Source organism: Pseudorasbora parva, chromosome 5, assembly GCF_024679245.1.
Source record: "Pseudorasbora parva isolate DD20220531a chromosome 5, ASM2467924v1, whole genome shotgun sequence".
NCBI lineage: Eukaryota > Metazoa > Chordata > Actinopteri > Cypriniformes > Gobionidae > Pseudorasbora > Pseudorasbora parva.
In genome coordinates, this window is record NC_090176.1 from 35,579,169 (window position 1) to 35,651,257 (window position 72,089).

Here is a 72,089-nt window from a genome sequence, read left to right on the forward strand (position 1 = left end):
AAACCCATTCCATGAAGCTCTTTATGCACTGTTCTTGAGCTAATCTGAAGGAGACATGAAGTTTGGAGTTCTGTAGCTATTGACTCTGCAGAAAGTTGGCAAATTCTGCGCACTGTGCACCTCAGCTTGCGCTGACCCCGCTCTGTCATTTTATGTGGCCTACCACTTCCTGGCGGAGTTGTTGTTGTTCTCAATTGTTTCCACTTTGTTATCAAATCCCTAACAGTTGACTGTGGAATATTTAGTAGTAAGGACATTTCACAAATGGACTTATTGTGCAGGTGGTAACCTATCACGGTATCTCGCTTGAATTCACTGAGCTCCTGAGAGCAACCCATTCTGTCAGAAAATGTTTGTAGAATCATCTGCATGACTAGGTGCTTGATTTTATTCACTTTTTGCCATGGAGGGGATTGGAACACCTGAATTCAATGATTTGGAGGGGTGTCCCAATACTTTTGGCAATATAATGTATATGATATATTGTTTTAGTGGTATGGGCTGGTTTTTTTCAGGGCTTAATTATCATACATGTCTTTATTTTCGCTAGAATTTAAAATGGGTAGCATTCTTTCTATTGGATGATATAGTATTAATGAATGACCTCAAAGTACTGATATTTGTTTTTTGTTTAGTTTTTTTGGTCACACTTTATATTGTGTCCCTAACCTTTACTTATTGTTCATATAGATTTTGCAAAAATCCATGCAGTTACCTTATATTACCCAGTACTTTCTCAGCTAAGTACACATGCTTTAAAATAAAGTGCAACCTAAACCACTTTTGCTGCTTTTATGGTGGGACCCCTGTTAGGTTAGGGACTAGATTGGTGTTGTGGGTTTAAGGGATAAGGGAAGGTTCAATAATGTAATTATAGATGTAATTACAGAAATCAATTACAGGTGTCAGAAATTAATAACATGCATGTATTTTTAAATATATATAAATACAATGCAAAAATGTATGTACACAAGAGCATTCACAATTATTTCAACATAATTAATTTATGTTAGAACATATTAGTTAAAGACACATCATGTCTTTAACCTTTCACCTTTTTGTGTGTATTTTGAATGAATGAATGAAGGAATGAATGAGGCATTTATATAGCGCTTTAATGTGTACTACTGTACACCCAAAGTGCATTTATTTTCTAAATGCCACTTACAAGGCTGCCTTTTGCCACTTGATAATATCCATACAGTTACGGAATAACTCTGTCCTATTGATGTGTGATGAAGAGCACCACACAGATGGACATTAAAGTGTTTACGTCAGAGAGAAAGAAACAGATAATGAACGAGCAGAGAGAGGGAGAGATTCAGGTCGCAAAAGCTATCAGCTGGGACAAAAGCTCATCAGCCAGAAAACAAACTGGGCCACACATCCGTCTCTGGGTGGTCTGGCTCCACTGCACTCATAGAATGAGTGCTGACACTCTTCCAGCGGATGCAACTGCAAATCTTGCCAGGGACCACGGGTTTATAGCTACACCCCTCCAGCTCCTGACGCTCTCGCTGCGACCGAAAAATCCTCTGGCTAATGACATACAGGCCTCAACCTGGAGGGGGAGAAAGGGTTAAAGCAAGCCAATTGAGCGAATAATAAGTTCAATTTAGGAGATTGGAGGGCTGGTGTGGAATGAAAACCAGAGGACACCACTGCAAGCTGTTCTGGAGAGCAGGGAACCTTGGGATGGAGGGAAGCCTGGCAGGAGGCCAGAGACAGGACGCTGAGTTTTGGGGGTGGCTTTAATACTGGGGGGGGGGGGGGGGGGGGGGCTGCATTAGGTCAAGGGACTGATTAATAAATCAAGGGTAATTAACGGGATAGGTCACTCAAAAATGAAAATGAAATGTTTATCTGCTTACCCCCAGGGCATCCAAGATATAGGTGACTTTGTAACTTTAGTAGAACATAAATGAAGAAGCTGCAGTCTGTCAGTTGTATAATGCATGTGAATGCTAAAACATGAGAGTAAAAAAAAAAACATGCACAAACAAATCCATATTAAGCCTTGCGGCTCATGATGACACATTGATGTTTACATGAAACGATCGGTGTGTGTGAGAAACCGAACAGTATTTCTATAATTTTTTTTTTTTACCTCTAATACACCACTATGTCCAACAGTCTTCAACATGCGATCATTTCCAGTAAGTAAGGTCAATGTGCAGGACATGGCGTAGCGATACGACCGGTGCATGCGTAAAATACGTCAGATTGTGTACAGACCTCAGTTACCGGAAGTGATCATGTGCTAAAGGCTGTTGGACATAGTGTCGTATTAGAGGTAAAATATATATATAAATACAGTTCAGTTTCTCGCACAAACTGATCGCTTCGTGTTTTAAGACATCAATGTGACGTCATGAGCCGCAGGGCTTAATATGGATTTGTCTGTGAATGCTTTTTTTAAACTCTCATAGATTTCGTTACCATTCACATGCATTATAAGACTGACAGACTGCAACGGTTGGTTAAAAATATTCATTTGTGTTCTACTGAAGAAACAAAGTCACCTATATCTTAAGCAGATAAACATTAGCATAACACATTTTCATTTTGGGGTGAACTATCCCTTTAAACCAGTTCTTACTATTGCGCAAAATAATAAATAACAAAAATTGTCATAATATGCTGAGCCAATTCAGTGGAGTTAACGGCAGTGGAAGTTTATCACTTGTATGCAAATGTGCATTTCATATCCCACTATAAGCTCAAGAGAACACACAATGGAATGAATGCAAAGAAGCCTTCAGCAATCACGTTGTTAAATTCAATAAGGCGTGGAATTATTGATGCAGGAAAAGTTCTTGTTTATTGTGTTGAAATGAAAGTCAGGTTTGTTTTCAGTTGGGACAAAATGGATATTTTGAGTAATGTCTGATTCTAAGGAATTTACTTATGCAAGTGTGATTTATAGAGACACTTCAGATAGACATTGAAGCAATATGCTCGAATATTTTTCATTACTCACTAGATTGCAGTATCAAGTGGTTTATTTATTCAAATTCTCCTAAATGGATAAGCATGAAACACTACATTGTAATTTCCAGTAACATTTTTCCTATGGTTTGTTTGATTGCTTTAATGTACAAGTGAAACTGTATTTTGTTTCTTTCCACTCATTTGTCTCCACTTCTAATTCCTCTGCTAAATACAACATAGCACTGTGCATTAGTCACTGCTTTCTGTGACTGTAATGTGGACTAAGGATAAAGCAATTTGAGCTTGACTTGTAGACCACCCGGTTCGGTCAAGAGTTTGCAGGTAGAAGAAACCCACACGCAATAGTTCTATAGTTCCTTGAATGCACTTTATTTAAACAACAGCATTTGAAAAACAAAATCAAAAAACAACAAAACATTGTCATACAAACAAAGAAGCCAACTAATGCACATAAGTTAATTATCACTTAGTGATAATGACAATGCATTCGATTGACAAGGAAAGTACCAATTCAGGAGTGGCAATCCTGATTCACATTGTAGGCGTTTATGAGTACAAAACGATGAAAACAATGATGAAAATTATGAGATCGTCTAATTTTGTCATCTCCGAAGCAGAGAACTGTGCTTAGTTCAGAGGCACTGTAAGATAAACGAAAGCATTAGCAAGACGAGCAAGAGCATCCTTCCTCACAAATCCATGGGGTACTGAAAATGATTGATGCATTTCCTTCCTCTTTTGTATGTGATATTCTTGTGTACCTGTAAATTTAATACCCAAGTCATATATTATACATTGCACAAGGAAAGTCAGTTAGAAACGCTGTCCAAAACGAATTATCTAAATAATGTGTGTAAATGTTAGGAAGTGGCCTTGGAGGCCTTCAGCTTTTCCACCCAAAAACAAATGTTATTGTGGCTTTGTAGATGAACAGATACCAAACAAGCCTTTGTCTAAACCATAGCACTTCTCAGACAATCCACTCCAGGAGTCTGCTGCCTCTCAAGAAACTACCCTCTCTACAAAACATGATCACCTCCACTTAACCTCGACACCACAGCATGGGAGACAACGATTACTTTCCCGCCTGGTGAACGAGAAAATGAGGGAACAGAGAGATGGTACAGGGAACTGAAAAGACAGAATGAAAGATGTGGATAATTGGGCAGTGACCTTGACCTAGTGCTCATCAGGGACTCTTGGAATCCTCTTTGTTTTCTCTTCTGCGTCACTCTCACTCCTAATTCTGACAAAGACAGAGAGGAGGAGGTGATAGAGTAGAAGAAGTGCATGGTTGTTCGCTCCTGCTGAATGGTAAGCCACCCCCATGGTAGGTTAAACACTAGTCTAGGACACACAGACACATGCACACGCTCTCATCATTTATGAGGGTAATTTGGGAGGTGTATATGGACGGACTCATCAGAAGTGCTTGTCTCCAGCTGATCTAAGCTCAGCAGGGTGGCGGGATTTGGAGAAGATGCTCAGAGAGTAACGAAAGATGCAGTGCGGGCCTCCAAAACTGACTGATGATTGACAGGCTTAAGTAAGGTGTAGATCAAGCAGAAAATCACTACCGTGTTATTAAAGACCTTTTGCAGAACCTGCAAGTATCAAGATCTCCCAGTGAAGATGTGTATCTTGTCTTTCAATGCAACATCGAGCATTTGTTCCATTTAAAAATCAGAAGGCAAAGCATTCTGACCAATTAGAAGGGAAGATGCTTGTAATACTTAAATGTACCAAACTTGAGAAGTTTTTAATCGAGTGAAGTAAGTAAGAGACTATACTGTAAAATAAAAAATACAAAAGTCTCGATATTGATCAGTGACTGATCACATCTAAATTTTTCAGTTAGCCAAATTGAATTTCTGTGAATTGATGCAATTTAATTCACAGAAATTCAATTTGGCCAAATGAAACATTAAATGTGATCAGTCACTGGAAATTGTTCAATTGGAGACCTGAATTATTTTTTACAGTGTAGATTGTTGTCATTGAACAAGGAGAAAAATCCCATAATTATATATTTTAAGGTAGCTGCTTCCTTAAGATATTTAGGGGGATGACAGACAGGGAGGCATGTGAGGTCTATTATCACTTATGATTGACCATAACAATCTGCCAATTGCAGATCAGGGAGAACTCAAGCAGACAGCAAGAGTGAAATAAGTGAAACAAGGTGACAATGCAGATGGGTGAATTTGGCAGAAAATGGCTGGACGAATTCAATCTCTCTGGAGAGGTGAGCAGCAGAGAACCACAACACACTCTTGGACTGTCAAGGTGTCAATTGTTCCTAGGTAGGTCAATTGTTGCTAAGCACACCAGGCTCTTGTGCCACCAACACTTTAATGTGAATTATTTTCTCCCTGATCTTATTAGTGAGGCCTTACTCTGGTCTTCACTTGAATGTAAGTAAAAATTTAGCATGTGAAATCATAAGGTACAAATAGTCTACACACTGGAGAACGACTTCTCAAGGTTAAATACTTACAATATAACCCTACAGACATAAGAGTTTATCATTGTGAGTGGGATGCCATATTATATACTTTCTGATAAAAAAAAATGTTTATACCCATTTTAATGAATGTCCGGCTGGAATGCATTACTCAAGCATGTGCAGATGTGGACATTGTGCCTATATGAAAGAGTCAGGATGCTCAAAGTAATTGCAAGAACCACATCAGCATTTTGCACATTAAAGATTCTAAATAAAACATTTCCATTTGTAATAGACAAAACATGGACATAGACCACAATTATCACTTGTTTAAAACAAAAATAGTTTAAGGGTTAGCATAAGGTTAACAACAATATTTTGTCTATTATCTGTGAAAGAGCAAGTAGCAGCTGATTTTCTTTTAAAAATAAATCAGAACCCTGGATCCAAGAGTTGCCATGGTATCATGGGTGATTTGCAACAGGTGGCCATGTTGCCTCAAGTTACGCTGATCAAAGTTTCAATCAGAATGCAGAGTTCATGCTTGCTGAGTTCTGATTGGCTCAAAAGAAGGATTGTCATCTTATGCACAAAAAGATCATAGAAATCCCAACGATTCCTCTTAATTCTATTGTTTTAATATTCAACGCCTCATCTGCCAAGTGCTGTTCTCTTTGGAAAAGTACATAATGCTGATAGAATTGACAGTATATATATCACGATTCACTCAGTAACTGCTTCTAATTCTTTTCCCTCTGTTTTGGCAGTGTTTCTTTCTTTCACAATGTCTCTTATTACCAAAACATTTGCTGCAAGCCAAAAGCTGATATTTGACCATGAAAATATAACTAAAAATAACAGCAAGAACAACCATAATAACAATAACAACAATAATAATTGAGGGTGAAGATAGCAATAAATAGTGCTGTGGAGATGGGTGTGAATAAGTGTGGTCAAATCAGGACATTGTGGGCAACAGTCAGTAAAAGACGGCGGAAGAGAGAAGGACCACCACACTTCCTCACAAGCACAGTTGCTGGAAATGGTTCACTTTTCTCCACTAGGTCAGAGGCAGATGCAGTTAGACGACACCCACAACATTGTCCTTTTGTCCATAGCAGTCAGTCCATCAGCCAGTTATGTTTTATTCTCTCAGTCTTTTAAGTGTCAAGAGAGCAAAACAGGAATAAAACTTACGGTTTAAACATATCCGTATAAAGCAAACCTTCACTTACTGGACAGAAGTGACGGATAATGATGTTGTGCACAGTGTTGGGTGTGCATGGGTTGTGGGGGTAAAGGAGTGATTTCTTGAACCGTGTGGGACTGCTTGGAATGACCGTTGTGGCTGGTTGTGGGAGGGATGGCGCGGTCTTCAAAAGCGCCATTGGGCTAACTGTAGACCTTTCAGCACACCACATGTTTATAGTAGGGTTCCTGGGCTGGGCTGATGTGTACACCCAAGAGCTCATCTGTACCTCCAACCCAAACGACTGCTTTAGCAGTCAAGCACGGCCCTCCGTTGGCGAACCGCCAGAATGCCCCATCATGGAGGGGAAGATAAGGACAGCCATAGCCGCCCATTAGACTCCCTGATTGGGTAAGAGTGAAGTTGTTGGTGTCCTATAGGAGATCCATGGCTCATCTAAAGCTCTGTCCCTGCCATTTTAACCCTGTAGAGGTGAAGAGGGGGCATGGATAGTGGTATCAATACAAGAGACCCTCTGCTCTCTGTTTAGAAATTAAATCCTTGGTGATAGACTGGCCTTCCTGACATTCTTAGCATGCAAGTTTTAATGCTTGTGACATCTTGGGGTTAAGGCAGCCATCTTGAAACCTGCCTTAATTTGATGATTTACATCTAGGAAATTAAAGGTTCCCAGCCCGCCAAATGCTTTCCTTGTAGCACACTGTAGGGATAGCTTCTGTCCCATCACATCCCTGTAAGTAACTAGTGAGGTATGAGGACAGGAGTAGCTCACAACTAATTTTTCTACATCAACACTTTACATGCCTCCTTAATCAAAATGCAGATCTTGTTTGATTTGCCTTTTACAGGTCCTCAGAGGACACTGTGCCTTTGCCAGTAAATTTCTAAGCTGTCCACAACACTCTCCTCTACTACAGAATAGTTGTAAGTGCTCACTCCTTGCCTCTCCCTACCTACAATATAGTCTTTTGTGGAGGCTGTTTTATCTCTGATATTCTGCTTGATCTCGAGGACTTGAGGATGAACCACATGGGGGCAGGGAGCTGGGTCTAGCTGACCCCAGAGGCAGGCTTTTGTCTTTATTCTCATCTTGGCCAGAAGAAACAGCTGGATTTGAGACCACGTTGGCTCCTCCAGTAGGCGCACTCTCATGCCCACTATAGATCTCTTCGTGTCCATCTTCACTGGACTCTGCATCCTCTGAACTGGAGAGCAGCTCCTCGTCGCGATATTCGGACACATCTACACCGCCGCCCTCAGATCCAAGCTCCTTCAGTCGGCCATGATGCTTCACGTGATAGCGCTGGTTCTGGAAAAACTTAACGATGGTGTGTTTGGGCAGATCCAATTGGGCTGAAAGGGTGTGAATCGCTTCCTGGTCAGGGTAGAGGCCCACATCTTGGATAAAGCTCTGTAAGATGCCCAGAGCCTCCAGAGAGATCTTCGTGCGGGAGCGAGGTTTCTTGGTGACGTTGCTAACCCCTCCGTTGTTGCCTGGGTTAGCTTGAGGGTTCTCTTCGGCTCCAGAACTGGGGACAGGGTCCTCTCGAATTGGAGAGTGGTCCTTCAGCGGCTGCATGGGCTGTCTGTGAAGTGCCTAGTGAGAAAGATAAAAAAGTTTTATTAGTAAACTTATAAACAAGAGTCAGCAGTATGGAATAATTAAAAACTGCTTAAAAGTTCAAAGTGTCCTTTCAATGAATGTCTTTTGGAGTTAATGTCCTCTCTACACTTGAGTATGTGATCAACTCTGGTAAAAATCCAACCAGACTGCCCCAGGCTATGATTGTTTAACTATGTATATTGTACACATAATTCCGCAAGATTGAATATTTTGTCATTGCATTGCATCATGTTTTGAGGGCATCAATGCAACTAACAGCATCTGAGCTGACACATCAACCACATTAAATTCAACAGAGGACGAAGCTAAACAAATACTCACCAAAACCAAAATAAATTACATCAAAATAATCTGTTATGAATAAATGTGTTTTAAAAAAACATTACATTTGATGTATAGTGACAAGTTGGTTTTCATCTGTCATTTTGACAGGGATACATCCCATCCCTGTTAGCATACACTGTGACTGCTAAATTTAACACAAAAAGCAATGCAAACACCAAAACACAAACTATAAAACACACGTTTGACTTTGACACAAAATATGACATTTGAAGCATATGCTATTGTCTTGTACCAAGTGTAGCATTTTTTTTTTTTTTTTAACAGAGCCTCACTTTTAGTTTTTACAGAGGTTCTGAGACCCTCCATATGTTTCAAATGTCAATAAATCTAAAATGTTCTGCTAGTGTGGGCCCCAAGATACATAGGAAAGGGAGAAGCACATAAGGGGGATTGAGTAGAGTGCAAAACAGCGATAAAATAGGATTAGGAGTAAATAGCATATATTTAGTACCAGGAAGAAAGAGGTATCTGGTTAGCTATGATACAAGGAAAGGTGCAGTGTGTCACAGCTGAGCTATCGAAGTCTGTGGCGCTGTCCTGCTGAGTTTATGACCAGGGTGGGGTGCCCAATGCCTCCACACTGGAATGCTAAGCTATAAATCTGCGGTGCATTAAAATTAAAGGACCTACATAAAGATAATAGTCATGCGCCTCTCTCTCTCTTTCTCTCTCCAGCTCTCTCTCTCTCCCTAAATAATAACAGGGTATTTTTTAAATAATATTGAGGGCAGGCCAGACCATGAAATTGCTCCGATTTCACTTGTGGGGGCTGTTTTGGGCTGGCGCTTTACAGGAAGTGTGTAGGTTTGTTCTTTTTTCTTCTCTATTTCTCCATAATGTATTACTTTCCATGTCTCAGAGAAACAAACAGAGGCCACAAGAAAGGACAAGAAAAAGAAATTTGAAGAAGTTTGAAGATGGTGAATAATTAGATTGACCACAAGGCATAACAGCACAAAATACCCGTTAGCTTAGCTAAAGAGACCACACACACATTGACAAACCCATTCATCCTGTATATGTTTGCTTGTTGTGTATATTATTTTATGAAATTCTGGGAACAAGTTAGTTAAGTTCCTAAGACAGAGTACAATCCAAAATGCACAACACGCACAATAAATAGCAACATACATATACCATTAGTTTGGCATCCTATGGGATAATTTCAAATTCAGAGATAAAGAGTGAGACCTCTAAAACAACCTTCAGAGAGTCCTGTTCCTGTGCTCTAATGGTTGACGTTAATAAAGAGTTTTTATGCCAGGCCAGAGGAGTGACTTCATTTCAAATTCCTGCTTTAGCTATTAAGCCAACCTTCGATTTCCTCCACCATCCAATTTATTCACCTACTCATTTCTTAAACAAAGTTTTTACCACCACAGAAGTAACATTTGGACCCAGAGCCATTTTTCCCTGAATTTTTTTTTTCTTTTTTTTTTTCTGTTTACCCCAAAATTCATCTCCAAGTTGGGTAGGGTCTCTGAGTTCATTGCATTAAGAAAAAGTATCTTTTTTTCTTAAAACACAAATCAAGGCAAATTATGGTGAAGTATGAAAGAATTATAGAACATAAAAAATTCAGTTGAATCTTAATGAGGACTGGCCCTCGTGGGGACGGAGGCAGGATTAAGTGGGGCTGTGTTGCCACTTGAGACGCCATTAACAGGCAGATAAATATGTAATGATGAGAGACACTTTCCTGTTGGTTTGCTTGTGCATGACTTCACCTTCTTCAATTATCATGTGCATCATAATTTTTCTTTGCCACATTGCAATACCTCAGGAATGGGTGAGTCGTGTATGTGAGTGACTTGATATTTTTAAAGACTAAGTAGAGTTTAGGCAATCCACAAAAATAAATGAAACATGCAACAAGTAACTTAAGTACAACAATGATTAAACCTTTTTTAGCAACACAGCACACATTAAACGCTCATCCTAATATGAAAGCATTTTTATCTAAACATTTTCATCTCACAAAGTGACTTTATATTTCATAATTGTGACTATACAATGATGTACCTTTTTTCCTGTTTTTCTTTTTCACACAAAGAAAGAATCTAACACTTAGCTAATATATTCAATTAAACCAATACTATTATATTTTATAAATACATAAAATATTTAGTTAAACAATTACTGTAGGTATAAACCTGTTCATTGAGCTCTGAATAAGGCCTAATGTTTGCCAAAATGTTTGCCATGCTAAGTGTGTGTGAACATGCAAGTATGTGCATTGCTCGCTCTCCTCCAACCCCAGCACTCAATTGGGGTCCCAATCCACATGGCAGGGTCTAGGGGGCACTCCGGTGCACATCGCAGCATCCAATTTAGCAAAAACAAAGGAGAAATTATTCATAAGAAATGTCCTGCCAAATGAGCGAAGGGAGGCACTTAAGACCACGCACATGCACTGCAGAAACAGCTTGAAGACGATGTGGGATCGGGTCAGCCATCTAGAGATTGTGTTAGTGTGACTGAGTGTGTCCCTAAGGCGAGGTAAGCTGCACCCAGGGGCTCATGCGGACCCGTCCTGAGTGGTTGAAACCACATTAAAGCTACATTCACTTTAAGCTAAATTCAAATAAATATTACATATATATATATATATATATATATATATATATATATATATATATATATATATATTATAAAAAGGCAAATTTTTTGATAATATTGTAATAATAATGAATTTTTGCAATACTGTTCTTTTTAACAGGATATCCATGTACACATCAAGCCTCGTCTTATGAGACAACCCAAATCACATACCTGATTTGGTTTGACGTGTGAATGTTACAGGATTTCATGGTTTAAACCAGAGGTGGTGCTGGATCTTTATGTAACTTTATCTTAGCTCTGTTTGATTATCCTAAAAAGTTGAATAAACTGTATACATGTATGTGTTGCATGTGTGTTCATTCACTAACATGCTCATGTCTGCATAAGCAGCTGGGACGCATGTGCCGACTGTGGTGACAGGCAGGCTGGAGCCGAGGAGGCTGCTGGGATCTAAAGGGGGTCCCTCATTATAACATAAAAAAAACAGCAACATGCTCATGTATAGCACTTACATGTTGACACAACACAATATTGTCAAACCTGTCTAATTTTTAATTTCCTTTAGAAATAAAAGTGCTTGATCCTGATCAACAATGGCATAATGAAATTAGGAACATTAATATTACATCACATAAAAATATATTTATATTAAAAAGTGTATATAAATATAACACTATGAATACAAATACGACAATGCTTTAGTAAATGACCTGACTTTCCTTGTTTTTATGATAGATGTGCAAAAGTTCATGGTCAAAGTCATTGTGGAGTTCCTAAAGAAACCTGCTGTAGTAAAGTCCCTTGAGTCATTACACACAAGCATGTGTATGTGGATATATGTGTGTCTGTGTGAGTGTTCCTTCTCTTCCCGTAATTATTAATATCAGGGCTGTGGTGGCACTGTCTGTCAGGGTGTGTCCTAATGGGGCATTTCCTTCTGCGCCCAAAACACATAAATGAGTATATTTACACACATACACATGCTGCCAACAGACTGTTTATTCCACTGACATAAAAGAGAAAGCACGCAAGAGAGAAAGAAGTGTAATAAGCTAGCACAGTAACTGAGAGTAACTCTGTCTCCATTTGTTAGTACTTAATCTTAATACGGCTGCTTAACTTAAGTTAATAAATGTTAATAAACAGCAATCATTGTGAGTGAATTAACTGCAATGCTTTACAGACAGGGAGAGAAAGAAGAGCAGGTTTAAAGAAGGTGGAATGCATTGATCCAAGTGTTTGTAGATTTATGTGTTTGCGCTTTGTGTGTGCGTATATTTACATACATACCAGTATTAATGTTTTGATGTGTGTGCATACTGTGAATGTGTGTCTATGTTAATACTGGAAAAGTGTGTGTCCACCGTCTATACTATAATGACCCTGGCTGGCATAGGGGAAAGTCCATTTAATCAGTAGCGTGTTATTTGGAATTCTCTGTGTGTGTGTGTGTGTGTGTGTGTGTGTGTGTGTGTATGTGTGTGTGTGATTAAAGAGGTTGGGGTGTGCTGGGTTATTAGATGTTGGCAAGAAGGCTGCATGAATGATGCTGATATTAAACTCGAAGCCTCAAAGAAGCACGCATTCACACAATAAACACATTCATATGATCTTAAGTTTAAGAAATTATGCTTAAAAATGATGTAGAATTCAAATTCCCTCCACTTTTAACACTAAAGTCTCTTATACACCTAAGGGTCAGATTATTAATGTTTTACTTTTAATATTAATCAAGGTTTCTTGTGGAAAAAGCACCCTCTCAGAATGTAATGGCTTTTTTGGACAAAAAAGAACAGGTAATAGAGATGATGTTAAAATATTGTTTTAAATGAAACATTTTTCAACCTTACAGCACTCACACATAAGTTGCTGTTAAGCTCAGTAGAGTTTCTATGACATCATTATTCAATACAAAGTATGCAAATCCTGCTTAACACAAAAACATACTGCAAATGTCAGATTGTTAAAAATGTATTTTCTGAACCCTGAATATCTGGTTTTAACATATAAATGTGGGCGGTTGTGTTAATATATTAATCTGCCTGACATCAGAAAGTTATAGAAGATTTCGATTTCTCAAGGGACAAGGATAAGGATCAGTTAATTTCCCATAATATGACCACCCTGCAGTGCAAATGCCACATCAAACTGCTTTCTTTTGCCATAGATATGTACTGAAGCAATTCGATGTTTGAAAAACTCACCTGAGGATCAGTGGGCAAGTGTAGTACAGTGTGCAGCCGTTCGCTGTGGTGATGCCGGGACTCTTCTTCGTACACCAGATCCCTGTCCGTCTGCGGAAGGCTCAGAAACCTCCGGATTGTACACAGGTTCTCCCAAAGAGTCCTGTTCTCTGGGCTGGGACTCTCTTTCCAGCGAAGCAGCTCGCATAACCATCCCTAAAGAAAGGAAAAGGGTTCATTTCATGGTTTGTTTAGCTGAAGAATTCTTTTTCAACAATATCACTAAATAGTATCAATATGTGCCTTGTCTGCATTTGGATACCCAATAAATCCCCGCTATAGGAAATTTATCTCTTTTTTTTGTCACGTTAATATAAAGGAATGATGGGCAGAATGTCATGTGAAACCACTAACCCTTCGATCATGTTTATTTAATGACTGTAAAGTTTACTTTATAGTAAACAAGTACCACCACAAAGCATCACAAGTGCACTGAGACAGCTGAGAGTGTGTAAAAGAGAGAGTGAAATGGTGGGAGATTAGGAAGATTTGATTATCTCTGCTAGACTGGGCCAGTCTTTGACACCAGCTGTTGTGTGCAGCCAACCTCTTCCAGCACACATTGTTAATGACCTGAGCATCTCTCCCTCTCTCTCCTTCTCCCTCAGCTCCTCCTGGCCAGCTGCAGCAGATGGGCGCGTTCAGCCGTGACCCCCCCCACCCGACCCCAGACCTGTGAGACCTAACCGCATCTGTCACACACACATTCATATATATACACACCGCCAGAGCAGCACTTCGCTGACACATCTCGTATACGCAGACATGAGAAGACGGCCCTAACACATGCCTCTAGATGAGGTGGTCACACCTGCAAAGCCATGCCGCAATAACGCAGATATCCTCAGTAAAGAGAGCAGCAGAGACCAAAGCTCTCTCAGGCTATTACATGGTAAGAATTAGGCGCAGCTGGGAGTGGGATCATATTTGACTAAATCAATTATCTCTCTTTGATCTAAATGAGTCAGAGACAAACAAATGGTCCAATAGCTTTTGAAAATAAAATTCTTTATCAACACTCAGAAATGAATGGCATGCTTTTCCAGCTCGCGTTAAAGAAAATAATCATCTTTGTCCTTTGGACTCAGACAATGTGGCCGTTTACTTTTTTCCGTACCTGTCAGTGGCAAGTGAACTGAGAAAATGTATCATGCACAATCATATATACACTATATTACCAAAAGTATTGGGACACCCCTCCAAATCATTGAATTCAGGTGTTCCAATTACCTCCATGGCCAAAGCTATATAAAATCAAGCACATAGTCATGCAGATGCTTCTACAAACATTTGTGACAGAATGGGTTGCTCTCAGGAGCTCAATTCAGGTCATGATCTCAGCCCAATAGAACACCTTTGGGATGAATTAGAGACTGCGGAAAGCGGAGACTGTGAGCCAGGCCTTCTCATCCAACATCAGTGCCTGACCTCAGAATGGTCAAAAATTTCCATAAACACACTCCTAAACCTTGTGGAAAGCCTTCCCAGAAGAAGCTGTTTTAGCTGCAAAAGGTGTACCAACTCCATATTGAACCATATGGATTAAGAATGGGATGTCATTAAAGTTCATGTGCATGTAAAGACAGGCGTCCCAAAACTTTTGGCAATGCAGTGTGTGTGTGTATATATATATATATATATATATATATATATATATATATATATATATATATATATATATATATATATATGTTTGTGTGTGTGTATACATATCCACTACTGTTCAAAGGAAACCTCCCCAGGGCTGCATTTATTTGAATTAAAATCTGTAATATTGTAAAACATTATTACAATAAAAAGTTTTATTTTATTTTAAAATGTAATTTATTCATGTGATGGCAAAGCTGAATTTTCAGCAGTCATTACTTTATTCTTCAGGATCACAATATCCTACAGAAATCCTTCTAATGTGTTGATTTGCTACTCAAGAAAGATGTTGAAAACAGCTGTGCTGCTTAATATATTTTTTGCAGAAACTGTGAAATTATTATTTCTGTATTTCAAAGAAAAACAATTTTGATGCTCTTTTTATTTGCTCACCAAAGCCTCTTTTTTTATTCAGAAGTGTGCTTTGCCAAGTGTTCATTTTGGACTCTGGACAATTTTATGAAAAAGTATAAAGCTTATGAAACATACAAAAAGTAGGTTTCCGTGATGTGTTTTTCATAACTTCTACAATGACGACTATTGCACTTCTATGATGCATTCACATACTTTTAGTCACAATATTCCACATTCTTTATATAGCTATCTGGGCACAAGTGTCAATGCAAAAGGTATGAGAACAGTAATCAGATCAATCTGTGGAACACTGAATGCACGCCTGTATCACGACATAAGTCACGATGAATCATGGGACAGGAGAGAAAGCCACTGAAAGAAAGAATGAGATCCTTTGGCAGGATCTGGAATGGTAACTCAGAGATGAATAAATGGAAGGCATTTATCAGGCTATCTGTTGATTTTGATGTTTTTGTTTATCACCCACAGAGACGCGCCAGAATCAGATATAAATTCCTACACAGACGGACACCGTTACATCCCCTACACTGACTGAGGAAAGAACATGTAAGCTTACTCTTTTCAGAATAAATCTCGTTCAGAATACAAATATTTTGATGGTCCCTTTAACACATTTTGACTATAAGTAACGTTGCACCTACATGTCTACTAACTCTCATTAGAGTGTTAGTTGAGTATAAGTAGATTGGTAGGGTTAAGGTTGATTTTTTGACCTGTAAGGTTGCCAGAATAATAATCATACACTGTTTGATTATAGGCCAGAGGAGAACTGGCACCCCGACTGAGTCTGGTTTCTCCCAGGGTTTATTTTTCTCCATCATGCCCTGATGGAGTTTTGATTCCTTGCCTCTGTTGCCTTTGGCTTGGCTTGCTCAGTTGGTTATTCAAGTTATTCAACTAAATATACAAATAAAATTAATTAATTAGGTCTTATTTAGTTCTACAAACTTTAATACTGATCTGCCAACATTGTCGCTATATGATAAATTAAATTGAGCTGATAACCTCACTGTTTTCTCCAGAACGACTTTGGTCTTACAGCCAAATCAAATTCTGTTGCAATATTGTCCTGTTTAACACTGTGTAGCTGCTTTAAAACAATCGTCATTGTAAAAGTGCTATATAAAAAAAGTTGATTGATTGATGGTTAGAATAAGTTGGCATGTTCTTGCAAAGTTACTTACAGTTAGTTGAATGTGTGTTGGGGGGGCATCACAATAAAGAGTTAGCAGATTAAGCAGACAGTCTACTAAAACTCTAATGACTGCTTGTTGACATGTACTTGTTGCAGAGTTACTTATAATCAAAAGAATGTTCAAAAGAGACCATTAAAAAAGGGTTACCAAAATAGATTTAAAAAGAAAATTAAATTAACTAATTTTTTTAATAATAAAATGGTATTTAAGATGAAGTACGTAACCAACCTCACTTTTACGGTGTACACTTCTTAGATGACTCAAAAGCATTCAACGTATTACTAACAATTATCATATGAAGATACCAAGTCGATTACATTTTTTGGCATCATGCTAAATGAAAGGTTTATAAATGATAACGAGAAAATCTGGGTAAATAATTACTGAATCAGTTCTTACTTGGCTCTTGTTAGCTGCCACCTTGGCAAAAAGTGCCTGAGACACTTTTGCCCGTTTCATCTCCTGCTGGATTTCGTCATAGATGGCTGAGGTGATGTTAACTAGCGGCTCCAGTTTCAGGGGAAGGTCAGGGTTAGGACCAGAGGTCTTGGACTGTGAGGGTCCAGCGGTCAAAGTTTAAAGTAACAGAGAAGACAGATTGGTTAGATAAACATTCATAATTGCTACAGAGAGTACAATATGAGAACATTCGTTGATGATATTTCAGACCCTTGTTTGTACCTGCAATGTACTGAGATTTTAGCAGATAAATCATTAAAGCATCTATAAGTAAACTCTTTGTAGTACGTGTTTGAAGTACGGTGTATTGATTTTAGAGTGGTGGTTTTTTTTCTCATTTAATCTTTGAAGTTGCTCTGCAGGCACAGGCAAGTAATCTCACATTCCCCAGTAAAAACGATTGCAAGATAAACATATACAGACAAAATAGTAATGATAATACACAACCACATTCCCTAAGACCAAAGAATGAGAACTTTGTTCTCATATCAGAAGGATTTTTATTATCGGCATGGGTTCATTCACAATGGTCCTGAGGTTGAAAGCAGGCACATTCATATGCTTCATACAAGCATTCTAGACAGTCCACGCACCATAGACCATTTTAGACAGTCCACGCACGGTTCCAGGTCATTTAATATAAACATGCCATGACAGGAGCAAAGCCATGCTTTCCTGCATTTGTCATCTTAGACAAGAGCTTGTGAACCTGAAGTTTTAATGGGTGTGAACCCTCTAATCTCTGACAAACATTAATACAAACAGTATTCCATAGAAACAGCATATATTTGACCTTCTTTAGGAGCTTGACTTACAAAATCGGGTTTGTGTCATAACTACAACTGATCATTACTCATACAGATCATGGAGGTCTCAGATGAGGTACTCTCTGTGAGGCAATGAAGTGAATGTTGATGTAATCCTCACCGAGTTTATGATTTTGGTCTTATTCTTCCAAATAGATGCCCACGCGTCAGGGGTTAACTGTTCATCGATGCTGCGCTCCCACACTTTCTGCATTGGGAGGTATGGCGTGACGTTAGCAATAAAAAGGTGGCAATCAGATTTTAGCTAGTTTGACCCTTAGAGGGCACTGTCTTGAAAGTCAATGTGGTTGTTTTAGTGAATTATCCATATTGTTATTCTCAGTATGGCAGTATGTATTAATTTTTAAAGACAAAATATAATTTTCATCATACTAGAATAATAGACAAACACTGTGCATTAAATATGTCAAAGGAACTAAACATGTGACCTTTGTTTTCTGACTTAAGGCTGTAATACACTACAGGACTTTTGCCCAGATTTTTGCCGCAATTTGCGGTCTGGAGGGGTCGATGCAAGTTACCGAAAATCAGAGCCATTTTGCAGATTTTGGCCAGTCGGAATTTACATATTTCACAGAAAACATGTAAAAACATGTTTGATATCTTGAGTCCATTTGAATACATTGTTTTGATTTGTCATGCATCTCCTAGCAACAAGGCCCATGTTTTTGGATGAGTTGCTGCATCTTCATTTGTTTTGTATATGATGCCTAGTTTTTTTGTAAATATTTACTAAGTCTGCAAGTGTGTGATGTCTATTATTCTAAAATCTCTTTAGATTTTAAAATTTGTGTGGTGTATTCCAGCCTTTACTAAATTCAGTTCTTACATTTTTAAACCTAAGCTTTATAAAAGCCTGATACGGATAACAAAGAATACAACCAATGTAAGCCAAACAAAACAAGTAAACAGATCACATGAATTCAGACAGAAACAAAAGCAATCTCAGAGGCCTACAGATAAACAATTCAGAATCAGACACAACAAAAGCTTTCATGTATTTCTTCACCCAGTCAATCATACAAACACAGACACAACAGGGAAAGAGCAATGTGTAGGAGGCTGAACCTAGTCGAGGTTGGGAAAATGGGGTACCTGAGAGAGGCGGGGTCCCCCAGGGCTGGGGTTTGTGCTTGGGGGAAGGCTCACAGGGGGGTTCATGCTGCGTTCTCGCTCTTCCTGGTAAATGCGGTCCCTCTCGCTCTCAGGTAAGTTCAGGAAGTTCTGCATTGCTTTGAGGTTCACCAGCAAGGACTGAGAGGCTGAGCGTGGGTCTTCCTCTTTCCGCAAGATCTCTGACAGCAGGCCCTGATGTACACACATAAACACATACATAAGCACACAGGCTAATTCTTCCCCCAAACATATTCATACAGTTACTTCACCTGCACCATGTAGGTCTCAACCCACACTTTGACTGACTGTGCACTATGCTGGATGTAATTGAACATAATTTAGACCTGCAGTCAGTCATACACTGAATTCACCAGGTGTTTTCTGCTGAGAGGGTGAATGAAAAGGTTCCAAACTCTGGATACCAGAACCATCATAATCAAAGCAACTCAGATCTGAAACCTCCAACATAACTTTGACACCTTGATTATCTGCCTGCAGTTCAGTGCCAAATTAAAGGGTTAGTTCACCCAAAAATGAAATTGATGTCATTAATGACTCAACCTAATGTCGTTCCACACCCATAAGACCTCCGTTCATCTTCGGAACACGGTTTAATATATTATATATTTAGTACAAGAGCGTATGCAATTGTATGCACACTATACTGTCCATGTCCAGAAAGGTAATAAAAACATAATCAAAGTAGTCCATATGTGACATCAGTTGGTTAATTAGAATCTCTTGAAGTATCAAAAATACATTTTGGTCCAAAAATCACAAAAACTGCGACTTTATTCAGCATTGTCTTCCTTCCGGGTTTGTTTTCAATCCTCAAATAAAGATTCAACCGGTTGTGAATCAGCATATTTATTCATGATTCGGATCGCCAATGTCATGTGATTTCAGCAGTTTGACACACGATCCAAATCATGAATCAATACGCTGATTCATAAAAGTTTGAATCTTTATTTGATGATTGAAAACAGACAACGCTGAATAAAGTCGTATTTTTCATGATTTTTGAAACAAAATGTATTTTTGATGCTTCAAGATATTCTAATTAACCAACAGATGTCACATATGGACTACTTTGATGATGTTTTTATTACCTTTCTGGACATGGACAGTATAGTGTGCTGTATAGTGTGCATATGCTATCGGACTAAATATAAAATATCTTAAACTGTGTTCCAAAGATGAGGTCTTACGGGTGTGGAGCGACATTAGGGTCATTAATGGCATAAGTTTCATTTTTGGGTGAACTAACCCTTTAAGCTTTTTTAGTCTTGACTAGTACATAGTTTAGTCTGTGTATAGAGGAAGTGCTGAACCAAGTCCCCTCCCAAAAAGTTTGTAACTTTGTTGAGTTTAACTTACAGAAATATATTGGCCAAATAAAAAGTGCTTTAAAATAATTGCACGTTTCATATTTTACACAAGCAAAATCATTATGAAAACATCAATATTCAATTCATCACCCTGCTCTAATGACTGGTATGTTCTGAAGAGGTTCGTTGCTATTATACTTGGTGTATCTTGTTTTTTGTACCTTGTTTCCTCAAGTTTTGCTTTGAACTGTCTCCATCCTGCGAACAATATGTGTACTATTTCAGCATCATGCTGTCTGTACTATACCTGTGTACGGTTGAAGGCAACTCGAGCGAACACTGCCTGCGAGACACTGGCCCTTTTCAGCTCATCTCGCACCTGTTGGTAGATATCAGATGAGACTTCTGCAGCCGAGGGGTTGGACCCGGGCTCTCCAGGGCCACCGGACTTGCTAGGCCGTGGGATGGGGGGGTGATTGAGAAACTGCTGGTTAAGAGCCTGCGGGTGCTGATGCAGGAGGCGGCTGACGGCCAGCTGCTGGTTGATAAGATGGGCCATGGCTAACTGCTGTCTCACCAGCTGTGGACTGAGCTGGGGCGAGAGAAGTCCTCCGGGTCCCAAAAGAGGTTGCAAGGCAGCAGGCGGAGGTGGAGGAGGCACCTGGGCCCGTAGCGGAGGACTGTGATGGAGCTGCCCGTGAGATGATGAAACTTGCGGCTGCCCTTGTGATGGAGGCTGAGACTGGGCTGAATTCTGAGATTCTCCAGGTCCACCTTTCACAAGAGAGCTGGCGCTGTTCAACGGACCAAGCTGTGCCAGACCAGACAGGTGAGGGGGCGGACGCTGGGCTAATACACAGAAGTCAGCAAGACTGTCCCTTTCAACTGCAGAGGGATGGAAATGCGCATGAGGCTCAAGAACAAACTCTGTTTTAGTTGAAAAATCAAATACAGGACTTCACCCAAAGAAACATCAGAGTGTAGAGGCTTACCCTTGATTTCAGAGCTCTCCCGCCCTTGCCACAAATAATCCCCTAAAACAGACACAAGGAACTCATGGTAAATGACAAAAACGTTAACTCACTTACTCAATCATGCTCACAATGAAAGAACAACATTCTTTCATGAATAGAAAGTTTTACAACTTCGGCTTACAATTGTATGACTGACATGTGAGTCATCCAATGGGGTCTCGCCGCACTGGCACACACATCTGGCAATGCGGGCTGAGTGTTTAGCTCTGGGAGGCAAGGAGCAGAACTAATGGAGGGGGCTCGGTGTAACTCAACACCACTTACTCTGACAGCGTGCCGAGGATCGCTTTATTCTTTGTTGGCGCTCTCTCTCTTGCTGCACTCGGGGTTTAGCCCCCACTTTGATCTGTCCAGCTGTGTAATTATTTCACTTTTTGAAGAGGCAACAAGAGGAGGAAAATTGTCACAGGCATTTGGATGCTAAGAGGCTTAAACAGCGGAGCTGTGGGACGACTCCCTGTAGGACCTGCCACTGGGAGACCCCCTGCAGCATTTTAGGGGAAGAAACAGTGGTTTCTATTAGGCCGTGAGGAGACTTAGGTTACCCCATCCCATGAAAGAGGAGTCATTAAGAGATAATGTATAAAACGGAGCACAAAGCTCAAGACTTGTTCATGACCCTGAACACCTTACCACAAGCTAGAAACGGGACATCTCATTAAAAAGCAAAAACGCATTCCCTGAATATGCCTATTTCCCTATGTCCGAATTCATAGTATTCATAAAACAAAAGATAAAAAGTATGTGGATGACCAACTATTTGACCAAGTACCCGGATGCCAGGGGAGATTCTGAGGTGAACATCTAAAGGACACTTTACTATCCCATAAGGTCACAGGAGAAGGGTTTGGCCGTAGCATTTAAAACGATGCACCTGATGCCATAAGTCAATTGACAACATTACATTTTAATGATTACAAAGTAAGTTCTTCATCAAATGTAGTACCTACTCTGACATTATGCGATTTCAGACGCGACTATGCTTTATTTGACCAGTCTACTGTGCTGATGTCAGGTTAGCATCTTAGCCTTTCTTCCCTACTTGATTTAAGAAAGCACTGCATAAAAAATATAATTAGCTATTAGTAATTAACACAAGCCTTACCTTTAATTTTTTTGTACTTCTTGTACCAGCGACCAAACTCTTGGCATTTGGCAGTTGAGACGTTGGCATAGTAGGAACTATTCACTATCGAGGAGATCATGCTCTGGAAAAAATCCAAGAAACGAGAGAGGTCAGTAAAAAGGAAGAAATGGGAGTAACGACAGAGGATAACGGAAATATACACACATGGTCAAGATCTTAAAATTGCAATGATAAATGGCCTATAAAACACATTACTGCGGAAAGCCACCCAGGCAAGGCGAATAGCGAACACCGCGACAAGCTTCAAGCCGCAGTGACACAAGTAGAGATGAAGAGCCACACACATATGCAAACAATTGATATGAGGATCAACACCCACACAGAGTTCCACTTAAACACAGCATGCACAGATACATAAATCTCAAAGATTGCTCGCTTACTTGGAAATGAGCACAGCAAAGATCGAGGATACACACCCACACAGACACGCACGCATAATCTCTCTCTTATGGTGAAGTAATTTCTGGGTTTTAGAAATGGCCCATGAATGCAGGGAATTTGAGTAAATATTGATTTGATGAATGAAACACATGCTACATTAAGCATGTACTGACAATGTTGATTGGAACAACTGCAAGTATAGTGCAATATTGAGCCCAACATTTTCGCTTGTTATATTGCTAAGTATTATGTTACAGTATTGGCATAGTTGTACCAGCAGAATGTGTTTTACATATCATCTTTAATGCTATGCTTTATATCTCATCTTAAAGCCAAATATATGTTAGTTGGATTTGAAAAGTGAGTAGCAACTGTACCTGTGAGAGCGGACATTCTTTGGCCAGGGTGCTCTGGTTCATCTCTTTGAGCAGTTCTTTGAGGGCATTGCGTACTGTAGCGTGGTTCCACTGTTCTGATGGGAGGTCCTCCAGTTTAGCAAAGCTGTATACATAAAACATTATTACTCATCCCTCCATTACAGTAATCATCTTCAATTCCAAACTAATAAACCCTGCAGCCGGCCAGGTCAACAATAATATCTCCATGAAGACAGGGAAACAAACCTGGTTTGTACACGACTACACAATGCCTACAGTCCTCTCTTTTGGAGTCTATGTTTATTTCCTCAGCATCCAGAGGTAAACTGCAATCAGTGGGCATGAAAGGGCTCATTGAGAAGTGCAGATAAAAGTTTACCTTTGCCGATCTCCTGTTCTCATATATGCACAGAGCTTTAGAAGATTGCTCAACTGTCTATTACGGACAAAAGAAAAAGAAACCCCTACTTATCTGGACATTTGTAATAAATATTGAAAAGGAAAACTTTTGTATTTATTTCCTCAATGCCCAGATTAAAATAATAAATAGTATTAATAATAATTAATATAATAATATAAATCATTGATAATTAGTTAATAATATAATAAATTACTATATATATAACAAATCAATATTTTATTTTCCATGCAGAGAATACAATATTTATCAGATACATTATATACAAATTATGATTTAACTTAACAGCAGAATCATTGTGAGAAATTAAGCATTTTAATTAGAACGTTAACCTGATTAAATTCCACAAATAACTTTTTTAGTTGTTTGTACTGGTGATAAACCTAAAATTTGACCTATAAATATATATTTAATAATATATAATTGTATACATTTTTTATATTATTTTTATCATAATTATTATTACATTGTAACAATTCATAGTAAACATAATATATAAATAGTATAATATTATTTTTTGTTTTGTTTTATTCATTTATTTATCTTAAAATCCCCCCAAAACATAGTTATTAAGGTTTTTGATATGCAGAGGGTTCTCTGCTAAACCAAGCAACTACTGAAAAAAACGTTATTTTCTAAGAGTGCTCAGTGGTCTCGTACCTCTGTAGCTGGATGCGTAGTGTGACCATGTGGTAAACGTCCAGCAACATATCAGCAACAGTTGCCTCTGGAGCATCTGTCAGGTAATGGATGGGCAAGGGGTTCCAGCGGCCCACCTTAATGATGCCTGTGAAAAGGAAGGAGAGAGAGGGGAGGGGAGGGAGTCGATTAACCCCACTTGATCTCATTGTGCCGCAAATTTGTGTAGCATATTTCCATGACATCATCAGAAATGGCCTCATGTCAATGGCTGTAATGAAATCTCAATAAGAGAGTAAGTTAGGAGGGGCTCCACTCCACTGCGTAGGCAGCTCCAAACAAAACAGAACCAATGCTGGCACATTACATCATCACACCAGCACCCACTTACAGCAAGAATCAACATTAGAGGGCACACAAAACATGATGATTGAAAGACAGGGAACAAGTGTTTGGAAAGGGGGGATTAAGGTAGGTGGCAATTTATTGCATATGGCGAAATTTAAGTGACAAGTAAGTAGTGGGAAATGAGTCATATTTGCGAAATAATTTGCACTACCTCTGGGTTATTGCATCAAACATTTTGAAAATCATACATTTCGGAGGACTTTGTTTCCTTACTTCTAGTTTTCTGCGGTGCTTCATCTTGTGCTATAAAAGCAGACACAGCAAGGAACAATAGCACCAATGATAAGGCTTTATCTATTAAATACTTATCAGGTCAGGAAGAAGCACCTATCATACATACTGAGGGCCACACCAATAACCATGGGCACAAGGGGCGCCTGTGGAACATTTATAACCCAGGAGTATATATAGGAAGCAGGCGCTCGTCTAGCGCATCGCTGCCTCTGATAATTACGTCCACCCCCAATCCCCCCCACCCTCCATTAATGGGCCGTCATAAACACAGGTCAATGATTGTATGATTAACCCAAATTGACTGTTATAAATGCCTCTTGTTGTGCAAAGGAAGAGACGGGCATTTATGGCTGAGGAGTAATCTGTAATCGGGGTGTCACTGTGAGACAAGCCATATTTCTGAAAGATGCCATCTGATTGTTTTGTAAATACTCCAGGTAACTAAGGCCGTCCCACAATGACCTGGGTAAAGGGACGTCAATTGCTTCCCATTTTAAAGGGATAGTACATACCAATTTGAAAATTCTGTCATCATTTATTCATGTCATTGGCAACCTATATGACTTTTTATTTTTCTTCTGCTGAACACAAAAGCAGATATTTTGAAGTATGTTTCAACTACAGCTCATGAAATAATAGACCGTGGATTCAAAAAATGTTGGATCTTATTGACTGTCATTGTGTGAATTTTTTCGTGTTCCAATTAAGAAAGAAAGTCAAACTGGTCTGGAACAACAAAAGGGTAAATGAATAGATGATGAGAGAATTTTTGGGTTAACTATCCCTGTAATGGTTAATGAGAAATCTTTTGATGGGTTGAACTATTACTAGACAAAATAAAAATGACAGCTTTTTCAAAAATACTTTTTAGGGCAATAAGAATGCGTTCACCCTCATGTTTTCTTTTTTGACATAATATGCACAACAGTGCATTATCCGTTTCAATTCTACTGAAGCTGGATAGATCAGGGTGAGGATAAAACCTAAGCCGCAGTGGCATCTACTGAGGGTGCCATAATTTTTTCCAAGAACCACACTGTGCTATTAAAAATGAATTAGCTGAATCTATTATGCCCTCCGCTCTATTTATTTCCAGATGTCGCAATCATTGTCAAGATGCGCTGTACATGTAAACTGGACCCTGTGCTCACTGCATTATTAACCGTTTTCCAAACACTGCACACGTCCGTAAACACTTTTCAACACGCACTGCTCGTGTGCATGTGCAGTCCTTTGTGCGAATGTATATATTCAACACATCCGACAACAGGACGTGAACCTGACCAAAAAGCCAAGGGTGTGCCATGAATAGATATACAAAACACATCGACACACACACAAACTCACACAAAAGTATTTCCCATGGTCTTAAGAGGGACTGACTGAAGCTGTGAAAACTAAACAATGCTAATCACATTACTATCCACTAAATGAGACCCAGACAGCCCAGCTTCCCTCTCTCACTCTCCTTGTCTCTCTTTTGTATTTTTTTGTGTGTGCTTTAGGCTGTTTGTGTCATCTGAAGAGCTCCAGCTGCTCAATCACACACAGACATGCCGATGGATTGCTTACCTCCATCCAGACACTGTATTGCCATGCCCCTGCTGCCACTAAAGCCTGATTGAATGAGTTAGTTTTGGACAGAAACTGTTTTTGTAAATTAGCAAGGCCTTCATAGTTTCTCTCAGTTCAGTGTTTGTGTTTTGACTAGAGATAACAAGACATTCTGTGTGACCCGTTCCACCGTTTTCTTCCCCTATTGGCTGATTGTTTCTTATGTGGGAGTTTATCAGAATATTAGCAGGGCCATTGGGTTTGCAAAGCCTTAGACCCCTAGATTATGAAAATGGGCCAAATTAGTATGAAACATTCATTTGAATTTGGTCTTAATATCAATAGAACATTTAGAAATCCATATAACTACAACATTGTTCCTCTTAAGGAACTCATAGGCTACTGTACGATGTGCTTTAGTGTAGTAGGTTTGGTGTAAATAGACAACTATTGAGGTAGAGATATGTATAAAAGTGAATAAGCCTATATATATATATATATATATATATATATATATATATATATATATATATATATATATATATATATATATATATATATATATATATATATATATATATATATATATATATATATATATATACTTTTTGGAGGGGTAAATAAAGAAAAGTATTATGTTATTTAAAATTTGTTCAAAAAATATGGTACAAAATAAAAATCTGAAACAATGCATTTTAAAGCTAATTGAGGTAGAACTATATTTTAAAAAGGCCAGACAAGAAATGTGGTACAAAATAAAAATGTAAATAATGGATAAATAAGGCAAATTATATATGAATAACAAATATTGACAGAATATTAATATATATTTAATAACTATATTAAAAACTGATTTATCTTGCTTCTCATACAGTACTTCTCATCAACAGTGCTTGAATTCCTTCCCTATATTTCTCTTGAGAAAGTGTGACAAGCCTTATGCTTTAACAGATGTTTTTTTCAGCCATGCAAAGGTGTTTTTAACATTAAACGGTTAGCATACCAAAGACTAAAATAGCCTGTACAATTTCTTTGATATTTTCTTTTGTAAGAAAATTCTCAGGTGTGGAATTTGTGAATACTGTGATGTATGGGTGTGCAGTACTTGGCAATAATAAATCATGTAAATTACTGTAAACTGTTGACTGGTTACTGTTGGCTACTTTCATTCAATGCTACTTTAAGCATTAAAAGATTAAAGGGGGAAGGGTCTGGTTTTGTCACTTGCTTCCAGTTAGGATTGGGGCAAAGCATACCTGGGTCAGAATTTATAATGTATTATAAATTATATAGATTATTATAGAATATTATAGTTTATTTTTTGTGCTTCCAAGTATGTTGACGACCACTACATGATGGGCCGACCCTGCTGGCGACCCTTGTAACAACAGTGAACTTCTATCCTCTGAGAGCCAATCTTCTTGTCTTTGTTCTAAAGGTATTTGTGGAGATGTATTCCCCAGGCAGTGAATTAAAGAAGAGAGGCAAGTCAGACAGATGAAGACAATTTGTGTGATTGTGCACCCCCCTACCCCCCTACTCCTTAGATCTGTCCTCCTTCTTCAAGTCTGTGTTTATATTACTGGTTTTGCAATGATTTTTGAGGAACGCTGCTGTTTTGTCTCATTGTGCAAAGCTGAATGTATGCTCACCGCAGACGTCTTAAGTATTTAAGACATATAAGACAGACGATTTCCACTTTGAACAGTAGCATCAATTAAGACTGAACAGAGATGCTCTTAATGTACTTTAAGTTAAGCAGTGATTCATTTCAATTGCTGTTGAGCATTTCAAAAGTGAATGCCAGCGCGTTTACCCCATTGACATGTTCAGTGTTGAACAGACAGCTCACTGCAACCAATATGAAAAGCAATGAGCTCTGTTCCAATAAAAGGCAGTTAAATGTATGCCTATTTACAGTATGAACTAGCATCATACAGAGACTGTGGTAATGTCATTAATGAATCATTTTTAACTTGGAAAGACTCTGTTCCTTGTCATTTTCCTCCCCCAGTACAAACCATTGTTCCCATTGCCACATTAAAATTCCTCCTCCCAGTGCTGGGCTTTCATGTGGTCGGCTGGTGGCTTGGCTAAAGCCTATGTGTATCCATCCACACACACACACACACACACACACACACACACGCTACCTCACACACAGTCTGAAAATGTTCCCTAGCACACATATTCATTTCGGCAGAGCTAGTTTGGATGGATGCACTGAACTCGAATGTTTGCTGCTCTGAATGACTTGGCTCCATTGAAGGGATGCCCCACTATATGAGTCGTGAAAGCCGTCTAGTGTTATTATATAACATCAATAATATACACAGGAGAAATCAAACAGGAACAGCAGGGCTGAATGTAAACTTCCAGAAAGTATTATGGCTTTGGTTTTACTATAATATCATAAGCATCTTATATCTGTTATGATATCAGTATTTTTGTGGAAATTCTGTAGATTCATAAATTATCTTTTGGTGATCCTGTTGAAATGGCTTGTTAAAGGGATAGCTCATCCAAAAGTGAAAATTTGGCTCACTTTGATGTTTTTCCAAACCTGTGTGAGGAAGAAGACATTTTGAATCCAATGATGGGTCCAATGTTGTTTGATTTTGATTGAAGCTTGATACAGATTTGGAAGGATATAGGAGTGTGTGAACAGTATTTTTGGGTAAACTATAACTTTATGTAGCTTAACCATCAAGCCTCCTCCAGTTTTATCATAAAATCTATGCTGGTTGACCAATATTTTGAACAACATATGAACAAATATGATGATCCAAGCAATGTCAAACAATTCATAAACAAAGCAATGCTAGTTAGTTGCTTTAGTAGGTCCGTGAATGAATTTACTTTTATTAGAAGGCAGTTGAAGTTATAATTTCTACATTTAAAATTAAAATGAGTATTGCGTGTTAGACAAGTTACTAATTAATTACAAATTAATTAAATCTTCAACAGTGTTATTAATTAGATTACTGTATGAATCACTCTCTCTATGAAGTATTATTTATTACTAATTACTTTCTAAATCAACCTTGAACAAAGGATAGACATTAAAAGTGCTCTAAATAATATATAATTGCATCAATTATTCTTTAACTGGCCAAAGTATTTAAAAGGAGAAGGTTACAACATTTTATCATTAGATTGTTTTAAATAGAATATTTCAATAGTCTATAAAGTATTTAATGCAATTCCATCACAAGTACCTGCAATTAAATTACAGTAAAATTCCTACAGTAATCCCTTAAAAAGTTCTTAAATTAGTGTAATTAATCAGTAGTGATACATTATAACCAACTCATTGCTATATTGTTATATAAAAATAATAGTCATCTAACACTGATTTAACCACGGAAATGTGTATATGCAGAAGTAAAAATATAATTCCTAAGATTAACAGATCTATGGATTGGATAAATTTGCCTTATTTTGAAAAACTTTAACTGTAATATGAAAGTTTGTCTGGGAAAGACGAATAGAGAGGTGAAGACCCCTGGCAGCAACACTGACGGAAATGACTTGTTTCTGATTGGCTGCCAGGTGTGTCAGATGGCAGATGGAAGGCTTACTCACTTTGGTCATAAATCTAAGTAAATCAAAGGATTCGTTGAAGACTGAGATAGATCTTCACCCAAATATTCTTCCAAAATTCTCCTGTAATTTTCCATGGGGTAGAAGGTTAGAGGTTTCAAACAAAATGACGTAAATGATGTCAGAATCTTCATTTTTGGGTGGCCTATCCCTATAAGTGAGGCATCCCTGCAAATGTCCACACTTACAAATGTCCACATTAAAAGTGGTAATTAGTTCATTGTCATTACTCAAAGTACGGGAAGTGACGGTTCGGCCTCTATCAAGCAACGGAGCGTATTTTCATCAAAATGCACCAGTTGGACCTGTTGTGGCTGCATGTCAAACGTGGCAGCACAACAATGCGCTCGTGCTGTAATCCGTCACCACTGTTAATTGTCTGAAGCCTTAAAGTACAGGTCTGTCCATGCAATTCTATAAAAGTACTCAGACCCTTATAATTGAAATAAACAATATCTCCCAGTTAATTACTGGTCAGGCTAATTAAAGAAAGGCAGCGGTGCTGGGAGAGGAGCTTAAATATACCACTACGAGAGAGCTATGCAGGACACAATTCAAACAGGGAGAAAATAGATGGGACTCTGTGTAATTTTGGTTGTGAACCGCAGAGGAAAAAATGTATAATTTAAGCCAGAAATTATTCATTTAACATAAACGCTTGCTTTAAAAACAAAAAGTATTCATTTGAGAGGAGAGCTCTCCCTCTCTCCTTCTATCGCTCATTCTCTGCACAGTTTAGGAATAAACTGAAGTCAGTGCATCGAGCGATCTATTAGCCGTGTCCCTCACCTTTACTTTTATCTGGCCTCGTCTGAACTGAGGACTGTGAAGGTGTGTGGATTATATTGAGTCTAAATGGTTTGTTTTCCACCGCTGTCCTCTCCTCCTCCGTTGTCCTTTTGAGATTGTTTTGCGACCGTGAAGAAGTGACCTCTTGTGTTTCTGTGTTCAGGGGAGTAGCGTCTGGGACTTCCTCAAAGATGTGGCGCCATTGTGTGGGCCAGACAGGACAATTCTGCCTTTCCAATCATAATGCCGCTTCTATCAATTTGCATACTTGTTTAATTTTACAGCACATTACGGTATTTTTGGAGGTTACACAAATGGCTTAAGGAGTTGCTGTGTGGGTAACATATTGATCCTGTTTTTGGCTCTTCAAAGGAATCTTTTTGAGTGAATTTAAAGACATGCTGTTGACCTATGAGTGACTAATGTTTTTTTTTTCCTGTTTTCTTTACTGTGTATATTTAGTTGTCACAAAAAGAGAAAGGATGCTTATTTAACATTATTTTTGATGAATAACAAGCTGCAGTCACACACAAACACAACCACGCAGTATTTAATTTTAAAAACTACAATCACTACAAAAACGTAGCAGACATTTCATCAGCCTGACTTAAACGATCATTTAATTAAAGGTTGAAACGTAGCCTTCAATTTTCGCTCTCTCTTTTCTGACGATACTTTAAAAAAACCTTTCAATAAAATGCAGCACCATCAAATCACACAACAAACTTCGTTCTGGTCAGACGTGACCTGTGGCTACAAACACTACATAAAAATAAGTTCACACAAATGCCAAATTCTCGACCTATGAAGTCTTTTGACTATGATGTCTTTTGTTACCGTGGATCAACATGAAGTAATGACTGTTTTAGATTTTCTTCATACTTCACAGAATACAAGTAAACTCTCAATCTTCTGGGAGATGACAATCATGTGTACAACAATAAAGTAAAGCATTATATTGCTTCTTTGGCCCACATACTCATAAACATTCTCCATATACACACACAAACACATACACAGAAAACGGACACATACTATGCGAGTACAAAGACCTCGAGCAGACACAAACATGCATTCCCACAAAGTCACCACATACACACAAATACAGTTCACACGCATCTTTTTGTGACGTGAAAGTACCGCATTCTTTGCCTCACCATTTCCTTTGTTCTCATTTAATGAGATTTTCAGACTGTCTGTGATTCAGTTATGTTGAGCAAATGCCCTTCCTTCTCAGTGTTCTCAGACACATAAGCCCAAAACAGTATATTCTCCTGTCAACATCTCAACAGCCAGACCTCCTCCCAGCACTCCCAGCCACTCTAAAAGCACTGAACTGCAATGGAATGGTGTACTAGTGTTTTACTCACTGCATACTGTGCAGTGCATACTGTCCCTGTGTAGTGTTCTATACTGTATACTACCTAAAACAGAATGTAGAAGAGTATGTATTATGGAATGATTAAAAATGTAAAAGGCATGTTTAATTCAGGCATAGGTATATCAGAAATAAATATTCTTATTTTGCATTGTGGTATCTTTGGTACTTTACAGTAATTTCCATTTCAATAAGATTAATTAATGTATTAGGTATTACAAAAAATGAATACAACTTTTTACAGAATTTACTAATCTGCATTTCAATTACTAAATAAACATAACATTATCTTTTGATGTTGAATAAATGAACATGAGTTACTCTAATGTATTATGAATGAATGCCAGTTAACAACAAACACCAGTATATTTGTGAATAAATACTAAACTAGATTAATATTGTAAAACATATAATTATTGTAAAACATATAATTAAGATATAAATATATAATTAAGATATATTTTTGTCATTATATCTCATGCATATCTTATACATTATCTAGCACTTTTATAAAGAGCTCTTACTACTGAAATATTATACTTTAAAAGTATTTAATTAAGTGCAAAATGAATGTAATGCTTCCATGCAATTAAAAGAACATGTATTATTGATTAAATTAATTAAACTCAAATACATCTTTATATGCAATTGCTGAATTCACTGACAAACATTTATTACAGTACACTGTATGTTACACTATATTATTAAAGTATGCTTTAATGTAATTTCCATTGAATGCAATTAAGTACAATTAAATATATTAATTTAAATGTAGCATCAAATAACACAGTACTTTACGTGTGCTTTAGTTATGTTAATCAACACATCAAAATAGCTATTTCATTAAAAAATAAATCATTATTAAAACATAATTATTTAAAATGTACTTTAAAGGAAAACTTTTCATTTGAAATAACTGCAAAGTGCACTGTTTTAAAAAGAATACTTATGTGTGTTAAGAAAAAGTTTACTTTCTTTCAGAACACTAAGTCATACACTTACGTGGCCTTTTAGTTAATTAACATTATATTAACTGCAATACAGTTTTTATATTTATATACATATAATTGAAGTAAACTACAAGGGAGTTTTGTGGAGTTTCGTTTTTATTTTGGCAGCTCGATTAAATAATAAATCAAGATAAAATGTTTGTCACACTGGAAATTGAAGGTCTTATAAAGCTTTTTCAAATATGTTTTTTAAATAAAATTGTAGATGTAAATTCATCCACTGCTTTGAATATGCACACTTCTGAACTCACCATGTGCCTGAGCTGCAGAACTGTGGGAGTAGCCAAGGGCGAGAAGTGCAGTCTCAACAAGCTGAGTGAAAAGGATGTCTTTCCTGACCAGCACAAACTCGGCATGTTCCTCCCGGCTCTCTCCATCTGATATCATCCCTCCATCCATCTGCTCCACCACGCAGAAGACTGGAATCATCAGACCTGCAACACAGGAGAGCAGCACGGCATGGAAATAATTCAAGAAACAATGGTCAAGAGAGAAGAGACGAATTACTGAATTAATATCAGATTCTCTTCAAAAGAGAGTCTGGTTACTCACTCATTTCCATATAATTCTTATAGATATATTTATATAAATTCCACCCACTGCTCTATTTCTCAATCAAGTGTTTCATTTTGAATAGTTGCCATGCTTAATGATTAATAGGTTCATCATTGCATTTGAATAAGGTAGACAGGGTCAATCGGTTGTCCCCCCCGACCCATGCAAATACTCAACATGGATAAACCGTCCAGATTGTGTATCAAACCAACCATCAAACCAACTCCATTATACTCCATTAAAGCTATAATTTTTTATGATCCCTCCCTCCACTTTGTCAGGGCAGCTGAGCTGATATCTCCTCAAGTCAACGGACTGCGTGCTAACGGCAGGGTCACTTAATAAAATTAGTTGCATGAGCCTCCAACGGATATGCAAACGTTTCTGCCTTCAGTGTTCGAAGTTACGGCTCATTGCGCTGTAACTTAACACATTATTTTAGTAGTGTTGACTTTGTTAACATTTAAGTTAAAAACGTTTATGATTAACCTGTAAAATATGTTGGCAAGTGATTTGGTGGGTACAGAGTCCCGTCTTTTAATGGGATGTCAAGATGCACAGTCATTCACGGCTTGTTGAGAAATAGTACCTAATGATGCCTAAAAAAAACACACATCCCACCCAAGTTTCCTGGTTAATCTAGGCCTAGCTAATCTCCGTTGGTTTGTTCAATTTCCCTAAAGTGCTCAAAAGCCTTCAGACTATTAATTAATACCACTCAGAAATTATAGGCTGAAAGCATTAGGCAAAATCCCAGTTGTACTAATAAGAGCAGAGCAGTACAAAACTCTCTCTCTCCTAATTTACACACACGCACGCACGCACACACTTCCATACAAATACATATACATTTATGCATGGCTCCCAGAGCCCCTTGTTTTAATCAGTCAATTCCTATATTTCTATTTCCTTTCCATTAATCACCCTGGCTTCCAGTTCAGAATGCTCTTGTGGAGTGAATTACAGGCCAGGGGCCGGTGCCAATTTAAGTAAGTGAATTTCCCCCAACAGGGAAATATAACTGTCAACACACAGCAGCTCCCAGCAGTCTCTCTCGCTCTTTTCCGCTAGCTCCCATGGGTTCATCCCTGTACCCTGTATGAGCACGGTTTCATCATAAGATAACAGCATGTTTGCGAAGCTTGCGTCTGACGCAGTTTTGTGTGTGTGTGCGCGTGGGTATGTATTTAAATCCGCTTCAACACTCACTTTGAGTAAGTCTCTGTGTCTGTTTGATTGTCTGTTGTAATGTGCATTAATGCCTGTGCATATTTTTTAGACTTCTGTAGGACTGTTAAAGTGTGTCATTTGTGTGTCATATGCTCACAGTTATAGACTTGTAAGCATAACAGTGGACTATACTGCTACTACTGCGCATTACTGTTTAAACTGTGTACATTTTTTAACGTTTATATCATTGGCACATTGTTTTAAAATAAGTTACTGAAGATGTAAAACACAAAATGAATGTCTTGTGCAAATTTGCAAGTAAATTAATTTAGTTTGAGAAACTTCGGCTGGAAAACAAGACAAAAAAATTAGGTAAATGATTTTTAGCAATGCAGGCATGTGTCTGAGTGATTCTGATTCCATGTCTGACGTGTGTGTGGCCCACTCTTTATTGTTCCATTGAGGTTTGGAGAAGACTGCTTCAAGACAACCTCTTATTAAAACTAACCATTCGGCCCATCTGCCAGGGCACAGGAAGAGAGAGACCCACTACTTTCCTCCTCAACCTATTCCAAAAAATCCTAAAGAAAATAATTTGGTTGACATAGATATTTTGTCAACTCAAATGTGCTTCAGAGGTGTACAGCAAATGATACTAACACACACACACACACACAGTCATGAATAAACACACAGTATGTGTTGCTGAGGTCTTGGCCCCTAAGAAATATCTAATCTATATCTGATATGTGGCTTTATGATTTGCTGCACACATTGCTCACTGTCAAGGTGAATTACAGCTTGACCCTAATGACATTTTGGCCCAATGCATAACCTCAGGGATTACACAGCGTGAGTGATGATAGAATATAACACCTGTGCCGTGCCTGTGTATTGCTGGACACAGACTGTATGTTTCTTTAGAGGAAAATCTGTATCTGCTTTATGGTCAGAACCACATTACCTTAATGTGCAACTTATGTGTGTTTGCTGGAAATGATAATCAAGCAGTCACAATGGTATCATCTATATAACTAAATCTAAACAATAATTTATACATATATTAGGGCTGTCAAAGTATTAATTGTGATTAATCACATCCAAAATAAAAGTTTGTGTTTACATAATATATGTGTGTATTGGGTATAATTATTATATTTGAATACACACACATACATTTAAGAAATATTTGCATGTATATACTGCACATATATTTAAATAATTTATAGTATATATAAATACAAATATGTTATATATATAAATATAAACAAATTTTAAATATATACATGCATGTGTTTTGTATTTATATACATAATAATTATACACAGCATACGCACATATATTAAGTAGACACAAACTTTTATTTTGGATGTGATTAATCATTTAACAGCACTAATATATATATAAATTATGAAATATTAGGAGTGCATACGGACATCACAAGAGGTTATGAGAATTCGGCTAATTGACCATTGTTTCAGAAGTTTCTCTGAGCATCTTTTGGGAGAAACAAATGAGATAACTGTTAATCATTTGGCACAGAAAATGTTCTACTTTTTTCTGTGAGAATCATTATGCTTGATGATGCAAGTCTCTACTTGCAATCCAAATAAATAAATCTGTCTAGATTAATTTTTTGCGATATCTGTCATTTATTTTTGGAGAAAACCCAGATCAGTTTCATGCCCATGTTATGTGTCATACCCGTGTGTAAACAAAGTATTTAAAGCCTTTCAATAATCACAGCTGTGACCACACCACTGTATGTGGCAATTCGTTAGGGTCACTATAATCAATATGACCCCCCTTCTGATACACACGCTACTGTTGCAATCAATAACTAGCCATGGGGAATAAATCAGCTCTATATAGCGCTACTTAATTCACTGAGCTTATAGTGGCCACAACACTCCTGTGAGTTAAACTACAGTGGTGTATGGGATTAAATTGATCTGCATCACACACTATGGTTCTACGGCTCTTTTAATAATGCCCAATAAAACTGAAACCCAAGCTGAATGTGTAAGTAGATGAGCTGTTTAATGCTTATTCATTTAAAAAATATATACAAGTATACAAAGTATATGAATACTTCAAATGCAAAAACTGTCTGACATTTTTCTTTTAAATGATTAATACTGAGCTCCTATGATTAGGTTCAGTAATTTCTCTTTAATGACAATGAAAAAGTTATTAGTCAGATATTGAAATGCTGTATTTTCAAAAATGTCACTGTTAAGAGTAAAATCAAAAACATAATGATAATTTAAAAGAAAAATATCAGGTTTTTGCATCAGAGGTTTTTATGTATTTGTTGAAGCAGTGGTGTAGTGGTTAAGGTTAGGGTTAGTGCCAGGCTAGTGTGGGTGATGCTGGTTTGAATTTGGCCTGCAACATGTCCTGTTCCATCTCTCTCATCATTATTTCCTCTCCTCCTCCACTTTACCACTAATAAAAAAGGAAAAACTTTTTAGATCTAATATAAATGGAGGGATGGAAATGGTTGTGAAGGTCTTACCGCTGAGAGGTCTCTGTGGGGCCCCATTGTGGCGATTACGGTGACCGGTAGGACTGCCGTTGAGTTCCAGACGACCCATCTTTGGTGGAGGGCCGCCAATATCAGGACTGCTGCTTCCACGCCGCTCGGGGCTGTCCCGCAAATGAGGGCTCTCTCCCCCGCCACGCTCCATCCCCCTCCACACTACAGAGGGAACACCAGCCAGAGGATAAGGACCTGAGACAGAGAGGGAAAGAGCAAGAGACCTTATGAAAACACAGCCGATATCAATGCATATGCTTTTTTTCTGAACATGTATATCCAATAACCAAAATGAGTTGATTCAATGAATCATTAATTGAGTCCAATCCTGAAAGGAATCAAATAAGAATGTTACAGCAGCTAAAGAAAATTGAGATTCTGAAAACAAGTTATCAAAGTTCTTAAAGATCTTATTTGATTCTTAAAGTATTGCAAACAAATTACGACAGAAATTCGGTTAGCATTTTTCTTAAACATTTTTAACAAGGAAACTCGCATCGCTGACCTACAGAAAATGAACAGCTGTGGATAACAGACAACAACACAAGGACATCCAACGCTGTGTCCTCAAATACAGGGAATACAGGACGCTGGCATCTTATCAAGGCTATCAGCAAACAGAGAAGCTGAGGCCCAGTGTCTCGTTCTGCTTCAGCGTCTATGGGGAATGTAAACTGACGTCTATGTGCATTTATATGTGTAGCCAAAATGTCAGACCTCTAGGCAAATATACTATATGAAAGCAAAGATGCTCAAAATCTTTTTTTGTGAATTATTAAGTTACTTTAGGATGTTTAAGTATTATATATGTGTGTGTGTGTGTATGTGCAAATGTAGATTTCTGAATGCATGTGGATAGCTGTACACATTCGTCTGAGCCAGGGATGTCCGTGGGGACAATTTCCAGAGGTCTTTGTTTTCCAGCCAAACCTTTAATATTGGTAATGTCCATCACAGTCAGTGCCAGGCTTTATTGAGTCCATGCCAAAAGACTAGAAACATACTCTCCACTTGAGCGCTTTTATTTTCCTATCACTTCATAAATACAGATAGATAGATAGATAGATAGATAGATAGATAGATAGATAGATAGATAGATAGATAGATAGATAGATAGATAGATAGATAGATAGATAGATAGATAGATAGATAGATAGATAGATAGATAGATAGATAGATAGATAGATAGATAGATAGATAGATAGATAGATAGATAGATAGATAGATAGATTGATTTCAAATGTCCACTTCCTCTGCTATTCTCTTCACAGTGGTTAGAAAACAATCAATCTCTTCTCTGGCCTTGACGAGAAAAACATCATCATGGAACATAAAAAAGTCCAAAGAGAATTACAAGCTGGAGCTAAATTTTCAAAATGAATAATAAATTAAAAACATTAGCCTCTGCGTGATTAAAAACCTAACGCGGGTCCAGAAATCAAGTGTCTGAATTCTTTAGAGTTTAATAAGCGGGTGGGAGGAAAAACACTTTAAGAGCATTTGAATGGAAAGAAATGTGTTAGTGTGCTGCTAAGGGACAAAGAACTGATGGTCCACACTGTACATTCACACATACGCACGCGCACAAGAAAGACATTTACTGAGCCTTTGAAACAGTTTAATAAACCTCAAGTGTGAACAATACTCTACAACAATGGGCATGCATGCTTATGGAAACACTCGGATATTTATACAAAATTAACAGCCTCCATTAAACAGCTTCCCAATTAAAACATTCCCCCAGTGTAAATGCAGACATTCCATACGTTTTTTAAAATGTCCGTTTATACTGTACACTGCACCTCTCTAAAAATAGAGGATAAGATCCTAAAATATACAGCGCACTGCTATGTGTAAGATCACTGTGATCCACTTCAACTCTGTGAGGCGAACAGATCTGCTTTTAATTAACAACTCGTCTGTGGGCTTGCCCATTAGACTTGCAGTCCCAGGGGTAAAATAAAACCTCTTCACAAAAAGTGTCTCTAGATGTTTCAGAAACTTGCACAGAATCAAGCGAGAAATCTAACGAACGAAACCGCAAACGGACACAATGTCCATTGTGCTTGATGAATTCACTGCCTTTAGCGACACTGGGAGCTTTTCATCTGTTTAAAGCTGCACTGTATTATCAACCCTTAAAAGTATTTTATCGGCCTTAGTTCAACTGGCACTGATGGGCTGTCTTTGTTCCTTCCTTCACTGGGCTTCACAGGTCCAAACCTGTCTGATTTTAATGAGTCTTCCGATCCCAATCAAGAGGTTGTCTGAATCTCTTCTCCAATCTCTATGCCAATCTCTCTTTCTCTCTCTCTCTTTCTCTCTTTCTCTCTCTCGCTATCTCTCTGATCCCCTCCACCCCAGCACCAAATATTTGATGGGTAGATAAAACCAGCTCCAGTCTGTCTGCCCGTCACTCACGTACTGAGATGACAATGGCTATGCAAAGATGATGCTGTAAAAGTTTCTTCTGGTCAATACACACCTGCTGTGACAAATCAATACAAGCTTATTGAAGAAACAAAAAAACTCTACTGTGACTAAACGTTTGGGAATTAACTAAAATGCAAGGAGAAAGAAAGTGTGATTAAGATAGCAAAAGCCATATAATTCAGCACTACAAGATCTCATCCAGATTTTGCCAAACTAATGGTAAAATGGCTTCATCAATGATTCAACAATAGAGAGTGTATTCCTCTATTTCATCAACAGACTGGTGATAAATGACTTGGTTTTTTTGTCTAAATTAACAATGAACAATTAGAAGACTTTGAAGCATACATGGGAGGGCTGTAAGTAAAAGAAATCTGCTGTATTCAGAGGAATTATATTCTTAAAGTGATAGATCACCAAAAATGTACAATTCTGTCACCACATGTTGATATTAAGAATATTTAGAATAAACAGAAGAAAGCCATATATCTTTGGAACAACATCAAGACTTTTTACATTTTAGGTGAACTATTCCTTTTGTTTATAGTCGTTATAAAAGTGTGATTGGTCTTATGAGCTGTCCTTCCAACTGGTTGACATCAGTTAAAAAGAGTGATAAATGTCTAATCAGTACAAGGTATCAGAAATATCCAACAAAGATTATGAAGATTAAAAAAATGAAAGCAATATCTTAATTCAAGATTAAGAAATTGCTTACAGTAAGGTGCAAGAAAGCGCTGTAAATCATATAAGTTATACCATTTTGAAAAGTAGACTAAAGCTATGACAAATATGCAGTTTTTGAATGCTAATAAAAAGCATACATACTAACCAGCACTCTTGACAAATGACACACCACATGCAACACAACAGCACCTTACATTTCAATGTTGTACCAGTAGGTATTCACAACCAGATACACGGTTCCACTTTTATTTGTAATGCTTGCAGCCACACATTACAAACATAACTAATGACTGTTATGTTTAGGGGTAGATGAGAGAAGCCAGACGAGGGAGTGGAACAGAACTCCGATCCCATGAGACTCAAATTTCCAAACTACGACGACCACACTGCAGAGTCTCTCTCTTAAGCATGCGATATACATTTTCTGGTCCTTCCCTTGCTAACCTTCCTCTGCCTTCCACATTGCACTTTTTTCTTTGGCAATAAGAGTGGCCTCTGCCAGTTGTACCACACGCAGGAAACTGAGGGCAGCAAACGACACACTACTGATCTGACTATGCTCAGACTGTCAGTCAGTATACACAGAAGGGAAAGAGCGATATCGAGAAATGCTGAGAAAAAAAGCAGATGGTTGGGAAAAGAGTGAGAGAGAAATGTTGGCTATCAAGATGACAAAAAAGAAGTTTTTTTCAAATAATTTATAGAAAAGGTATTACAAGAGAGACTAATTTCTTGCCTTTTCCAACTAATAAAATAATAAAAAAGTAATAAAAGCCCTTTACCCGACAGCAGTTAATAACAACTAATAGAGACGCGCATGCAAATGAGCCATGAGATAAAGCATGCGTTGTTACAGAACGTGTGGTATCGTGGTATCTCTGTGTTGACGACATGCTAAGGCGTTAACCTTATTGACCAGGGAATAGGGCTGTGATACTCATTTATTGCAGGGTTATTAAAGCATCGGCTCAGTCAGGGTACAGATAAAGCAGGTGAAGATGGTTGAGGGATTCGTATTGAAGGCCCCTCTGTGTCTCACAGGTGTGTGCGTTGGGAAGGGAAGAATAGATAGATAGCAGCTTATCACCTATGAATTTGATGGCAGATCAAACTGTAACCAAGACAGATGATTACACTAGAAATATACAGTGAGACAAGCTTGATACTGGGACTACATGTATATATATATTATAGTAATAATAATACTAGTATATATTATTTAGCAGTAAGACTATGTCGTGTTACATAGAGGGGAATAACTGTTAATAACATAATAATGAATTTATTAGTGTGAGAGTAAATAAACAAATACATTTGCCATAATATGGATGAGTGTGCAAATATACTGGACATGTGCAGAAAATATGTTGGTTAAGAGAGGGCGCCACAGACCTTCCGAGGAGCACGTTTAGTTCGCTAATAAACATCTTATACAGTAAAAGATAAAGAGTTGGCAGCAGTTTATTATGTTCACCCAAAATCTCTTGCTCTGACTTGCACATAGACAAAAGCGGACAAACACAAATGTACACAAACACTCAACACACACAAACCACAGAGCAGGCTCACTGCTCTGACACTTCCAGGGACCACACATTGACTCACAAAAATCACACATGGTAGACTACAATGAGCACGGCTATAAAACACACATGAACACACATATATTGAATTGGTGACTGCGGTCTAAATTTAGGTGTGGAGTGTTAAATGGTTTAATAATTAATATATATATATATTCTATATATATATTCTATATATATTCGTTTTTTGTTGTGTAAAATCAGTCCTCCAAACTAAAATGTAAAAAAGCTTTTAATAAACACAAAAAAAGTCAATATACTTGCATATTCAAGCTAAGTTTTTACTTAACTTTTACAAGGGTATTTATAATCAATTTCAAGTTGTCATGTTTAAAAATTAAATAAATAAATGTCCTTTATAAGTAATATTTTTAATTGGCCAAAACAATAATTTGATGTAATGTACATTTGACAATTTTGCTGTTTCAAGAACTGTATTATTGTTTTACTGTTTACATTTTTCGAAGGAAAAAGTAGCCTATATAACCATGATTAATTATGACAATAGGGTGCTTAATAGCATACAGAGCCATTAACTGCATTTACTGTATTGGGTAATAACGATGGAAATAATATATAGCTTGTCTTGATTTTTGTCTTGACTTGATAGGCAGAATTTAAGAATCCGAATTTCAAAATTGAATTTCAAAAATAAATCTACTCTGAGAACATGTTTGTCTACTTTAGAATTTGTATTTGTATATATTGTGTGTATATATATAATGACTTAATTCGATTATTGCTACAGTGCCAGGTTGCGTAGAAGGCCTTGACGTGCTAAAGTTTTGCTGCAAATTATACAGGCTAACTATTCTACTAAAATCATAGTTCTTATACTGCGTGCTTGTCGGCCTATGTTCCAATCCGGCTAAAATGCTCATTATGAAAACAGTCAAAACATGCTATGACTGTTAACCTCGCTAACGCACATCTGTAGGCCTATATCGCAGCACCCATAGGCCAGTTTAACCTGTCACGGACTAGATATTATAGCGGAAGAATAGTTTTATGAACTTTCGTATTAAGGCCTAGATAATAAGTATTGAAATGTCATGGAATATTATAGTAGCCTATGAGGTAACCATTTGTAAAACCAACAAGACAATGCTATATTGTAAATATAGTTGTCGCTGGGTGAGAATCTTTCGCAAACTCTTTTATTATTCTGACATTCCGAGGCACTTTTAAACAAAATAATTAACAGGATTTGTAGGTAGGCCCTACAAGATAAAAAGTTTATGGCGCGAAACTTTCCCTGAATTAGCCTAGAGCTGGAGAAAACATGCCGTGAATAAATGCTGGATTTGATCCATCCTGATAGTCTCCCCAAAGCGCGAGATTAAAGTATCCTCAGAGGCTTCCATCTATTGCAAAATTACTGAGACCTATAGAGCCTCTCTGTTACGGAGACTAATTAACTTTTTTTCCTTTTGGTCTTGGTTAAGAAAACGTCTCCGCTGGCTATTGGGGCCAAGTTTGTGCAAATGAATAATGGATACATCAATGTAATTTTAAAAAGAAACAGAATGATCTTTAACGCTGATGGCAGCTATATAGCAACCATACCCCCCTCTTGCACAGGCATGATTTTGTGAGTGACTCTTCAAATGCACTGCTCTAAAGTTTTAAAGTGATGTATACATAACTCGGAGTTTGAACTGACAGGGGAAAAATATCGAATGTAACATAATAACAAATCATGTGCACTCGGCATGTGTTTTTTTTAGTTCTTTCTTTTTTGATTTAGCTATTTACTTCAGAGTTCAGAGTCTAATAAGAGTACAAATGTGAACTGTGGTTCCATTTCCATGCAATGTGTATTGTTTTCGACAAAAGATAGGGTAGCATAGCCTGTTTCATTACTTAATTTAGAGATGTTTTTTTGTTTTCTTCAGGCACAGACGTTTCGGTTCACTACCAAGAATGCCCAATTCACGGGCTTTTAAAATTACTTGTGAAGACTTGTATCTTCACAAGAAACATGATGCAGAAAAAAACAGTCACGATATCTTTGACTTAAGGAGCCAAGTTATGCGCCCAATATAGGCTAATTTATCTACTTTGAGTAGACAAGTATTTTGGTTTATTTCTTCGTGTTATTAGGTTTGACTGATGTAAATCTCGCGAAACTATCAGGTGATAAAACAAATACATTGTGTTAGATTTCACTCCTAAATGACCCTCTTACAGTTTCTAGACTGGTTTCTGTATATTTTAATAAAATAAATTCTAAATTTAATTCTAAATTCTAAGTTTAATATAATTTAGTTTGAAAACAATTTTAAATGTATCGAAAAATTAAAGTGTAATTATCTTTGAATGAAACTAACACTCTCTATTGCTTCAGGTTCTCCCTACGGCTCATTCTCCTCATAAAAAATAAAAATCTCAATTAGCAGTTGTTTAAAAATGTGATGCCTAAAACACAAAGGGTTCGACTAAACACGAACCATCAGCGAAATTTCTCGCTGACTTTAATGTATGCTATCATATTTGAAAGGCTAACCTATACAATAGGAAAAACACAATAGGAAAAACAGCAATGGAATAGACTGTTGATAAACGAAAGAAAGTTTGCGGTTAAATCATAAGTGTCAGTTTCTCGAGGCTGAAATCTACTTAACAGAATTAAATGCTTTGTTTTTGTTTTCGTGTTATTCAATAATTTTACAAAATAATACAAGCAGGACATTTTAGATATCAAGATTCATTCTCTTAGAAAATTATAAAAATTTATAAAATAAGTCTGAAAATACTAACATATAGACTACACACATATACACACACACACACAGACACACAGACACACAGACACACAGACACACACACACACACACACACACACACACACACACACACACACACCCACACACACACACACACACACACACACACACACACACACACACACACACACACACAAGACATGAGGGCGATGAGACCACAGAAAAAAGTCAAACACGTGTGAAGCTAAACTTTTGGCCTAATCTGGCCTAGGCTAATAAAACCAGAATTTCCTCTCAACAATTCTTCCAGGATGCGTCTCATAATTTTGCATCAATTCGCTAGCTCTTTGAAATGTTTAAATATAATTAAAACATCTTAAAATTATTTTAAAACCCAGCTCCACCTTAAGCCTTAAAACTCTCATATCAACATTCTATGCCTACTATTAATGGCATAACATCAGAGAACTAGAAATGATGCTATATTCGTCAAAGAAAATGTCATTATTCAAAGCAAGGTGCATAACTTTGATCCTTGTCCTAAACACTACTGACTTTTTAATTGAGTTCTAAACTGAACTAAACGACGTCATAATTCAAACATCTTAAATTATTATTATTATTATTATTGTTATTATTATTATTATTATTATTATTATTATTATTATTATTATTATTATTATTATAATTATTATGCTGTTTAATAGCCTACATTCAATTCTGTTGAATATTACAAATGTAAAAACGTTTAATCGGCCCTCGTTTCATTGGCCCTCTTCTCTATTGAATTCTGCATTTTTCAATGTCAATCACTATCGAAGCCAAGTTCTATAACTTTTAGCAAAATTAGTTACTTGTTAAATAAAAAATAACGTAACAAATGATGAACGTGTTTCATTGCTACGCTGTTATTGGGAATATGTAAATCATCCATGGACTTCAAAACTGCTAAATGGGCCTATATTTATTTTCTTTATAAAGGCATAAAAATCACTTTCATATTCAAACACAAGATTTATGTTAGGCTACATTTAGAATAGCTACAGTTCGATTTGAGATGTTAATTGGTTGCAATAGGATATGAGAACGTTGTTACTATAGCAGATAACATCGATGTGCCAAGCATCAAAGAAAGAAGAAGAAAGTTATTTTCTGTTGCACTTACTGCTTATGGCGTGTCGGTACCTCGGTTGGCCGTTGAGAGGGCTCTGTCCATTGATTAAAAGTATTGAATCCAGGGCTGGGCTTCTCGCTGCCTCGCGGAGGACGGAATACGGCCGAGTTCGGTGTTGGACACTTGGGCTCCGTGCACTGTGCGCTGCGACTGAGCCACTGGAACTGAGAGACTCCGAGCTGAGGGGTACAGGTAGCAGGAGATAGACAGCATGAAGAGAGAGAGTGCGCGAGAGCAGAGAGAGTGAGAGAGCGAGAGAGGGGGGACAGTGCACGAGACTGAACACAGCACAGATTCCGAGAAGTTCCGAGAAGCGACCGACGACTATCTCTCCCGTAGTACGGAATCTTGTTCACCGTTTACCGCGAGTTTGAGTCACGTGTGTCCGTGGCAGAAGCGAAAACCTCAGCAGCGGGCGCAAAGAGAGCATCAAAATCTGAAAACGTCCATCTGTGTTGCTGCATGCGCAGAGAGAGTAACAAAGCTAAAACAGACGTCAAGTATCTGCTTTGTGCGATGCGGACATTACCTATTACAACGGCGTAAAATCTCAAGAGCAACAATGTGAGTGTGTCACTTTCAATCTCTCCCTTGAGCGGCGCGCGGACTGACGGAGAGCCGAGAGAGGAGTGGGAGTGGGAGGGGAGGAGGACTGGAGAGCAAACGTGGAAGTGTGACAGGGAGGGAGGGGGGAGGGACTGAGCTGTACAAGGTAAGTCATTAATTCATTCAATGTAAGTTATCAATAAAACGAAATGCAGGCTAGGCATATTCGTTCAATGTATAAGTTATAAATAAAGCGACATATAGACATATTCGGTTTGAACTATTATGTATGCTGAATGTTTTAACGTTTTATTGAAATATGTTGTTTTTATTAATGTCGAGAATTTATCCCGTATCATTGCATTTGATGTTACGCGATCTTAACACGTCGCTGTCCTGCCCTTTACTTTTTAAACTGAATGAAATGATAGCCTACAGAAATGATGATCTGCTCGACAGACGTAAACAAGACATACAGTAGAAAGTATATCGTGCAGTATTGTGAGTTAATGTTAAAATGGATAATGGAAAAATCTTGTTTGGAAATGGAGCGAGAGACACTTTCACGTGAACACCGACTGCTTAAAATGCATGCAGCTAATTCGGTTTCTGTGTCGGTTGCTGCTGATTTTTCTATAGCACATTGAAAGTGACAGAGTCATTTTTGGTGATCATGAGTAGAGATGACAAATCAAAGCACAAATGACCCAATCTCAACAAGCTGTAAACCATACAGACTGAAAATCTTCTATGACGGCTTATGATGCGCACTGGCAGCTCTAGTGTCCAAGAGGAACGAGCAGGAACACGGGGAAAAGAGAGCATGGTGCATGCAGCTCAAGGTTTAGGGTATCACCACAAGCTGTCAGAGTTCCACCTGAAAACTTAGCTCTCGAAAACAGGGACACTAGTTTCTAAACAGATAATTTACAACAATTATACAGCTATGGCCTCAGTTTGGCTGTCAACTCTGATATTGCTTTACTGTATAAACTGCACCACGTGAGGATTTAAATGCATGCATAGGTTACGAGTATCATTCATAGGTTAGTACAAAAGTATCTTACCTTTTTCCAAAGTTATTTAATGAGAAGTCATTAACAATGGCGCGTGCAGTTGGCAGGTCTGATGCTTTGAGACACTCAGGGGTGTGTGAGCGAACGCTGGCTGATTCTCCAACCTCATTCGTCACTATTATAATATAAGATATATGATCACGATGATGATGGTGATACAGCGGTGCGTGACAGATAAAATGCAAACTGAAATGTGTGTAGATAATAAGGACTAAACAATACAACCGATAAATACTAACTTTGTTAATTCACAACTTGATTCTGTAATCTGCTGGTCTGAATGAAGCCACAGAAAATATGTTCAACTGTTAGCTGAATGTCCCTTCTCAACTGTGTCAGTTAGCCTACATAAATGAACGTAAACAAAATACTATTCAATCCTGAATACGTGAGTGCAATTGTTCCAATTTAGATGTATTGGCAATTTGGCATACAAATTTGAGCTCATTAACAACATGAAAAAATCTACAAGAATGTGTTTACCATCAGCTAAAGTTCTGCTTGTTTCATCAACACGCTCTTTCACTCCCACATCTCCACTAGCCAAATTTAACATTAGGACTAAGAATACACTCTAAAAATGTTGTGTTGTTTCAACCCATGGATGGGTCAAATATGGAAAACCCAACTGTTGGGTTACATTTTTTAAATATATTTTTTTTAAACGCGGAACTTAGGGTTGTCCATATTCGAGACCAACGTGAAACAACACAGTATTTTTTTTAATTCGTTATTTAACAGGTCTATGTATTGCACTGGAACCACAGTAAAACAAATTATTATTATTATTATTATTATTATTATTATTATTATTATTATTATTATTATTATTATTATTAATGTTGTTGTTATTAGGCTATTATTATTATTATTATTATTATTATTATTATTATTATTATTATTATTATTATTATTATTATTATATCTATGTAATTGCCAATGTCTCGTTTATTTTATATTGGAATTTTCATGGAGGCAAACAAAGATCCAATTCAAATTAACAAAATTATAATCTAAATATTGGGGTTATTTTAACCCAAAACTATTAGATCGTTCTTTCATTTTGCATGTTCAATAACATATAAACATATATTACAGCTTGAAATCACAAAGCGGATGTCTCTCCCAATCTATTTTCTCTGTAGATAAATGTAGTTTTTTTTTGTTTTTTTTGTTGTTGTTGGTATTTGAATGCTAAACAATTATAGCTATTTCGTAAATACGACTTTCGTGAGGAAATTAAAATTGTATCGCCTGTGCCACATAACAGTAGATTTACAGAGGGGGTGGGGGTTATAGCTTTTTAAATATTTAAAAAATAAAATAAATAAATAAATAAATGTTTTAATGCATTAAAAAAATAATAAATTGCTATGACACTGCTCCCCATATCGGAAACATCCTTTAAACAAATGTGAATGAACATTATTGCATTTGTCGTAGAGAATGTTTTTCTAATTGATGTTAACTTCTTGCACGCAAACGCTTGGTGTCTCGAGCACATTTAAATTATTGAGCTCTGGTTTTAAAAAACCTTTTTTGAGCATCTTTCTTACGGTCCTCGGAGCTTTCCCTTTTCCATTTCTTGGGTAACTGGGGATCTAAAATTAGCAGACTACTTGGAGTCAAAACAACATTCAAGCAGAAAGAGTCAAACCGTGAAACAATAAAAAATATATATGCCTGAGACTTAAGAAACAAGAAAACAATTCAGGCTGAGAAAATAAATAATTGAAAAGATGCCATTTCCCCGACGAATCTGTAAACCATGACAATAATTACGCGGAGGTTTGGAACGCGCGGCGCTCCTGTAAATATAAATCATAGGGCATGTCTAAAATTTATTGGATTCACCTAAGTTTGATCAAAGAATGAACTACTCATTTTCAAAAGAAATGTAGGCTAATTAACAAAAAACTGTTTGTTGCACCTTTATCATGCAAAACGCCTTTATATTATACAATGACTTATGACTTGTTTATGCAGAGCGACACTGTAGAGAAAACCTCTAAAAGAAAATAGCTATAGGCCAATTTTTTTAAGTATCTGGAGCAGTTTTCGCAAATCACATATATACAAAATTGAAGGTAAGTAGGGAATGTAGACTAACTCCACCTGGTAAAAGGTAACATCAGAAATGTTCGTCGTCTTGGGTGAGTTTCGTGTGCTGAAAAGGGGATGAAGTGCCTTCAGGTCATTGCTGATAAGGCTGACTGGTCTTTGAGAAGGCTAGTATATGTGGAAATAGCATCGTCTAGTGGCCAGAATCAAAACTACACCTAAGTGAAATATGAAGTTGTATTAAATTGTGTTGAATTGAGTGAGATTTTGTTTTAAATATAGGCTTATATACAGACAGTGCTGAGGTGAAGTGGGATATTCAAAGAATAAATTTATACTGAATTCATACAGCTACTAAATAGGCCTATACACAAACGGATAATCTTGTGCTGAAGCTCAATTCTCAGGAAGAACACGTTTTGTAAACAGACCGTTTAAATACAATTTCTAAATTAATGTAGTAAAATAATTTTTAAGAGCATTTAAGACAATAGTAACGAGTTAATAATATGAGTTAATAAGAGACATAGCCTAAACTCATTATGGTCAATCTATTCGTTTCGCTATGTATTTTAATAAATATGCCTATTAATACCGTACGTTAATCAATTGTAAATCAGGCCTATGTTATAGACTAACTATATTAAAGCAGACTATCCATCCGTTAATATAATATCCCACACAATAATATGTAATGCATAACGTTAATTAAGTCTCATACCATTTATTGTGGTATTAGTGCGTCCATTTCAGTATATCATAGTCAAAATACTTAAATAAAATTATACATTTTCCTTTTTGCAAAGCCAATGTGCACTATTTATTAGAATAATTATTTTTTACATCGCCTTTAAAACAATATTCTGCATGCTATTCATGCCACGTGACAGACCTGAATTAAGGTATAACTCTGTTTCATTGCATGTTGCATAATGGCAGTCACAAGTTGTCCAGTGTCTTTACAGACCTTTCATTAATATGTACCTAGTTGAGCACTAACACGTCTGATACTCTGTCTTACTTATTTCATATTCAATAATAGCCCATTTATTTCAGAAATGCCCATGTTTGTCCGTAGTTCAGCACTTTTAAAGCTGCATGACAGCTCCTGCAACGATACACGAGTTAAACGTAATACTTCCGACAAATAAGATTTTAAAAGTGAGATTCGCAACGTTATCGACAATTCTGTGCCTTAATGCAGCAGATAAAAAAACAATCAAATACAAAGGAAGTCGTAGAATATAAAATAGATTTAAATTCATGCCTTTTTATTGTTTTCTTTTTGTTATATTAGCCATAGCCTATACAAAGATAAAAGTTATGAATGATCTCATTATTTTATTAATAGCTAGCCTATTGCTATACAATTATAAGCTATGCTACGCAGTATTAGCTAACATTTGCCAATTGTAATTCGAAAGAAACAAAACGACACCCCAGATAAAAGTTAAACGAAACTCTAATTGGCAGGGCACTAATTGCTTCCATTCAGAGGACACGATTCCCCCTGTATTTTTACCTCTTCTAATGGTTTCATTAAGACCAGCATGCATCTTCCACAAGAAGATTTTAAGAAATAATAATAATAATAATAATAATAATAATAATAATAATAATAATAATAATAATAATAATAATAATAATAATAATTAGGTTATTATTATTATTATTATTATTATTATTATTATTATTATTATTATTATATTATTATTATAGGCTATTAATGTGGGGGAAAGTTGAGAAAGTATTAAGAGAAAAAGACAATTAACCTGAATAATTTCTATCGATAGCCTATTAATGGCCGAAAAAGATAGGCCTATTCATGTTTCAGTTGAAACGTGGTTCTCCAAAATATAAATAAACAACCATATATGTTCTGCTTGTTTTACAAATTTACGGGAACGTTTCGTACGGAAGCGTTTACGTACTGCATTAAACCGGCTATAGACTGGAAAAACAACAACAAAACAAAATAATAAAAAAAACAATTGCAATCTTCTCAACTGAGACCCCGTAAAACGTCTTTAACAAAAACGAAAAACTGCAGATTCTGCAGGTCCTTGCATTAGTAGCCTATTTACCTGAAATGAAATCCGCCTGACCGAGACATTCATGCAGGGGTTTGGAAAGCAAACGCGAGCTGTTAAGCGTGAGCACTCTGCACTATGTCATTGAGCAAAAGTATTTGACAGTTGGAATGATCTGTAAATACTTCATTAGACCGTGTATGAGTCCCCCTTGTGCCCCATGGTCCAGTTCTGGTAAGATTTACAAATGATAACATAAACAGAGTAAAAAGAAATTGATCCAGCGTTTGAAAGCGGAGGAGGGGCCCTTGAGAATGTGATCTGCCCACTTAACATGAAAACCAGGACGTCTGTTGGGCAAAATGAGTTTTTGATCCACCGCATAACTCGCGCAGTGCTGTTCCTAATGAATCGAGTTCAGCTGATAAGGAGCATCGTCAAAGGACGTCGCAAGTCTGTGCTGAAGGTAAGAAATCACAGCACAGTTCTGGACAAAGGGGACCTAATGCTGAGGGCTGTGGGTGTGCAGTTTGAATGTTTTTGTTGATCTAACAACCCATGCTTAAAATGGGGAACAAAATGTATTGAGTAGACGTTAAATATAGTTGCTTTTAAGGGTATTTGTATTTAAGTGATGAATGTTGTTTTGTAAAAATGTAAAAAAAAAAAAAAAAATTAAAAAAAAAAGTAGTCTGTAAATGTAATTCTTCTGAAGGAAATACTGTCAAAGTGTCTTTTATTTATTTAGTAAATTTACATTTCAATCAAACAATTCACAAAATTATTTATCTAGAACTTGCAAATTTACTGACAAAATGATAAATTAATTGATGTAAGGCTTAATCAATGCAACAATATTTTATATTGAATATTTTACTACTTTATGTATAAATATATATAGTGTTTTTTAACAGAAACTCTTCCTTTTTTAACACTCTAATCAGCAGCTTAAAACTGAACCAACCCAATTCAAGCCTTAGAAATGATCTTGTTTCAGCTATTAACTGGCCCATCCTTTTCCCTCCCTGACAGTATTTGTCTAAACCCCAACAATTCAATCCTCTGAGCTTTTCTCTGCATCTCTAGGAGAGCCACAAGGAGCATGAGAACAGGCAATCCAGTAGATGTCTAGACAAAGAATCAACATTTACACATGATGCACCACACTCAAGGAGAATGGGCTCTTATCAAAGGTTTGTCTCAGGGACTTAGGTGATGGGAAGGACGGATGGGAGTTGTTTACAGCTACTGATGCTGATGCCGTTTGTGTCGTCACTAACTTAATAGGGACCAAAGTCCGCTAGTGCTAGTGACCAGGACAATAAACAAATTCCTCAGAATGAGGTCCACAAACACAGTCACAGTCACACATCTCAAACACAGCCCCGAGTAGACGGCAAAACATTGCTGCAGCAATCAGTAAAACCCACTTGTAAATTTAGGCTTCACTTAATCCTCAGCCAAACATTTGGACAGATAGGTATGGAATGAAAAGGTTTTACCCATTTTACTCACCAGAACGCAGATGCGGACGACTCTGAACACTCTTCATCGGGCCATCTGGCTTTTCTGACTCTCACAGCCTTCACTGACAGCAGTTTGGCAGAAGATCGGCCTAGTCAATCAATGAAAGCAAGCGGCCTGCACAAGTTTGGTTTCACGACTGGGCGGAACTATGACACTTAGCGTGAATCATTTACTGCCACTCACCAATGAAGAACCGAGTCATTGCCAGCTAATGTCTTTGATTGGCTTGTCGTATGTCAAACTTTCTGATTTACGGTTTGCTTTCGGTAGCTGATGGCTTGATTTGTTCTTGACGAACTTCACTAAAACGAAAGGGTAAACCCCAAAGGGTCCGTTCAGACTCGAACGAGATAAGTTTTCTGTCGGATGGGAGCGTCGCACAAGTTGATGAGTTTATTAAAGTAGGGAGGGTTATAGCAGTGAGCAGTATTAAACATCACCGATCCACCTTCTCAGTTCTAAATCATCCTTGGCTCTGTGAAGTTTCCCAAAAGCTGGAATAGATTTATGTGTTTCTGATGCACTAAAACACTGAGTGAAAGGACAGAGAAAATACAAAGAGAGAAAGAGAGAGAGAGAAATGGGGACTGGAGCCAGGTCATATTACTCTTACTTATTAAAACCTCAATCAGGTCTGAGAGCTCTGGACTAGAGCAGCCTGTCAGACTCAGCTCAGAGCAGTACCACAGAATTTGATCCTTCTCTTTCTCCGTGACATGTTTGTAGTCTACATTTCAGTTCATTTACAATTATGACTCAGTGGCATGCACAAGAGACATGTTTTAATGCAAAGTATCACAGATTTAAAGAAAACGGCTACAGCATTTGGCTGCAAACCACGCAGACATTTAGTAGCCTTCTTTTTGCATTATTTTTCAAAGTCACAATGAATATTTAGCATTAGTCAGTGTTTGGCGTTACTAAAGAAACAGAGATATATGTGCACATTTTTGTCCAGTAATTTAATTTTAAAAGTTAAAAGGGTGGTTACATCAATATTTTTTAGCAAATTATATTTCACCAAAGATTAAATTCAAACTGGCTTCTTATAGGCTTGTAATGAATATTAAACAATATATAAAAATACCTCGTCCCGCCTGCCTTGTTTGGATCTTTGAAGCTGTTCCGTTTGATAATAATATGTGGTGTTGGGCAAAGGCTCTGAGGTCAGGGGTCGCACTGGTTCTGTGATCCTGTGTTTGTTATTGCTATGCTGCCCTTGGCCAGGTTAACACAGCGCCGTCATCTCAGACGTCTCACTGTGCGCCGTGGAGGGGGGAGGTGGAGGTCACCGTCTTAAATGTGTTGATGGGACCCGGGGTGGCTAATCTAAAGTGGTGAAATGTTATCCCACTAAAGAGGGGGAAATGAAATTTCAAAGCACACTTACCACCATTGCGCCTGCTTCCCTTGTCAGAAAGACTGCTTGCCAAATCGTTGCACTGTTGAACAGGATAAGTGACAGCTGGAGGGAGCTCTCACACTTCAGAGGCCAACTGTACTGAAACTGTACTCTGTGTTGTGTATTCATGAGAATTTAGAGATAAAAATTAATTTACAGAAAATCTTTTAAAAATGAATGTATTAAGCACAAGACCTTTAATATTTCAACAATTATTATGCATTGCTTTAAAGAAACTTAATTTATTGTCAACTCCTTTTCCGACTAACTTTTTGCACCCAATAAACTACAAACTGCTAGATTTTTGGTGGTCGAATACAACAATCAAATACTGAGTCTATGACTATGGCCTGTTAAGGATGCAATGATATTAAAATTCTGTCAAAACTAATGTATTTTAATGGCAGAAAACCATTGGCACATACTATTTTGTCTAAATAAATTAAATTAAAAATACGTCACTATACTAAAATCAAAATCATCTCTTAAATTCTACAACTGAATTTAGGCATCAACACATTATACTGTACAGGAAGAAAATGTTGAGATTTTGAGATGATCTAAATATTAGACAGTGTTATTCAGTCATAGTATTTTTTAAAGATTAGCAATTAAGTGAGTGTTATATTACGGCAGATGTAACCAAAATATAAAAATCAATAATATATATATATATATAAATGTTCTGTATATCAAAATTAATCCAGAAAATCATACAATATGGTACTAATATATCTACTATGACGTAAATTTTCCTCCAACAACAATGGCTACTACTGTACATCACTAATGCATCTGAGTTGTTGATGCAGTGTAAAAAGTGACTAACATAAACAGAGCAGTTAAAGTGAATACATGCATTTGCATCTATAAACTATACGACTTCTGTAATTAATGAGTTTACTTAAGAGTGACATATTTATGACTGCTCACAACATAATACCACATTTCATTTGAATCCAGACACAGTTTAAGTCTGTTCAAATGCTTATCAAGAGATGTTTAAATCTATTAAATCCTCTTTCATTGAGCGCTTCCTCTGGCTCATGGGACTAGTCGCCCTGAATTCTCAGTCCTTGTCAGTAATACTAATGCAGAACACATTTAGGGCCACAGACCTCAGACCCAAGCAGCGGTAAATTGGGCTAAGAGAGCTGGCGCAGCCACTTAATCAGCCATTATTTATGGGGCTCAGTGGTTTAAATCAACAAGAGCAGGAACTGGGGCCAGGCCTTATGGGTTTATAACTGCTGTCAAAATAATCACATACAGATATATTCATCAGAGCGCAAACCAGATCAGTTTAACGCCCTCCCCTCGATATTAGACCCCCCACCCCCTTCCTATAGTCTTTTTACATTCTTGACACTTTCCTCTTCTCCGGTACTCCATCTCATGGAGCACGTGAGATAACATTCCTTCCCAGCAGTGCCCTCTTGCTATGTATTGGCTCGTCCCCATGTTCTTTTCACTCCCAACACTTTTTTTTAGGTAACACTCAGCTCTTGGACAATGACAACATACCCGCAGTTCATTAGAGAAAAAGATTTTGGCAGGATTGAACAGCAAGAAGTGGGAAGGAGGAGCCAGAGCCATTTTTAAAAGGAATGGAATCTCTGAATGAGTAATACTTGACCATTGGATCTGCCTGGTTTGGGAACATTTGAGGCACTCGACGGGTCTGGCACTGAGGAACTGACTGAAGAAAGGAGGAATAGCAAAGAAACAAGACAATGGGATCAAAACTGCATGAGACTGAGATTCTGGGTGATCCTCATTCTCCATGTGCCATTCATTAACTTAATAGCCTTCAAGCTATTTAGAGGATAAAGACTCTCAGATGAAGGGTGGGGTCCGATAGTGCATTAATGGTTATGCAAAAAGCTTGATTTCAGTTCAGCACGATATATCTAATAAAAAATGAACGAAATGAGCAATGGCACTGAATAATAGCTTAGATTGTATACTCTGTAACTTAAGTAAGACATTGTCAAATTCAATGGTTTCTTGTGCAAGACATGCAGAATAAAGCTTTGGAAGTGTCAAAAACTTGGTTGTATTTCAGCAAATATAATCTCGGAGTGGCAATTAATGAGCATAAATCTGGCTCCAGTTTTTGGCCTGTCATGCAACTACAAACTTTTCGCTAAACATATCTGACAATTCACCTTCTTCATTTAATAACTCACACATCTGGTGATCTATTTGTCCTTTCTCACTAAAACTTATCAATTAACAATATGGCATAGTTAGAAAAATCTGATTTAGTGGTTACGCAAATTTTGGGTTCGACTAACTGCCAAATGTATAATTAGCTGCACTGTATTGTTCAGTTTGTGCCTGTGAAACCTGTCAGAATGATTTACGGTGAAAGTGTTCTTTAGTTACAAACAATGCGGCCACATACAGTTCATAAATAACTTACGCAACAACTCAAGAGACAAAGATGCAGTTTGTAGTCGAGTCATTATGTTTAGAATAAAGTATGCATTTAAATGGTCAATTTTTGGGGGTAACCCAAAATTAACAGAAAACAATCCAGAGCTAGTCTGGACAAATATAAAATGTATTCAGTTTGAATTTGATTTGTAGTTGCAAAACATATCCATGTGCTGCTTTTAAGATGGCAACACAACAGACAAAACATCATGTCCTCATAAGCTGGAGTTGTCGTAAAAATTGCCTATTCGATAAACCGAGCTGGACATTTTCCACATCATAATTTGCACAGTGCAATTTTGACGTCTCTGATGTGACTTGAACTGGAAAGCAAGAAATTGAAAAAGCAAATGGAAAGGTGATAGTGCAAATGATCCAAGTAGTGGGAAATGGCGTACTAGTTTTCAAGAGGTGAAAGGAGAACAGCCAACACTATTACAGCCTCTGTAGCACCTGGTTTCTCTCAGGAAGAGTGTGTGGGGAGAGGAGAAGGGAATGGTGGTGAGCTCAGGGGTCTTGTCAGGGACAAGGCCAAAGCTGTCTCTGCTTTGTGCAGCTCTAGGTGGAATCAGAGCTGCAAGGTGGCTTGTGTTTGCAGGCTTGGGGGTCTGGCTAAAAGCAGTGTTTGGGGCTTTCTAACTGATTGGGATCTAATTTGTTGGCCTGTCTGCAGGGAACTTTTTCCAGCCTCCACCCAAGGGAGTCTGATACAGGAGCTGACTGACAGCAAATACAGCAGTAACGAATGCCGCGATCAGGGAAAAGGGGCTGCGGAAAGGTGTGGAAGGGATCAATGAGCTATGATCGATGAAACAAAAACATTACACTTTTCTTAGACCCATTAAATACCGGACCAAATAGCTATTTGGAGAACTCTGAACACTTTTACATTCACACATTAAAACAGCCATTTTCATTCTGGTTATTTACAATCATCAATATTTAAAATTCTGTCAAAAAGCAACATACTGTGTTATTGTTGTGTCTAACAATGTGCTTCCCAAACCTCAACAATTGTACAGATAATGTCTAGTATTTTAAATACAAAGCAGTCACATTGTTATCTGTACCAGGATCAGATGGTATTAGGAATGGGTCCAAGCAAACAGCTGAAGGCCGGGTATCCCTGTCTTCATGCGCCTTTATCTAATCTACACGCTTGAGGATGAGCTGGACTTTGAATCCCAAACAGACAGTGTATAGCTCGCTTTGTTTGACTACAAAATAAAAGCCATACGACTCAGGTTTTTCTCAATGGGAGGTTCTTGTAAATGTTGACTAAAGTATCAATTCACATTGTAGAGAGAAGCAAAGCAACAAAAAAGCATTTGGCATTTTCTGCAGCAGTCAACTTTTTCTGATTACCTGCACTGTATAAAATACTTGTAGATTAAAATAAATTGATGGCTGAATAAAGGCAGCTAATTGCCAGAAATGCAAAAAGATTAAAAAAAAAAAAAAAAAAAAAAATTAGATTATTTATTTATTTATTTTTGCATTTTCTCTTTTTCTTTTTTCTTTTTTTGCAAGTTCTCCCACTTGGAAATCATGGAGGGGTCTGAAATTTTCATCATAGGTGCATGTCCACTGTGAGAGACATAATCTAAAAAAAGAATAATCCACTATTTATTTGTATGATACAGCTGCAAATAAGTATTTGAACACCTGAAAAATCAATGTTAATATTTGGTACAGTAGCCTTTGTTTGCAATTACAGAGGTCAAACGTTTCCTGTTTTTCACATGCAGGAGGGATTTTGGCCCACTTCTCCACGCAGATCTTCTCTAGATCAGTCAGGTTTCTGGCCTGTCGGTGAGAAACACGGAGTTTGAGCTCCCTCCAAAGATTCTCTGTTGGGTTTAGGTCTGGAGACTGGCTAGGCCACGCCAGAACCTTGATATACTTCTTACAGAGCCACTCCTTTGTTATCCTGGCTGTGTGCTTCGGGTCATTGTCATGTTGGAAGACCCAGCCTCGACCAATCTTCAATGCTCCAACTGAGGGAATGAGGTTTGTCCCCAAAATATCGCAATATATGGCCCCGGTCATCTTCTCCTTAATCCAAACACGTTTAGTGGAATTATGACCAAAAAAGTTATATTTTGGTCTCATCTGACCACATGACTTTCTCCCATGACTCCTCTGGATCATCCATTGGCAAACGTAAGACGGGCCTGGACATGTGCTGGTTTAAGCAGGGAAACCTTCAGTGCCATGCATGATTTCAAACCATGATGTCTTAGTGTATTACCAAAAGTAACCTTGGACACGGTGGTCCAGCTCTTTTCAGGTCATTGACCAGCTCCTCTCGTGTAGTTCTGGGCTGATTTCTCACCTTTTTTAGGATCATTGAGACCCCACGAGGTGAGATCTTGCATGGAGCCCCAGTCCGAGAGATATTGACAGTCATGTTTAACAGTGGACCTTTTTTCACCAAGCTGCTTGGCAATTTCCCCGTAGCCCTTTCCAGCCTTGTGGAGGTGTACACTTTTGTCTCTAGTGTCTTTGGACAGTTCTTTGGTCTTGACTATGTTAGTAGTTGGATTCTTACTGATTGTAAGGTGTGGACAGGTGTCTTTATGCAGCTGACGACCTCAAACAGGTGCATCTAATTTAGGATAATAAATGGAGTAGAGGTGGACATCTTAAAGGCAGACTAACAGGTCTTTGAGGGTCAGAATTTTAGCTGATAGGTGTTCAAATACTTATTTGTTGGGATTTCTGGATTTTTTTAGATTATGTCTCTCACAGTGGACATGTACCTACGATGACAGCGTCAGTTGCTAAAGCATCTCTTGAGGTCAGAGGAGTGAGGTTTACTCGCACAGCAGCTACTAGCTGGTCTCCATTACACATCATCTGAATTATCAGCTAAATTAAGGGTTAATCAACATATTCTGGTAGACTGGAAGGAGCATCTGAGTTGGGTTTCCACAGTTGTTCCTTGGTTGTAAAGATCTTTGATGTTCTGATACTAAAGATACACATAGTTCAACTTGTATGAAGTTCAACTGTGTTTGCAATATTTCACATCCATATTTTTTATATATATTTTTTATATATATTTTATAGTTTTCACATGATTTTATATTATTTTATTTATTGGTTTTATTTTTATATTGCTGGGTTATTATTATGTTTAATACAGAATCTCTTCAGCTCAAACCAAAAATGCATTCTGTCCACTCAATCTGAAAATCTCTCTGAAAAATGTAAAAAATATAGTGTTTTTTATGCCCTAAGAGCAATAAAAACATAGAAACAATTCCTGACAACCTTTCCTGAGGTTGTCACAATTCATGCATGATATAGTAGGCTATTAAAGAATAACATTTTGGAGCCTTTATTTTTTAATTTTAACATAAATACATCAAATGAAACTCAAAACCCTAATGCACAAAACTGCTAACACAAAAGTAATTTAAATTCGATTATATGTAGGCTAAGGCATCTTGCAGGCATTTTTTAAAACATATTTTTTTTATTTATACAAAAAATTACCAAATTTTTCTTGGTGAGTATTATATTTAGCCTATTTAAAATGTATATTAGTTTGTATTACATTTTCCAAAACGCATTCGTTTTATAGTATTTTATAGGCTATCAAAATGCTGTGTTAAACAATTTATATTTTTTCACTGTATATGGTAGGGCATACGTACATTTAGGGATGTCCTGATCCGATCCACTGCATCGGTAACGTTATTGTGCCGATACTGGCCCAGAGATCGGAGGGGAGAAAAACATATGAGCCGATAGGCCGATGCCTATTAAACACAAACCATTGTAAAATCTTGCTTAAACAAATCGCCTAAATGCTTGAATATTAGAATTTTCCCTTGCTGCTAGGGTTGCCACCCATCCCATGAAATACAGAATCGACCCCTATACGTTAGGGGTATAGGCTATTTACAAGCAAAATGAAGCGTCTCAAACCTATGTAAAATACGGGACAAATCACGTCTGTATTTTACATGGGTCCACCAGGGTATTCTCACAAAAATGCGTATAAATAGTACGAGTGCTATGGCACGCTGTTTTTCGCGTGCATATGATACGCATTTTATGGCGTATTATACATACGAACCCCCCACCCCACCACCCTAAACCTACCCAAGAGCATGTCATATATACGCCATAAAATGCGTATCATATGCACGCGAAAAACTGCATATCATATGCACGCCAAAATGAGTTTTGGCGTATACATTCCACGACATTGCACACTCGTACTATTTATACGCATTTATGTGTGATCGGGTTGATTTCTCAATAAGTAGGCTGGTCTTGTGGAGAAGCTTGCGCATGATTGAGTTTAGCGGCTTTGTTGCCATAGCGGCAGAGTCTCTAGAACATGCGGTAAAGCTCCCATCCGCTTGACGAACGCAAGAGGATCTCCAGATATAGGGCTGAAAATAAAAAAATGTATCAATTGGTCTGTCCAGTAACTCATGATGAACCTCAGGCGAACTGCACACTTTGCAGCGAAGCATTTCTGTGACTGTCTGACTTAAAGGAACTGTATGTAAGAAATGTATTTCAATGAATCATAAAATGGTCCTGTCACTATACATAAAAAAATCATGTTAATTTTAAATACTTATAACACTGACAACTGTAGTCCAGCCAGGATATTGTCATTTAAAAGTTGTTGTTGCAGCCCTCAACTGATGTTGACATGTTGTGTTTTGAGAAGCTCCACCCTCTATCTACCAATCACAAAGTCAGTAGTGTTTCAGCATCAGGGTTGCCAGCTCAGCTCTAGTTACCCCATCTGTAGCTACAAACGTTCCTACTGGATCCTGCAGCCGGCAACCTCGAGTCGGGGGGGAGAGGGAGAGGGGATAGTGATTGCAGTACTAGTTTTGGCTAGCCTGGATGCCAGCCGAATTTAGCCCCGCCCACAAAAATTTTAGGTCGGGCAATTCGGTCTGGCCTTGCTCCATAGAGGAGTAATTATCCCCGAACAGAAACTGTTCGGACCAATGAAATCATCAAGGGCGGGCTTTAGACGATGACGGAGAGATGATCAACAGTAACGTAATCATGCACGTCATCAAAGGGGCTTGGATTATATTTGTTTGAATCCTAAACGAAGAGCTTGTTTGTATATGCATTCACCATCACAATTTCTCTCAGAAACGATGATAATGTTGGGTAAGTACTCTGTGTATCATTAAAAAGATTGTGTATTCCAGCCTGATTTCAGCGCGCGTGCAGACAGGGTTGCCAAGTTTTTACAACAAAACGCGGCAACTACTAGGGGGGTTCTCCGGTGAAAAAATGGCGTTTGGGAGGTAAAATGTGTGTTATTTTGGCAAGGTTGCCTGCTAAATTTGGCACTCCAGGGTCTATATATCACATAATAGTCGCTTCAACCCGCAGACATAGAAAAGAACCCACGGAAAAAACGCGGACTTGGCATCACAGTGCAGTTGAGCTCTGTTGACATTTGACAAGTAACGTTATGCGTCCCTTCGTTGCTCTGATTGGTTGTAGGTCTGTCCAATTGAAGTCTTTCCTAGTTCGGTTGAAACACGCCTCATAATCACAGCCTAATGGAGCAGTTTCAGACTCATATTCTGACTAGAATTGACTATGACCACGTCAGGCTAAGTTTTGGCCACAATCTTACATAGGCTACACTTAAAGCAAATAAAGCAGCATGCGCTGGCATACACATCCATGTTTCTAAAGATATAGACTTATTGTTTATTTTATTTTATTTTATGGATAATATATTTAAATATAATATTCCATACATTATCAGAGTTTGGCAGACACAATTGATTTTTTTAAACAGGCTTGTTAAAGGTGGGGTCTCGGCCCTATTTTGATAGCTCCGCCCCACACATATGTAGCCCAGACAACGACTATGGCTAATCCAGGTTGAAAATTCAATGAAAAAGTCACCACTTTCTTCCATCACAAAAACACAAACCGTTCTCATGTACAATTCGATACAACATGAGCCGACAGTCCAACTAACGACATATTACAATTATGACAAGATTAGTTATAGCGATCACAAAAACACAAACAGTTCTCATTAACAAGTCGATAAAGTTAGTATACAACCTTGATAGTCCAGCTAACAACATATTACAATTATGACCGGATGGGTTATATAGATGAAAAGAGGAAACAAACATTAGGAGTATAGTATCTTACCTGTTGGGCACATTTTGTGAGCTGACGCTTGAAACCAAAACACTGAGGGGATTTAGATGCTCCATATGGTGTGGAAATGAACGGGTCTTTATCATCGCTGAAGAGAGCGACAATACGATCGCAAATGGAAAAACAAGCGAACGTGACACGAGCATATTCAAGCAAAAGCCAGCATATAGTTCTTTCATGGCTAATGTCTGTCCTGTGTGATTTGTGTTTTGAATAATGACACTGAGCTAGCCTAGAAATCTAGACGCACCCTAGCGGCAGCAAATTTAATTTGCCCGCAAGTGTCGTCTAGGAACTCTCAATACCATTCTGAGCTGTGTTCCTCAAAATCTGGACGGCCCAATCACATCGTGTATGGAGTCGGCGGGCGGGGCCATAATGACGACGGCCGAGTTGCGTTTGCGTGCTTCTAGTAAACATAGAAACTGGCGGCGGTCTTTCGAATCAGCTTTGACCGCGGCTCTGGAAGACTTGGAGTTAAGCTTTTCTCTGAGAAAAGAACAAAGAGCGGCACTGAAGTCATTCTTAAAAAGGGAAGATGTGTTCGTAGTTTAGCCGACCGGATACGGCGAATGTTTAATCAGTCAGCGAGCTCTGCTTCACCTTCGTTGCTCTGGTTGGTGTAGCGCTATCCTATCGCGTGCAGAGGGAGTTTGAAAGACAACCGTTTATCCCGCCCCTCGGATTGAGCCCTGTCAATGGTGAGTTTCCAGACCAAACATCTTGATGTGGGTCTGGCTTGTCAGGCTAACACTGAGCCTCTCTCACCATAGACACGCCCCTTACCTGCTGATTGGCTACAAATTTGTTATTTCACTCGCCTGAGTCCTTTTTCTAAAATGGTTTTGAAATAACACTTACCCCACCTTTAATAGATTATAGCCTAATTAATATTAATTTATAATTGTCTAGGCTATATTAATCATACATAATAAATAATTATGTCATATAAAGTTTATGACATTTAAAAAAACATTTAGATAAAAATGGGACACAATAACATAATAATAGAGTCATACTAAAAAAAGAAAAAGAAAAAAAAAAGAAACATTTTTGAACTTCAGAATTGTCATAAAAGTGATTACTGGTTCAGAATGACTCCTTAAAGGGACAATTCACCCCAAAATTACAATTATGTCTGTGTATTTACTCACCCTCAAGTTGTTCCAAACCTGTATACATTTATTTTTTTAATGTTGAACGCAGAGGAAGATTCATTCCTACTATAGAAGTCATTGGTCCCTCTAAAGCAGCCTGGTAACAAACCTTCTTCAAAATATCTTTTTTTGTGTTCAGCAGAACAAAAAAACTCATACAGGTTTAGAACAGCATGAGGGTGAGTAAATGATGACAGAGTTTTCATTTTTGGGTGAACTATTCCTTTAAAGTGCACCAAAAAAGGCTAAAAAGTTATTTAGAAATAAATAAAATAATCAAATGTAAAATAATAAAAAATGTGTTCTGATGCAAGTTCACATACGTGAGCTCATGTTTTCTCAAGGTTTATTGTTGAGCTGTGAAGTTGTCATTGTAGAAATAATCAATTCATGATTATTATTTTTTAATTAATCATGGGGGGTCGTGAATGGGTGTCCCTTATTTTGGCATCTTATGTTCCATTTATTTTATTATTAGTATTAGTATTAGTTCAAGAATAAAATTAAAGGTGTCATGAACTGGCTTTTAAAAAAAAATTATACTGTTGTCTGAGGTCAACTAATGATGTTCGTGTGGTTTTTACATTCAAAAACATCATAACTACTAAGTAATAGGCTATTTTCTTCACTGGTTTTGAGGCTCTCTCCAAAACTTGGAAGTAAACGCCTACGGCTAGGATTGAATAAGATTAGCATATTTAATGAGTTTAAACTCCCCTGTCAGTTCAGGGACATGAAGGAGAGAATGAGGAATAAGCAACCAGAAGGATTACGATCATAGGGCTCTTCAAACAAACACAATGTTTTATTTCTCATCCACCCGCGATTGATTGGATTATTATTTTTATATTACACATAGCCTGCAAGATCGGACGCTATAAGCGCAACCGTGCGCACACACATACACGTTCGGCGCGCGCCGCCCTTAAGATGTCAACAAGAGAGAATAGCAGAACAACAATGGAATAAGAGATTCGGCCTGCCCTGGCCCGTAATTGTGAGTCCAGCGTGCTGAGGTATGTTCTGTTAGACACTTACACATAAGCAAAACGATGTATAACAATGCAATACTATCACATATCAAAACACATTTTACTCACATGGTGTGTTGCACCATTCCGGTCAGATCCAAATCCAGCATTGATTTGTTTACAAATGATCTCGCAGTGAACTGAAGTGAAGTGTCTTCCCCATGTGAGCTGGAACTTTAAAATAAAGTTCAACCACTCATTCCTAATATTAGGATCATAAGGAAGCTTATGCAACGACTGTGTTCTTCCACAACCAGGAATAGCCCAATATCTTAATCTTCCTCTATGTATTGTTGTTGACCAGCTAACACGAGCCCTCCATGAGTCGGTGGGCGGGGCTACTGAACTACATTTGCTCATTATTCTATAGAGGCGGTGTTTCGTCGTGCACTGACGTCAGTAGAAGCACAGGACCATTGTGTCTATAAAAGCTTTCCTTTGACTAACAAGGAAGTTTACAGCTCTGAAACTTAGAGGATATTCTTAATTACCATGACCTTTTATATATCAAAAGCTCAAGGAAAAGTTGATTCCTCAATTCATCACTCCTTTAAAATATCAGATTGATATCTGAATGGGCAAATAGCTAAAGATGTGGTATCGGCATCGGTATCAGAAGTGAAAAAGTGGTATCGGAACATTCCTACTTATAATAGCCTGGTTTTTAACAATTGTTTAAAAAAAATGAAATATTTATTTTATTTTTTGTCAGTGTGGGACATTGATTTGAATTAATGTAGGCTATTGTGCGCACTGGGCCAAATCATTGATCCAGACACCTTGATATCAGTGTTGCCTGTCAATGTAGCCTGCTGTGGAAATTGCAAAATGGTGGCATACAAATTAGTAAAACTCATCAAAAAGCATCCTAATCTTATAAAAATACTGTAAGAGTCAAATAAAGGTGATTCATCTCAACACCTATTACAAACAAGTTTTTTTCCTCCTCAGGTTTAAGGTCATGATACTGGTGTACATGGGCAGGCATTCACACACACACACACACACACACACACACACACACACGCACGCACACACACACGCACACTCTCAGTCTCAATCGGCCAGAGGAAGCTCTGTTCATAGGTCCTGCCTGCCCAGCATCAGGCTAAGTGCTCTTGACAGCCAACCGCACAGTTATTAACTGTGATCCGCCACCACAGGGCCCGGGCACCGCGGCTGCGGGAAGGACGTAGGATGGGCTCCACACCCACACAAAGACTGCTTTCAGCGCTCCAGTCCTCAAACATCTCTAATGCACACTTGCTGTAATTTCACATACATACATTTGGTCTAATATTTTAAAAATCCTGCTGAACTTGTGGGTGTTTAGAAATTAGATAGAGGGTAATTCCACCAACAACTTATGCAAGGGCAACCTAACAAAAAATTACGGTGGTGTACCATGGTATGTATGGTATCAAATAGTGTTACCAATGGTCATTTCGTACATATTATGGTACTGAGGGATTATCATATTCAAGTACTCTGGTATTTACATGTTACATGTTACTGTCACTGGTGATAAAAGCTGAGGAAGGTAAAATAGGACAGAGTGCCTCTCTCGGTTCCAGTTGAATGCAAACCATTATGGGATTTAGTACAATGTGTGGCCCTGGCCTGTACATTTCTGCAGTAGCCTGTATGTGCCTATAAGCAATAAATGCTCTACTTAACCTTGCATCAAATGCAGTCAGATGCAGCCCTTCTAATCAAGACCGGTGGTCTGAGCGCTGTTTGTGTCTCTGATTCACATGACTCTACCACCTCTTCCTGAGGATGTGGATGCCATAGTCCAGTTTCAGCCCCCACAGCGACGCATTAGCCTGTGAAATAGGGATGCAGTATATTTAAGACATTCTTATGAGACTGTCCATAATGACAGTCATCTATGTTTAGCCCTGAAATATTTCAAATAACAGCATCTCGCCTTCACAAACAGACAGACTGAAAAACCCCAAGCCACATTTTCCTGCCTGCGTTTCCCATAATTAGAGCCCACAACTCGCTGTTAAATAGTTGAGGCTTTTTGCCTTTGAATCGACATCTTTTATATAGTAGCACAGCGTACACAGGCTCTCCGCGCCATGGGCCGGTGCCGGCCGTCCACAGCCGTCATCAAAGCAGCAGTGGGCTGAACACGACTGACATGTATTATTCTACACAAGCGCTCCCTTTTGTTCACTTCAGGCTTCTAGCCACAAAATAGCTGGATTTGTCCATCAAGTCTGCTATTTTGGATACCCTGTTTTTCCTAACTATGTGCTTTCTATATGTTGGATGAGCACTGATAACCACATGCACTTAATCATGACAAAGATTGTTATTCTCATAGCTGAACCTTTGGAGGAAAAAACATACTGTGGTGGTACTGGTGTAATGTATCAGATGGTAAAAATTAAATGGTAAAAATGGTCTACCCTTTAATAATATGCTGTCTTTAGTAAATAAAATTGGTTTTATTTATGATTGTAGTTAAATAAAATCCATTTTATGTAGCAGGATAAATATGTTTATAATAGATGATTATTATTAGCAGTAAACATGTATTATCCTGCTACATTAAATGGAATTTATTCAACTAAAATCAGAAATAAAACCTATTTTATTTACTAAATATGGCATTTTAAAGTTTAGCCCATTTCAACTAAAAACATTCTTATTCAGACTCAAAATAACCAAATTACAGAAAATTAACCCATTAAATCATTAACAAAACTTACTGCAAAAGTCAGGCAAAGTGGAAGTGCTAGGTGGCTTTGACCCAGCACCGCCAGGAAGCCTCTGCAATTGTGCCATTAAAATCAGCCTGACAGGGTTGTTTTGGGGAAAAAAAAGTGTTTCCAAAAGGAGTGTGTTCGCAGACCTTATCATCCCAACTATGGTTGCCTGCAATAATTGCATTGTAAAGAGAACACTGCCCTCATGAGGAAACTATATTGTGCTTATGTGTTTTGTGTATAGATTAACCATATATGAACATTTGATAATTAGTTAATTATTAAAGCCTCTGTGATTCAGATACAAAGAACGAAGACTGAGTCTTTATAACTTCAAAAATATACCTTACCTATTCCAATTTCATACAATAGCTTTGCGTGTTGGCTGTAAATGGTTGTGACCGGATCAGTCTTATTTAGTCTATAATTCTTAAATAGTTTATTTAAAAACCAGACCAGGTGAGACTAATATTAAGATTTGTGACATTTGGCTATATACTGAATATTTCTGTTTCTCACAACAACAAAATTCATAAGAAAGCACACAATTCATGTACAACTTTTATAGAGTTTTTGTATTCTTTTTAAAGCTTGTTTCCCCAATTCACTGAACAACCAATTTTTTTATTTTTGTGTGGAAGTTAAAAGACAAGAACGTGAACAACACTTATCAAATCAGCAAGACAAGAGCGATATTCTAGTGACTGCTACAGCATGTCAACCCAAATTCAGAATCTCTGAGGACATGCGGTGGACCACCAGTAGAAACTCCCCCTCCTACAGTATTAATATCATTGTGGGAGTGCAAAACATACATACTGTACATACAGCCGTCAATCAAAAGGGGCGTTGAAAATGTATTCTGGAGGCCATTTGGGAGGGGAACATAGGAAAAGGGGCATACGTCTTAGTTGAGAATGATTTGAAGGAAACCCAAAGCAGGGTAAATAGCAGGGTAAATGGAGAAGTCTGTGGCTAGGAGTTGTGGGATGAGGGAATGACTCTCCGGAGCAGATGCTAGGGAGATGTTTGAGAAAGACCCCCCATATACTCCATGCATATACACATTTTATCCTGCTTACAAGACCCTCAAGGAAACGCCTTATTTCATCCCTTTAATTACAAATGCTTTTAACACTCATATACACATTTGGGTTGACTGTCCTTTACATTAAATCGGATTTTCTAAATCCTTGTCACTCCATCTAACAAACACGTGTACAGTGTTCTCACACAGGCTCAGAGATACACAGAGGGAAATTCACAACATGTAAAACCACACTGTAAAACAGTCATACAAACAGATGCCTCTAATAGTTCCAGGCCACACCCTGACAGACGACCTCCCCAAGATAGGCGACCACCCGTCCTCTCACCCTGGACAGGCAGAGTGAGGTTCATGCCTGACTCAGCACAACCGTACCTCCACTTCAGCTCAGCAGCTTCCAGCGTAGCAAATAAGTAAAACCACCCGAAGCGCAGTCAGAGGTCATAACCACTACGGTAATGGGTGAACCCAATGTCAGACAAGCTACAGACACACATTCAACTCTGAATGACACCACACACTGTAGTTTCATTAAACATGACAGTGATTAGTAAACACACACGCACACACGCACACACACACACACACACACACACACAAATCTCCATATGGAGTGTTCAGTACAGAAGCTTATTCCTTACCAAAAGCACTCAAGGCATTCACAAGCACAGTATGAAGCTGGGTGGGATTCCATCTCATGATTAAAGACAGCAAAGGCCTTTGATCTGTAATGAGCTGTAATTAATGCATCCTATAATGTGGGCATTAATAAGTGTTCTAAATATATTGGAATTCTGCAAGAGAAACAAATGCAAATGGCTTACTTATTTCACTTGAATTGCAAAAAAAAAATTCTACTTACAACCAACAACAAAAAAAATGCAAAAGTTTTAAACATTTATTATAATTAGGATTTTATAATGTCTAAAGATAAATCTAATGTGAATTAAAAACTTGGAAATGGTATATGAACAATCGAGCAATCCTCTGCTGCCATCTAGTGGCTTTAGTGGAAAATTCATGTTATTTAAAATGTAATTTTTCAGTTTGTTTTCAAGTAGATGGCAGCAATCTTCCACTGAAACCATGGCTATTTTACAGGGGGGTTTTGTTGTTGCTTTTTTGTGCTGTTTCAGGGGTTTTCCCTGAAATCGCACAACTATATATATATATATATATATATATATATATATATATATATATATATATATATATATATATATATATATATATATATATATATATATATATATATATATATACAATGAGGAAAATAAGTATTTGAACACCCTACTATTTTGCAAGTTCTCCCACTTAGAAATCATGTACGGGTCTGAAATTGTCATCGTAGGTGCATGTCCATTGCGAGAGACATAATCTAAAAAAAATAATCCAGAAATCACAATGTATGATTTTTTTTACTATTTATTTGTATGATACAGCTGCAAAGAAGTATTTGAACAACTGAGAAAATCATTGTTAAAATGTGGTACAGTAGCCTTTGTTTGCAATTACAGAGTTCAAACAATTCCTGTAGTTTTTCACCAGGTTTGCGCGCACTGCAGGAGGGATTTTGGCCAACTCCTCCACACAGATCTTCTCTAGATCAGTCAGGTTTCTGGCCTGTTGGTGAGAAACAGAGTTTGAGCTCACTCCAAAGATTCTCTGCTGGGTTTAGGTCTGGAGACTGGCTAGGCCACGCCAGAACATTGATATGCTTCTTACAGAGCCACTCCTTGGTTATCCTGGCTGTGTTCTTCGGGCCATTGTCATGTTGGAAGACCCAGCCTCAACCCATCTTCAATACTCTAACTGAGGGAAGAAGATTGTTCCCCAAAATATCGCAATACATGGCCCCGGTCATCCTCTCCTCTCCTATATATATATATATATATATATAGACTGTGCTATATTAGCAACTCATAATGCGATGAGTGATCGCTGTAATAGCCTACATAACCTACTTTTTTTCACGTCAACCCCTTAATTTTCCTAATTAAGTTCCTGACGACTTAGACCTTTTGTCTTATCCATACTTTTCATTTGTGTTGGTTGAGATTTAGAACTTCTCGCTCTCATGAGGTGACATAAACCAACTCCCGTTCCTGTGAGTGAGTATGGAACAGGTGAATAGACCCAAACAGCATGATATCATTGATGTGATGTTTAAATAGGCGTTATAAAACCCAGATCACGTCTTATTTTCTTTTTTCGTCAAGATGCCGACCGGTGAAGTCGCCCATGCCCAAATTCTCCACTGTGTAGCCTATATTGTAATTTATCGCAAAAAATATATTGAACATAGGCTATAGCGAAATATAGAGATAGCTCTGACTTTTGTCATTTGGAGTATTTATTCGCAGAAAATGTCAGTAGGTACACAGCAAATTACTGAGGAATAAAAACCTGGTGTTGAATATTATGAAAATAACAAAAGAGTTACAAAAGAAAGCCATGTTTTCAATCCTCAAATGCTGCAAAGAAAACATGTTTGTATTTATTTAAACAACAAGATACCAATGCTTAACCTCGGAAGAGTTTAGAAATCAATAACCCTGACCACAGTTTTCATGCGTTACTTCTATACCTTACATTGCTGTCTGACTTTATGCCACTCCTGGCACACAAATTCAAGGCTTGTGTTTACTTTAGGGTTCAGGGAGGTATTCCAGAAAACAGGTTGTAACCCGGGTATTAAGCGGA

The 72,089-nt window shown here is 37.7% G+C and overlaps 1 protein-coding gene across 2 annotated transcripts; it reads right to left on the reverse strand.

The window, feature by feature from the left end:
• Positions 1-5,188: 5,188 nt before the first annotated feature.
• Positions 5,189-46,292, reverse strand: satb2 (SATB homeobox 2). Of its 2 annotated transcripts, none has more exons than XM_067444055.1 (13): positions 46,161-46,292; positions 37,546-37,761; positions 33,554-33,736; positions 24,348-24,474; positions 23,270-23,393; positions 22,470-22,572; positions 21,323-21,364; positions 20,710-21,215; positions 18,982-19,194; positions 17,987-18,073; positions 17,000-17,152; positions 13,344-13,538; positions 5,189-8,205 (listed from the first exon to the last, which is right to left on the reverse strand). In XM_067444055.1, the coding sequence occupies exons 2-13, from the start codon at positions 37,715-37,717 to the stop codon at positions 7,591-7,593; spliced, it is 2,520 nt and encodes an 839-aa protein (XP_067300156.1). In that variant the 5' UTR covers positions 37,718-37,761; positions 46,161-46,292; the 3' UTR covers positions 5,189-7,590. The 2 variants fall into 2 exon arrangements, with proteins under 2 accessions (XP_067300156.1, XP_067300155.1); XM_067444054.1 differs by having other exon boundaries at positions 20,638-21,215.
• Positions 46,293-72,089: the final 25,797 nt, after the last annotated feature.

Coding starts and splice junctions, on each gene's coding strand:
- satb2 (XM_067444054.1), bottom strand. CDS start 37,717: ATGGAGCGTGGCGGGGGAGAGAGCCCTCATTTGCGGGACAGCCCCGAG. Junction 23,394..24,347: donor CTACGCATCCAGCTACAGAG/GTACGAGACCAC, acceptor TTATGTATACAG/CTTTGCTAAACTGGAGGACC. Junction 21,365..22,469: donor GAAGTACAAAAAAATTAAAG/GTAAGGCTTGTG, acceptor TGTCTGTTTTAG/GGGATTATTTGTGGCAAGGG.